Genomic DNA, 72,089 nt, shown 5'->3' on the forward strand with positions numbered 1-72,089 from the left:
CCTGAAGAAACAAGTGGAAGCGTTACGGATACGCTCGGTACGCTGCCCCAGCTGCCAAGTGTCCGTCGCAGTGGCCCGGCGTCCTTTTATCCGATACCAGGGTGTGACGTAAACGCCACGTGGTACTGTACAGGCTGGCCTTTTTCCAGAGCGGTGCAGCAACGCAGGAAAGATGCAGCGGTTACGTAGCTTGGCCACGAACTTTCAGGCAGACTGTCGCGCTTGCTCCGGAAGGCCCTGAAGAAACAAGTGGAAGCGTTACGGATACGCTCGGTACGCTGCCCCAGCTGCCAAGTGTCCGTCGCAGTGGCCCGGCGTCCTTTTATCCGATACCAGGGTGTGACGTAAACGCCACGTGGTACTGTACAGGCTGGCCTTTTTCCAGAGCGGTGCAGCAACGCAGGAAAGATGCAGCGGTTACGTAGCTTGGCCACGAACTTTCAGGCAGACTGTCGCGCTTGCTCCGGAAGGCCCTGAAGAAACAAGTGGAAGCGTTACGGATACGCTCGGTACGCTGCCCCAGCTGCCCCAGCTGCTTTTACGAAAAAATGATCTATGATGCCTTCTATCCTGGACGTGGCACCGAGGTCTTGTGATGCCCTGTCCACATCCAAGCCGTCTTTCATGCCGTCTAAGACCCAGGCGTTGTTGGCTTTTGATAAAAAAATGCTGAAGTCAAAGGTAATCATGAGGAACATGCTCCTCTCGTCAGAGTTATGTTGGAAGCATTGACCGCGGTTTTTGCGTAATCGTTGTGGTCGACGTTCCGGACCACATGGACGAGTGGATGGTAGCCCAGCGTCTTCCAGGGGTGCTCGGTCTTCAGCTCCACTAATTTTCCTTGCGTCGGCCTCTGTGGTGTAGTGGTTACGGTGCTCGGCTGCTGAACTGAAGGTCGCGGGTTCGATCCCGGCCGCGGCGGTCGCATTTCGATGGAGGCGAAATGCTAGAGGCCCGTGCACTGTATGATGTCAGCGCACGTTGAAGAACACCAGATGGTCGAAATTTCCGGAGCCCTTCATTATGGCGTCTATCATAATCATATCGCAGTTCTGGGGCGTAAAACCGCAATGATTATTTTTATTATCACTTGACTTCGGCGTCAATGTGTATGTTCGCGATTACTGCGTTGATTGAGACTGTGTTATCACCTTTGGCACATACCCGCATAACATGAACTCTGGTATGCGAGTATGTGGCACACATGACTGAGGGAAAGGGTTTCATGACGTACGCGACAGGTATTTTGCTTTACTCATTTCATCACCAGTGAATCGTGTTCGTCATACAGTGATCCTATGCTATGGATATTTTGGTATATTACAAGCTATAGAGACAACCGGGAGAGCACCCAGAGTGGGTGGCTAGATAGATAGATATATAGATAGATACGTAGATAGAAACGCGCAGAGTGCCTGAGTTTCGCTAAGAAATGATTCGCATTTAATAGTAGGAATAATAATATAATAATAATAATAATAATAATAATAATAATAATAATAATAATAATAATAATAATAATAATAATAATAATAATAATAATAAACAATACTATTATCACAGCACTTTTTATCAACTAATTAGGCCACTGCCTGACCGCTCAAGGCACGCTGACTAGAGGCGCACGCTTTGCAGTCATCTCCCCAGAACCTCCATCAGCCGCGCTCGCGTCCTGCCTCCACTGAACCGAGCTCACAAGATCAGGGAACACAGAAGGGAGTCGGTGAGCTCACAGGCTGTTCACCTTCACTCGAGAACAGCGCGCCCGCATGCATTCTCTCGATATACCAGCGCAACGCCCGCAGGGCGCAATATGACTTCATCGCCCTTGGACAACGCATAGACCACCACAGCAACACCGTCGACAAGTTTTCGCTTGGAGTGTTGCAATAATTCTTATCGAGATGAATGTGGTAATCACCCGACTTTCCAGAGCATCAGTGCTCGGCTCGTCAATTTTTATATAATGAAATTGGATCACGAAGCGGCACTGTGTTAATCAGAGCAAAAAAAAGTTTTTTTGGAGGCTTACAATATCGACAATCATTTATGAAGCATTTCTGGGTAACTCTATTCGCACGCAACACTTTGTTGACTGGCTCTTTTATCATTCAGATAACTCATCTGACAAATTTCTGGAATGCCCGAATAATCCTTGAATTCCTGTGCAAAACAAGCACCCAGCATGACCAATATTTCTTCGGAGTGATTTCAACTGGCATTTCGAAGCGCAAACACTGACATTTTTGACGTGCTGTCATCGTTTGCTTTCCACCAAATGGCTCCTGTTCCCACCTGTGAAGATTCATATTAGACCATGCACTAGCCACAAAACCAAGCATTGCTCTTCTATGTGTGCTGGTAATGTAAGCAATCACACCCTATGCTGTGATTGTGCAGGTGCGCCTAAAAAACTATGAACTATAGAGTTAGCTTACAATTCCCCCGAGTTTTAACGTCGATATGCTGGTCGGTGACCTTTCAACCTTTGTATCGACTCTTTGGTATCATTCAGTCTTCACACAACAAAGACAAGTTGTGCTCCCATTCATGGCTTCAATATTTCCTCCACTCAAAATGACCGTCTCCATTCAAAGGGCATTTTTATGACGCACGTGAAACGTTTTCAATAATGACGAATGAGCGCATATATTCTGATACTGAATAACTGAGCTTTGAGGAAAACTAAAGACGCTAATGCGAATACGCGCAGCTGTGCACAACTGGAATGGCAGCAGCTAATCTCTTCAACGTCGTAGTTTCCGACACACACGTAAATGCTAAGAAATGTTTCAAGAAATGAGAGCCCTAGATACCCGTCACATTTATTGATTTGTTATCCAACAACTACGGCAATATTTCATAGGCACAGCTCACAAAATTCTATGCGGTTTGTACTAACAATTATATACTTGAGTTGAGCGCTGAATTACCTCCATGTTCTGACCTTAAAATACAGGACGTAATAATCGCTTCTGAGCCAAAACAATTCCACATTCAGCTCCCTTGGATGGCAGATTGTTTCCAGTATGCAGGGCGCTCTTTTATATAACACAGATTATTTTATTGAAAATGCTGCGACAGTGAGACTCCTATCGTCTTCGCACACGAATTCTACGTCAAGGCGAAAATATTTTGCCACAGGTAAAATGACATTTAGGGGGCGAATTAACAAAATCTCGTCAACTTTTAATTATTGACTTGAGTGCCCTTGTTTGTATTCAAAACCTTTTTTGTATGAGAAAGCCCAATTTACGGCATACCTATTTTTGTTAGAAATGACAAAAGGTGCGCCTAAAAATGAGATATTCCTAACCTAATTATAAGGTCAATACCACAAACTGACAGCGCCGGGCACACGGGAAGCGCGGCCGCTCTGTTACATAACAGCGGAACAGCCCAAGTAAGTGACAAGTAAGTGACGAAATTTGAATGAAAGCGCGTCGCGTCAGCATCTCATCAAGGAAAGTGGCAAGTAATTTCACTTGCGCCAGGGGATAGCCTTAACTTTAAGCGTGACACCTCGTGCTTATCTCTTTCTTCACGCTGTGCGCAAGAAAACCGGAGGTCCACCTGTCCTTTTTCTGTAAAGCATGAAACTCAGGGGAACCACTCTGATGCTTCTTAGAGACAGGCGAAAGAGTGAGTAGCTTCTGTTTTAAATTCGAAGCATTTCTTAGGGAACCCAAGGCACATTGAGTGTTTGCGTCTATCTATCTATCTATCTATCTATCTATCTATCTATCTATCTATCTATCTATCTATCTATCTATCTATCTATCTATCTATCTATCTATCTATCTATCTATCTATCTATCTATCTATCTATCTATCTATCTATCTATCTATCTATCTATCTATCTATCTATCGACAACGTCGACCCGATGAGTACAAATAATAAACATCAGTATCCCAACCGGAATGGAACCAAATAATTCTGCGTGGCAGCCGGGTATTCTACCACAGAGCCACGCCACGTCTTGAAACAGCTCGAAACATCAAGCTATATTCAAGCGTTGCTCGACCCCGGAGGAATACGCTAACGACAGTTACGTATGATATTCACATCATCGCACCGGAAACTGCACTTCGTTTCGATTATACTCACGTCTGTGCTCCAAAGGGAATGCTGACGTTACGTCAGACCATAACTTACCCTTTAAACGTCAGTGTAGTCGATGTGCCTGTGACGGCCTCGTAACGCTTGGCTCAAAGCCAAAAAATGCATCATAGACTACTCGCGTATTACTTCGCATGAAACCGACTCCCGCGAGGCGTGGAATTTCCCGAATTTTATTAGGTTAGAAAATAAACAGATAAGCGCTACACACCGTACGCAAGAATTGTTTGCCTCAGGCCACTTGGCGTTTTACCTGACCAGATTGTGCGTCGGCGAGGCTTAGTTTAAGTTTCGTCACTTCCTCATCACAACTAATAGCGGTCTGACGTGAGACAGCGGTCGGGTTTCTGTGTGCCGGAAGTGGTCAGTTTCGATATCGGCCTTAAAATTTGATGACGAATATATCAAATTACGCGGAACTTCTGCCATTTCTCAAAAACAGGTATCCCGCAAATTGTGACGGCCTGCAAAAACTGCCCTCAAGTGAATAATTTAAAAATCATTTTAGGAGTTCTTTTTAATTACCACTTCAATGTCACTTTACCTGCAGTAATGTATTTCCGCCTCGATGAAAAAGTGAGCGAAAACGAGAGGAATGTGATAATCATAGGGCTTTCATGTTTGAGAATATTTATTTTCTATAAAAACACCCTGTTTATGCCTCAGCCTACTCAAATATACGGAACAGGTCATATATCACATTTTATTTAATATTCTCCAGCAGTCTCTCAAACATGGTGCATATTGCAAGCGATTGGAGTGTAACGCTGGTTCGTCAAATACTTAGCCTGAGGCTAAGTACGTGACCTTTTTCACTCTCTGTACTTGTTTTCTCGCCCATTCGAGGAGGAGGAGGAGGAGAGGTTGAGGAAAGGACAAATCAGTGCAGCGGGAGAGCGCGCGCCGGGCACGCGTGTTCGGGAGGGAAGCGGAAGATGAAGAGAGCGCGCACCGGCATGATGATGATAGTTTTCGCTAGCGCTACACGGTGGTTTACCGACCATAATCAGCTCCGTTGTTAAAAGTAACTAGTAACGTGACACGTTTTATTAAATGCGTAGCACTTAATTTAAATACTTTACCTAAAACTGCAAAAAATGCTTCTTCAGCATCCGGCTGATACCAGCGGAAAGCACGAGATGACCAAGAGAATGGCTGGGTTCCCCGTGCTACGCAATGCCTCAGGTTTCACTGTTGTGAAGCTGCGTTAAAGGGGTCCTGCGACACTTTTCCAAGTAGCCATCGAATGGCTTCATTGGGGTAGTGTATTGCCTCACGAATCGACCACCGCAAAATATTTTAGAATACGTCAAGGATTACAGAGATATGTCGCAAGCTGGAATTGCTTTCTCTCCTCTCTCGTCGCGACGTGCGCGCTGGAAGCTAAGCAGGTAGGGGTGGCACGGGAGAAGGAAGTTACGTCACGCATGACCTTGAGTCATGACCTTGAGCACTCCTTCTTTTTTTTTTTCTTCGAACGCGCGACCTACTTTCAGTGTAATCGCGCGCGGGTACGTAGTTGCCAGCCTCGGCGGAAACGCTATCTATGCAGCTCGCATGAGCCAATGGCCGCGAATTTCGGCGTATGGCATCATTTGTCGAGAGGACAAGGCACGATTTCTGGCTGATTTTGAGAAATAATCGTAAATTCGAGGACGTGTGCTGCGCTTTAATGTTCCGCTCGCCTGTTCTCAGGAGCCTCGACTACCGATCGACAGCGTTTTCTGATAGTGCTGAAAAAGTGTTGCAGGGCCCCTTTAAAGGAACACTAAAAGCAAATTTTAAGTCGTCGTTGATTGGTGAAATGGCGTTCCAGAAACCTCGTAGTGCTTGTTTCGTACTAAGGAAATGCTCATTCCGAATGAAAAAAACACGTTTTAGTGGTCCGCGCAGCGTTAACGCACTTCAAATCGCGTGCCTTAAAAGGGCTTCTGCGGTAGCTTTTTCCTTGCCCAACGTTGTCCGCCTTTACTGCCCGCCAGCCGACGCTGTGGTTTCTGCTGCAAAGGGCATATTGCACAGCATTACCTGGGCACGGTATTTTGTCGAAGTTTCCGTTAGAGCGACATTCGTTAGCGTGCAAGGGACACGCAGGAGTACGCGATAACGAAACTACCGCTGAGACGCGACCGCGCGAGCGGAGTGCAGCTCTTCGAAAACCGAACTTTTGCACGACCCGTGCCGTTCTTCACTGTAACGTCAAGTTCTTTTTTCTAAGGATCAAACAGAAACGCACAAGCCGCATTCTATTACGTCTTGCAATGTTCGGAATGTTATTTCTTTATCATAAGCAGCTTGTATACTAGTGATAATTTGTACTCGGCACTCTTGACGCCATCGGGCTCGTTCCAAAATATCCCTACTGGTGGCGCATAATAGAGCACTGCTATTAATATTACTGACGTTTTAGACGTTCTCAAAATATTGACCTTTCACAGTTCCCAGGGACACAAAGAAGAGAGACAAACGAGCGTTAAGCCACAGCTGTTTATTTTTGAAAACGAGTGAACATATTTAACCATGAATACCTACCAACTCGCCAAACTATCAGTATTAATGCTATACATGGGTTTGCCTGCTTCACGCCAAGCGTCAACTTCCCTTTCCCACCCCCTTGATATGCATGGCTATTCTATAGAAAGCTGTGCTACACATGGATTTGTCTGCGTGACAACATACATGGCTATGCTGTGCTTTACCCTCTCCCTTCTTCCTTTCTTTCCTGTTAACACTCACTTTCCTTTCCTGCACCCTTACTATACCATGCTATACATAGCTACCCTATAGATGGTTTCGCCTGGGTGACGCTGTCACAAACGAGCGCTTAATTGGGCGCGCGTTGCCGATTTAAAACGACGACATGAAGTCCCGGCGCCGGCGGTTAGCCGTAACAGAGCGCGCGCAACGAAAAAGCAAGTACCAAAAGCTCGCCGGCGCGCCTCCTCACGCACTCGAAACAGCCGCAGACAACCAGCAGTCTCGGACAAAACGCCGGAAAAGTCTGGAAACATCACGAAAGAAAACATGATGCGACGCCGAGTGACGCCACCACGTCGAGTGGAACAGGCGAGGAGAATCTAGCCGTTTGCCTAGCTTTTGATATGCTGCACGCCGAAGAAGGCACTTGAAGCTTCTGGAGCCCTGGAGCGAGGAGGTATAAGCGTGCAGTGACGGAGAGTCGGTAGTCGGTCCAGAGATGGTGAAGAAATGTTGAGTGCGCTTCCGTCGGCCAAAGAAGATGTGTTTTATGATGTAGTGCGGTCAGTTGATCGTCGATCTGGAAGAATCGAGTGATGACGCCGTGTGAGCAATGGAAAGTTACCTGAGTGTTTCCTGGAGGAGAAACACTCGGGACCGACGACGGAAGAGAACAGCGACGATCAGCGCTGGAGTTTGCGTGAGTGTTTCCTGGAAGGGAAGCATTCAATATACGTTCCAAGAACTGTGGACTGGTTACGTTGGTGAATATTCAGGACTTTAACTGTTCTTGAATAGCGTGTAATGCGTGAGTCGGCATTTGTAGCGCGCGATCTGTTTTGTTTTCTTCCCGTTGGTTTGAACACCATCTAAGCTATATTGTGAGTTGTAATTCACACCAGCCGAGTCTGCATGTTTGTGTGATGCTTGTACTGCCTTAATTAAGAATATATTTTGTTTGTGTTATCAACACTTGGCTTTGACCCGCTCTTTCGACCACAACCGGCGTTCGCTGGCGCACTAAAAGAACCTACTCTAAATTGTCCGCGCTTTTGTGGTGCGTTTCGGGGGGGCCGATACGTCAGCCCTTGGAATCTGCCCGGCGATTGCCACCCGATTAACGGGACAAGTGACAGACGCCATACATTTATGTTCTACGCTTTACCCTCTCCCTTCCTTCTTTCCACCCTTCTCACTCTCGTGGATCTTTCTGCCTCTTTGCTATACATGACAATGCTATACATGGTGTTGCATGCGTGACGCAAAGCGGCGACATCGGATGGCAGCATATATATACGATGGCAGCGTACTCTCTTCCTCCTTTTACTCCTTCTCACCTTGACATCGCTGCTCCCCAGCCTCACTTCCCTTTCTAGCTCCTTTGTCATACATGAATACGGTTTTGCCTTCATACATGAATGGTTTCGCCTTCGTTACGCCAAGCGAGATGAGACAATAAAAAGTCACGCCATCTCCACTAAGTGAATGATGATTGAGGAGCTGGCTCGGACAAGATCGGGAAAACCCGTGAATATTCCGTACAAGTCCTCTACCATCACTTGACCCACGCTGTGATATATACATATATACACAATGTTTTATTAATTTACAATTTTGATGACCCACACACAATTTACAATTATATACACATTGATAAAGTATATATACAAGACATATCTAAGAGCGTTTTATTCTCCATTGTCGACACTTGCAGACGCAAGGTTCTAAATGTTCTTTCAATTTGAAAACTGCCTCGAGACCCGCACGACAAAGTGGCCCTAAAGAGACTTCTCTTTCGCGCGAGCGTGCGCATGCTACAGTTGGCTATGCTATATGAGGTTTTGCCTGCGTTAATATCATCATCAAAGCGCTCGAAGAACAAGAGGAAGAAGGCTTCTCTTTCGCGCGAGCTGCGCCTGTAGCGGTCGCCTCGGGAACTAAGGTTACGCTTACGGCGCGGGACTTTGCCCCAGCTTAAGAACCTGGCGAGCGAGCTCCTAATAGCATACGACAGCATACGACAGCCCGAGCCCCTAAAGTGCTCCGCACTTAAAAGTTCACAGCGACATCAACTAAGAGGTTCGTAGCCATGTCATAGCCGAGGTTGACCAGGCCCGCATACTCGGCTTTCGGGTGTAAAGCAATAACAAAGGCAGTCACTCGATAACTGCGTTGAATACTATTGTTAAGCACATTGCATGAACGATCCGTCGCATCACTTACCACAAAAAAGGCGTGAAGGAAAGGAATGCCCTCCGGCTTGTTTATGAGCAGAATGACGTATCGCCTTCCGTACTACTCACCCGACAGAAGCGAGGAGAGCCAGGTCTATTCCCTCATTACAAGAGCTTTCAAGGAGGCACTCGGTCTCCTCATCAGCACACCGACCGAGCGCCTCGTATATCTCAGTATACATGACTCCCACACTGGGCTAAGTGCGGCGGTCCTGATATCTCAGAAGAATCGTCTAAGCGTAACTTCACCAAGCTGAGATATTGGCACGCAGATGTCGGTCGCGCCAGTGCCCAAAAATATGCACCATGACTTCCACGCCGACCGACTTAATGCAAGCGTGAAATGGGTCCGAAAACACTTCGGGTCAGCTTCTAATGCCGTGTACGACGATGCCTACAGCTCCGATTGGGAAAGGCACGTCATCACGGCCGTAGACAACAACATGACGCTGCTGACAAGCGCCTCCATACGCACGACCTCGGCCACAAAGGCAGAGGCAGTGGTCATAGCCTTATCCCAAGGCTTCAGGGGCGTAGGGGAGAGCCGTCAGTTATTCTGAGGCCTGCCTGAGGCCTGGGGCAACTCAAATGACGCCTGTCCGCATTTTTAACAGCCGGGATGTTAAGTTTTTCTTCATGCCGTGCGCAGTCATTAGAAAACAATCATCATCAGGATGAGTCTTCTTCATCTTCTCCTAGCTGCATGAACACGTCCGCCCAGCTGCTGTCTTCCTCTTCGTCCTGTTCTTCATCTTGTGCTTCGCTCCCGGAAGACTTGCGCCTATTTGTCCGGCGTGAGATCCAATAACTCAGATGGGTGAAATAACGGGTACAGAGAAACAAAAAAAAAAGATATAGAAACAGAAAGAGAGAAATTCTTGGCGAACAAAAGTGTTGCCGAGGCAGGTTTTGAACCCCTGTGCTCACGATCCGAACGCGAGTGTTGTAACCACTCGGCTATCGAAGCAAGCTAGCAGAGCGTAGAATAGCATTTTATAGGCAACGGGCGCGAGGCGAGTTTGGCCTGGTGGCGCCTCTATCGGTGAGAGCGCAACACTAATGGCATGTGGGTACCGGAACGGCGCTGGCACTTGCTGCGGGGATGCGGGGCTGGATGTTGACAGAGCTTCACTGTGCTCTCGCCGCGTGTGCCCTGTGCTGCAGAAATGTAGGAGTGTGCGAATAGCGAACTTTAGAACCGAATCGAATACGCATCGAACAGTGATGACCCCGAATCGAATAGCAATACAAAGCGAATTCTGTTCAAATAGTTTTCGAATAGTAAGACAGCCATTTTCAGAACAGCTCTAGACTGGTGAGGTAACAATATTTAAAACAACCCAAGCATTCCAGAACATTTCATGTGAAACATTTCATCTCATATTCACAAAATTTAACAAAGGAACATTACGATTACTTTTAACCAAGAAAAAATACTGCACTTATTTGAACTGAGGCAAGTTCGCATACCGCAGCAACTGCTGGCTGAGATAGTCACTGCAGTACTGAAAATGACACTTTGTCACCAGCTTTTAAATGAAACTGATTCATAACATTAAGTCTCATGAGTTAACATTATCATGAATATCATGCTAGTGCATTGATGTCTTGACATGTAGTGGACTGATGACACAGTCGCATCGGTGACACTGGAGTTTTAAGCAAACGTGCCTTCTTCCCGTGATGAATATAGCGTCGATAGTTCGGTAACTACACGGGCTGCATGCATCTGGATAATTCGGTGATAAAAACAAGAAACGTTACCCCTCGCTGTTCCAACGTCTGATTCCTTCGGGCATTTTAGTCATTGCTGATTATTCGAAAGATATTGTAAACGTACTCGACATTTCGAATACGCACTATTCGATTCGAGTAGCGAATCTAATAGAAGGCTATTCGACTCGTTATTCGAAATTTTCGAACATTCGCACACCCCTACAGAAATGCCTCGGAGAACCAAGTCCGAGAAGACATGTTACGGTGTAGCTGCAGAAACAGCTATAGAAATATGGATAAAGCTGGGGAGTACATCCAGTTCCATTGGTGCCCGTCTGCCACCGGCTGCCAGCGACGGCCTTCGTTGCGTCAAGCTACGTGAAATACAAAGACTGAAGATTACCACAGCTGTTAAAATATTAGGAACGGCGAAGCATCGAAACGAAAACAAAGCGGTAACAGGAGTGTGCAAGAAGTACAACTGAGGAACATAGGCAATCGGCGAAGCATTGCGTGCAGAAAAACGAAAAGCGAATAGGAGACATACGCTGTCCTGTTTTAAATGTTAGGAGATAATGTTAACCTGTAGAGAGAATAACAAAGTATTGCTAAATGTCCTACTTATATATCTAGCTCCACATCGTAGCTTATCGCGTTAAGTTTCGTCTGCGGGGCGCACTTGCGACGCAACTAGCACTCGTTGTCGCCTTTATATTCCGTGATGTCGTGCACGTGACCTGCTTGGTTAAAGCGGCGACCCTTCTCTGGCGCAGACGCACGAAAACGCCTACGCAAGTTCATCTAGCCTGTAAAACTGCAGCGCAAAATAACTGGCAGCGCCATGGGTGCACTTGCGCTGTCAGGACTTGCCTAAGCGCCAGGGCGTCCTCTAGGCAACAGTGAGGAACAACGAGTTCGGAAGTTAGAATGCTAAGATGCCTATTTTACATGTTACAAATCGGACCTGCAACATCTTTAACACCGAAAGTGGAGGCATTGTGCCCCTTCTGGTCAGCCTCCAAACGAAAACAAACGCATAAAAGCACAGCAGCCCACCAAGAACCTTACTCGTTTGATGTTTCGACGGCGCTCCTTGGTGGGAAGACATGAAAGGGAAACGTGTCATCCTTTCTAGATCCCTTGGCGACCATTAAACGCACCCACCAGTAGCCTACCAACTTCTTCGCTAGTTGGGGGCAAGCCTCCATCGCTCCGTTCGCCGTATCTATATATATATATATAAATTGAGAGATGGAGAAGTTCATTCGCGCTCAATTGGGTGTGATTTTTCATATAGAGAGATCGAATTTGGTTAGCAGTGTGTAATAAATCATAGGAAAAGTACAGGCAGTTGTACGAAGCATGCGCTAAGAAAATCATACATATATGTGTTCTGCATGTAATAGTATTGCAAGCAACACTTTGTATACATTACCCACATAACGTTATGCATGAATACGATTATGGCGATGGCGGCCTCCCTTGTAGTGTATATTTGTATCCATGAATGAAGTTTCGATACGCTGCTCACCAATAATTGCGTTTTTAATGTAGATAGCAGTGACTGCACATTATCTTCTCCGTAATTAGTACTACACTTTCTTGCAGATATTCAGGTTTGCGTATCTTAAGTTTTGTCTCGTTTCCTAGCTCCTAGTCAAAATAGTGTTTGTAACGCATTGCTATTATTCTTACTATTATTATGCTACTATTATTTTTAATTGGTCTACCATAAGTTCTTTTCAAGTAAGAATTTGTAGTATTAGGGGCGTAGTGCAACTTCGTAAGGGCGTAGGGGCAACTTTGCTTGGAGCCTGCGAACTTCGTAGTAGAAAACAGCGCAATATAACGAAGACAAGAAAGACCAAACAGGACCAGCGGTGAACAGCGATGGTCCTGTTTGGTCTTTCTTGTCTTTGTTTTATTGTGCTGTTTTCTACTTTGCTTGGAACGTTTTCCGGCCCCTCTAGGTAAATATCCCTACGCAAACGGTGTAAGCACGAACTTTCTTTGAAAAAATGTAGGTGATTACAACGTTAAACTACCCCGCATGCTTTCCTTGCGCACTGGTAATTAGCTGTTTATGATTTTTTTGAAATTTTCTGATCGGGCACACAGCACCTGCTCGTAAGGCTATGGAACAAATGACCCAAAATTGATCCATCGCGTAATGACCACTTATGCACGACTGCATAAAAATAAGTGAATACATTATTTTCAACGCGGCATATTTTTGGTCATTCTCTCTTCACCCTTCGTCAAAAATTTTCGGTGTACCTTAAAATCGAGTGCTTGTTACGCGACATCACAGTTCTGAAATCTCGCAGTGTTAAAATGACGTGTGGACACTAAACAGCGCTATACTATGCTGAACAATACATAAACATTTTTGTAATAGCCGGACGGGGTCACATTCAGAATGCAATTCAAGAAGGTTGCCCGCTAATCACAATGGCAACGGCTACTTATGGAAACTGGCGAGATGGATTCATCATCATCAGCAGCAGCAGCAGCCTGTCTACGCCCACTGAAGGGCAAAGGCCCCTTCCATGTTCCGCCAATCAACCCGGTCCTGTACTTTCTGCTGCCACGTTATACCTACAAACTTCTTCATCTCATCTACCCACCTAATTTTCTGTCTCCCCCTCACGTGTTTGCCATCACTTGGAATCCAGTCAGTTACCCTTAGGGACTATACACGAGCTATCCGCACACCCGCTCCGCACGTGGCGGGACACCTGCCGCCCGCAAACGGAGGAGGAAAAACCGGTACCCCGTGTGCGACGATTGGCCTCGTTCCGGTTTTTCCTCCTCCGTTTGCGGGCGGCAGGTGTCCCGTCAGGCGCTGAGCGGGTGTGCGGATAGCGCGTGTATAGTCCCTTAATGACCACCGGTTATGCTGCCGACGTGCTACGTGCCCGGCCCATATCAATTTCTTCTTCTTGATTTCAACTATGATATCCTTAACCCCCGTTTGTTCCCTGACCCACTCTGCTCTCTTCCTGTCTCTTAAGGTTACACCTATCATTTTCCTTTCCATCGCTCTCTGCGTCGTCCTCAATTTAAGTTGAACCCTCTTTGTAAGTCTCCAGGTTTCTGCTACGTAGGTAAGTACCGGTTTTCTGGAATAATAATAGTAATAAATATTTTCCGTTGTAGGATAATGGTGTTCAGCTGTTTGTGCGCGTGTACAACACTGTGAACTCATCCTTTCTGAGAGATAGGAAGGGGAGGAGAGAAATAAACAGCGCTGCACGTGTGTGCTTCTTTGCCGTACGAGTTGTATTTTGCCCTGTACAAGTCAATTCGAGATGCCTCAAGACCAACTAGCCCGGCCGTCTATTAAGTAAGGAGTCCAGAAAAGCCAGGTCGCGGGATCGATTCCCTGCCGCGGCGGCCGCGCTTTCGATGGAGGCGAAAATGATTGAGGCCCGTGTCGTTAAACTTAAATGCGCGTTAAAGTACCCTAGGTGGTCGACATTTCCGGAGCCCTCCCCTACCGCTTCCCCCATAATCATATCGTGGTTTTGTGACGTTAAATTCCAACAATTAATATTCCAGAAAACCGCCGACCTTGACCTTTACCCTGTTCCGGTATATCAAGCTGCGGGACAAGCTTGAAACCTGGGCTTCCCAATGTACTCGAGTCCACTGCCTGATTCCTCACCTTGTTCGAAGCCACCACGATTGCAGCAAGCTACCATATGACAAGCAAGGCCAACGTTTTTAGATTAATCTAAAAATGTTCGCAAGGCCAAGCAAGATCATCGGAAACTCAAGCGAAAACATTCTTCAGCTCCCCCAATGCGATCCAACTAAACACTCAACAGTTCTGCGCACTCATCGACTCATTGCAAACTGGATATAGAGCGGCGTTGATGCTATTCATTTCCGGTGAAATAAAATTAATTTCCTGAAACAAGAACGGCGTTTGATCGGTCCATAAAACGCTTACTTCTTCCTGCCCGTATTTGCATCGCCAGCTAAGTAAATTTGAGGCCCATGCACATCAGAATAAAATCATGACAGAGTGCTCTAACGTTAAGAGCTCCTACTCAGCGGTAGCCTTCTCTGCAATGCTGTAGCGCAAAGAGCGAAAGCGTCGCGTAGGCGGCCTGCACCGCAGAAAACCTGATGTGCTTGGTCGTGAGACACGAGAGACGATCTCCACAGCAGAAACGCAGGGCGAATGTCATTATATAATGAGGTGATTGCTGTGTAGAAGTAAACCTTCACCTGAGCCGAAAGTGCGGGGGCTCCGCCCCCTAACATTTCTCAGTAGGGGGGCTATGGCCTATAGCCTATGGCCCCGTTATCTGAACATATGTTCGACAGTCAAACGCTACGTGCATTGTTCAAAAGAACACTGTTGTTACCGCTTCTGTTTGCCTTGGGTGGCAAAAGCAATAGCATAGAGCTTAGGATGGGTCAAAAAGAAAACGCCGCTGCTTCTCTTCGAATACGGTCCCCAACGTAACAGAGCCTTGTCGGCTTCGTCTACTTCACATGCCAGTGCTGTCTCTTCCGCCGCTTGCGGCGCAGCTGATCCATCAGTTTTAAGAATCGGTATCACATGAAAGTGGAACGTGTCTTCACAGAGGTAGTAGAGCGTTTATTGTCCATTGATATATGAGAGCTTATACAATATCTATTGGTGTTTGGCAGCTATAGTACCGTCAAACACAAAGAAGGACTTACGAAGCGAACGCACCAGTATACTCAGGACGAGCACGAACTAACAACGGTTACAGTTGTTACTTTTTCGTGTTTGAGCTGCGTGCTCCTTTCTCAAGCTCGCCGCTGCAGCCAACAAAGTGACCTTTATGCGCTCTGTAACTTCAACGTAACCTTTACGGGGAACGCAGAGAAACTACACCCCCTACCCTTCACGAGATAAGCGTGCGCGCACGGGCGACGACGCCCTGTAGGGAGGCGCGCGCGCATCGCAACGAGGGTGGCGACGACCTTTAAATAGCTTCCTTCGCACCCTTCCCGTCATCTCGCTGGTGATAATGAGAACAAGTTGAGGTGCCACCAAGCTCGTGTACCGCCAGCGGTAAATGGTGTGTATAAATATCGAGTTTTAGTATAGCGGGAAACGCTTACGTTAGCGTTAGCGTGCGTCTCAACGCAAACGCTAAAACAAAACGCGCTGCGTGCCAACTGGTGGTCTTTTAGTACAGCGGAAGGCATTCCCGCTAACGCTAACGCAAGCACATACGGCGCCATCTAGACATAAAAACACTAAATGCCCTGTAGAATCCACAAACGCGCCACTAAGTCGAGCTGATCCAAAGTCACCGTTGTCGAGCCTCCATGTCGCGTTTGCAGGAGTGTTTTGCGGGAGTGAAACGCACACGCATCACGCATCAGATTCATGCACTGCCGCGAAAAACATGAAGGGAAACGAATCTTGACATGTCTCGGCTTGACTTGTGACCGTATCTTAGAAAGAGGCGACTGGAGACAGCGTCGCCATCTCTGTGCGTCTACAGAAAAGATGAGCGGACCTTGTAAACAAATTTTCTTAAGCCTCCTGCACCGCAAATCCACTTTGTATCTAAAAAAATTAATAATGCAGCACGACGACTACAAAGATTCGAGGTGGACGCCTCTCGCTTCAACAGCCACCGCCATCTTACCCTACGTACGGGATCTCTTGCGAGCGTTAGCGTTGAACGCTATATTCCAGAAATAGCGTTCGTACGTAAGAGCTCGGGCTACGTTTACGTTCTGCTCATGCGCGGTTAGGAGCACGCAACGCTAACGCTAACGCTAAATCCTTGCGTTTGCTGCTTTCCGCTATACTAAAACTCGCTAATAGCTCGCCATTGGCGCACTGGAGAACGTACGTTTGTGGCCGCGTCGTTTGGCTCCGCGCGCTTTAGAACGAGATGTCGTGGCTTCGATTCCCAGTGACAGAACATTTCTTGTAGATTTTTTTCTTTATCATCTCTTAATGTACATTTTACCACCTCATATCTATGACGGAAGTGTGTCAGTGAAGTCTTGGTGGACCCCAGCATAAAAGATTTTCGTGTTTATGCTGGGATCCACCCAGCAACAACACGAAAAAGAGAAAGAGAGGAAGAAGGAAAGAGAAGAATGCTTGTTCATCCATAGACCTCATTCTATATAAGTGTGAAAATATAGACTGTGCGCGTCTAACTCCATTTCGTGTTGATTAATATGTGTTACGTTTGGTACCGGGCTGTTGTTTAGATCGCTGGAAGAGATATGTTCCCGCACACTCATTTATTGTTTTTTCTTCAAGTGCCTTTGTGGGTTTTGAGTGCGCAGCGCAAGAGCTGGGGAATATGTGTGTCGTCGAGTGATTGCGCAAGTCGTTGCTAAAGGCACCGACGACTGCATAACACGGCACGCACATTTCCCCATCTTGTGCCTAAATCCCGCCGTGCCAGAAGCCATGTATTGTGAACTTGAGGACCATCGCCTACCTACTCCATCCGACCTGCACAAGTAATTAAGTTGCTTTCCCGTTTTCCCAAAAAAAAGAATAAAAAAGAGGGGGAGGAGGTAGTGTGGCAGTTTAATTGTGCATTGTGGCTACACGCATAGGAGTGCGCACGAAGGGGGGTAGGACGCCCCCCTATACTCCCAAGTGGATGCGCAAAATCTGCCCAATACTCAGTCGCACTTGTCCCGCCATTGTTTTAAAAAGTGCAGGGTTAAGGCCACGCAGGTTTTTGACGATACTAGCGGCCGAAGGCCCCTGATGTTGCATTCCAAGAGCTGTTTACTTCCAATCTTTACTCCCAGAAAGTCAGTCCCCATAAGTAAGGCATTGTGGGAAGCACGTCATCGCATCATATTCACTTTTAGGGGCGAAGCTCCTCTTAGTCTAACCTTGTCACGCGTCCGGCGTAAGGCGTAACCGGCAGTATCTCCCGAACAGTATCTCCCATCACCGATCCTTTGCAAACTGCCCACTACTTCGTCTTTGCAAACATCCCACTACGACCCATCACCGATCCATCACTTCACCGACCAAAAAGCCGTTACAATGAAGGGGGAATTGAAGCCGCGTCTAGCTACCACTTACAAATAATAATATTTCTTGTATAAATATATGCAGTGTTTGTCACGTCTTTAATGATGTACTGGGCTATCGCTTTCATTACTGCTGGGCGAAACCACTGAAGATTTCACGGTGTAACCATGATTGCTTCAGGAGCTTCGCCTAAGCTCTTCATCCTTCCCCCGTGGTTATGCTGTGATTTTTTACAGCGAAAGCTGGTATGAGATCATTTCACCGGCCGTTTTTGGCGCCGTAGTTGTCCGCCGCCGCCGCCGGTGTCATTAACCAGTATCGCTCGAAATAAGAAAAAAAAAACGAAATAAGAAAAAAAAGTCCAGAATGGAACGAGGTTCGAACTTGGGCCCTCTGCGTGGGAGCCCAGTATTCAACCTCTGAGCCATGCCGGTGCTTGAAACTGCTTTGCAAAAAGGTTCTATACAGGCTTCATGTCGGGAAGGAACCACATTAGCATATGCAATATAGCGTGGTAGAAGAGTAAAATAAGCACCAAGCGTCGCAAAACGCGAATTCTGTAGCCAGGCGTCACACAATGCGAATTGCGCAACGAGTAGGTTGTTGAATGCTTCCAACCCATTACAAAGGGCTCTGTCATAATTCTTCGTCGTCATCAGGCACAGCATCAACAAAGTGCGCATAATGCCTTACATGCGTTTAGCAGGTACCACGGCTCTGCGTAGAATGACGAAAAATGGCACAGTGCCTGCTGCCCTACTTCTCAAAAATTACAATGATTTATAGCGTAGTGGGTTCCTCGCAAGTGCACTTGTATTGGTTTCCAAGGAAGCCCATAAGCGCATGATCCATTTCCTCAGGGTCTCAGTAAAATTACAATGATTTAGAGCGTAGTGGGTTCCTCACAAGTGCACTTGTATTGGTTGCCAAGGAAGCCCATAAGCACATGATGCATTTCCGCGGGGTCTCAGTAAAATTACAGTGATTTATAGCGTAGTGGTTTCCTCGCAAGTGCCCTTGTATCGCTTGCCAAGGAAGCCCATAAGCGCATGATCCATTTCCTCGGGGTCTCAGTAAAGTTCTTCGCCCCGCCCCCCGTATCTCTCCCACGTCAACGTATGTTATACAGCATGACGGGAGAGGGAAATAGCGACCGGGTGTCCCCCAATGAAAATTACATAACTATTGGGCCGTTTAAAGCTTCCAACCTATTACAAAGGGCTGAGCCATAATTCTTCATCGTGATCAGTCGTCGCGTACAAAGTGAACATAATGCCTTACAGACGTGTAGCTGGTGCATCGCTTCTCCGCAGAATGACGAATAATGGCTTAGTAGGTGCTTCCCAACTTCACAAAAATTGTGATTTATGGCGTAGTGGGTACCTTTCTAGTGTACTTGTATTGTAGCCCCAAGAGAGCTTACAACGGGATCTAGAAACGCCGCTCTTTCAGCTTTCGCTGTGACTGTGCTGCGGTTTCAGCGCAGGCCTGGCGATTTTTTTCATTCAGTGTGAAGCATTTCTTTTGAGCTCGCCAAACCCGGGCAGGGGGGCTTTGACCCCCGTGGCTCCCGAAGGGCCATGTGCACGCCTAGGGCTGTAGGAGCCAGGCGCAAGGGTTGGTGTGATTTCCTCGTAACTGGTGTCATGGACATCAGCGAAATAGCGTTGACATTTCCGACATAAAAATATGTCTTTGTGCAGGAAGTACCGCTTCACATCTTATCGTTTATTTACACGCGGGTGCTGGGACCGACTGGGACGACGAAACCCTGTTGTGCTGCCAGCATGTGTTGTAGGTCGCGTCCGCAATGAATTTCCACCGGCCACCTATGTCAGCTTTTACTATCCAGCACTTTGAGGAAAAGGTGAATTGATGGCATTGGTAAGTAGAGAGAACTGTTCAAACATTCATTCACCGCATCACTAGCGCCTGCCTTTTATTTTATTTCAACCTACTGCAGGGTGAAACGGCCCTACAAACGTGGGTAGCAGAAATACAGACGTGACTATCGCAATACAGAGAATACTAGATGCAATGAATATCAGTGGTTAGCAATATGCAAGAGGAATTCAGAAATTGACAAAGATAGATCACGACTGGAAGAGAATCACGCAGTTCTACAGTGTGTACATAAAACTGAGTTTAAATGCATCAGCGATGCAATGAAAAGAAGCTGTTCAACACACGGGTGGTGGCGGGTTAGAGTACAGAGAAACTTCAAAGATTCAGTGTCACAACAGGAGCACATAATTTATCTTGTGCTGCTCCCTGGCCTTCTATATGGCTAGTTATGCTCCATGGTATTCCACCATCTTGCTCTTTCCTCTTGCCACCATCGTGGACAGAGTACTGCTTCTCGAGCTACATGTGCACGGGTGGCTTGATTGATATAGATTATAAAGTTTTTATGCAGACAATGACTCCATAGTCTTATTGCTACATTCTTGGCTGGTCTTCTTCTTCCCCTCTCTTCAGACCGCTGCCAAAGTAAATTGCTACACTTCCCCAGCCAGCCATGATTTTCCTTTCGCTGGTACAGTAGAACGTCGTTAATATGTCTTCATTTTGTATGATGCCAACATTACCCAAATTAGCCAGCCTAATTGTGTGATGTTTTAGTGAACTTGGATTGTACTTTTTCTCACGCAGTACACTTTTTCCCAGTTTTTTTTTTCAAGATTGCATGAAGGAGGTTGCGCTGCAGTATGATATCACATTTCTAATTAGATGTCTTATTTTGTACTGACATCCAACACAGATCTAGAATGAACACAAAACAGCTCTTGTAAAGGCATGAGTGATTTGATGGCATGAGTAAACGGGGATGTCACGGGACAGACACTCTCAAGAGGTTGTCATTGGCATGTTCACAAAAGGATTTACTCATGCATGTTCATCCAACACATCGTGAGGAGTCGATAAAACAGAAAATTAATCAAGCAATATTAGACCACCAGTCAGCTTTGGTAATATCTATTGACATTAAAAACGCTTTTAATGGTATTCAAGAAAAATTTGTATCGCAATATCTAATAAATAAGAAATGCCCAGCAAATATACTAAAAGTAATTCTAGCAATTATGCAAGGGAGGAGCATTATCTATAAAAATGGAGAAATAATCTTAAGTTATAAATTAGAAAAAGGTACACGACAAGGTTCACCGTTCAGTCCACCATTATGGAATATCACAATAGCAGATCTCTTAGAAAGTAAGTTCCCAGAAGATGTACATATCCAAGCTTTTGCCGATGATCTCACAATAATAATAAAAGGAGCTTCAAAAAGGCAGATCCAAACGAAAGCAAATCAGGCGTTGGAAGTAGTATATGAATGGGGAGAGAGGAAGGAATTAAAATTCAACACAGAGAAAACCAAATATTTAATCACGCGAGGGAAAAACAAAACGAAGTCCACCCATATTACGCCTTGGGATGAATAAAATTAAAATGGAACCCCAGCTAAAAATTCTGGGAGTAATCATAGATGAAAAAATGTCCTTCCTCCCACACCTAAAGTATCTTAAAGAAAAAGTGTCTAACCTAACGATGAGTCTAAATAAGTGTACGGGTAGAAATAGGGGAATAAAATCAAGTCAATTACATAAAATATACACGAGAGGCATAGAAAGAATCATTACTTACGGAGCACCAGTTTGGTATAAGAACACGGTAGTAGTCCAAAAAAAGCTCAAAGCAATTCAAAGAATTCCGCTCATCACTATCACAAAGTCCTACAGAACAGTATCAAATAATGCATTAAATGCCCTGGCTAGCATAACCCCGATCCAACATAGAATTGAGAAGGAAGTAGAACTCTACAATATTCTACATAACGATGAGCAATTTAAATGAAAAAAAAGAATATCATTTTCAACTCACAAGACATATTAACAAAAATGGATCTATGGAAAACACACCCAGGTGAGAAATTAGGTTTCCAATACCAAAAAGAGGTATTCCCTAACGCTGATATTAACATATACACAGATGGCTCCAGTACGGAGAATGCTACGGGGGCAGCGTACGTGGTGATTTGCACAAATAACAAGATTCTAGAAACTAAACAATTCAAGCTACCAGACTACTCGAATAACTTTGAAGCGGAAGTCTCAGCAATCATTAAAGCATTGGAGTTTAATAATACACAAAACAAAACAAAAACATATCAAATCCTTACAGATCGTTTATCGACTTTACAAGCTATTAGCAACTCTGGAAACGCTAATCCATTAATTGACAAAGCAAAAAGTTGAATTAAAGAAATAAATATAAATGATAAAGTAATTCTCACTCACGTTAAAGGACATATTGGGATTACCGGAAATGAGTTGGCTGACGAATTGGCAGCAAAAGCGGGGGCATACGGAGAATTCACATCAATCCCGGTCACAAAAAACTTTGTATTAAAAGAATTAGAGAAGGAAGCTAAAAGAAGATGGATTAACGATTGGAACATTAGAAAAAATTCTAGTAGCTACATCTTTACTTGGATCCCCACATTGGTGGGTCAACCGAAAGGATATATCGCGAACCATTTAAGTTCGCAGTTTTTAAGCGGTCACGGCCGATTTCCCCACTACCTCCGCCGGTTCAAGATTAGAAACAACAATGTATGTGCATGCCAGCAACCGGCCACATCATTCGACCACTATCTAACTGAATGTACCCTAACGAAAAAAAATACCAAGGTAAATTGAAAGTAGAGTTTGGAAACAATTGATGGAAAAAAAGACGCATATGCTCAGCAACGAAAATGCACTTAAAATATTGGAGGAAATGGTGGAGGAAATAAATGCAAAAATTGAAATCAAGTACCAATTCCAAAGCCAAATATTACAACCACATTCGGCCAACTTACTCTCTCCAGGAGGGGATTTCGTCGTAAGAGGAGGGTGGCTTTCGGTGGTGGACACGCAGGGGTGAGAATTCCCAAGTGAGACCATTATGGGCTCCTACCCGGGATAACAAAGAAGAGTGTCCTTCCCACAAAATAAATGGAGGGGAGGCCAATAGCTCCATCAATATATTTCCCACAACAGGGATGCAGCACGGTGCAACAGGAAGGACAAAGGATACCACCCAAATTCTCTACCAGCTGAATTCCACATAAGGATGCATCCATGAAAGACATCCAGAAGAAATCCTCACCAGTAGGGGCACACCGCTATCGATGAGAGAGGAACCTTGCTAAAAGGTTAAACAACTCTTTCGAAATCGTCCCCTAACAAAAATCCCACAGGCTATACACCCACACTTTGCGGCATGTTCCTCCTCTGGAGAAGCTATTAATAATTGTAAAAATTTTTTTTGACCAACGTATATTCATCTACCATATCCTCTTTTAAACAAAACGTGAAAAAGCGTTCTTTACCTAGAGAAAAAGACGATGTCAGCAAATATATTTTCAATTCATATCTCCCTTATAATTTCGGGGAAAACAAGAGGGAGAGAAAAGAAAAGAGAAAAAAATTAAAATATTAACAACAATAAAAAGACACGAAAAGAGAGAGAACAAAAAATATTACAAAGGAAAAAAGAGAGAAAGTGAAAAGAAAAAAAAGAAAAAAAAGAGGGAAGAAAAGAGAACAAGAAAAAATAGAAGGAAAACGAAGAAAGAAGGGAGGAAATAACATGAAAATGAAAAAGAAGGTAAGAAAAACAAACGGGCCAAATACGTACTGGACATATTGTTATCAATCCTTGCCATCAACGCAGCCTGGCTAATTTGGCAATTATTATATGATTGGCTCGGTGTGATTATACTACATGTGCTTGTATTGATGTGATGAGGCCGATACAGTGCATCTCTATTGCGATCTGATAATAATGTATTACATTCTTGAACTTGTGTAATTATACTACATGTACTTGTATTGAAGTGATTTGAAGCCGATGCAGTGCATCTTTATATCGTTATGCTATTAATCTAATCCCTCAATACCTTTGTAAGAGCCGGTGGAGTTAATGAGGAGCCGGGGTAATAAATAAAAGTCACAAAAAAAGAAAAAAAACCATAACAACTAACCTGTATTCAATAAAATCCTGTTCAGTCACTTATCAGTTTGACGAGTTTCACAGTAAGCCTCAAAAGGACATACTGGAGGACAAGGTCAACACGGACCCATCTCTCCAACAGTGTGACCCAACAAAGAGAGGAATGGAAAGCCCACACAAGAGAGACAAGACGAAAAGAAAAGAATAGAAGAGTTGTTAGTCAAGACGAGCTCATCGGAGATCCTTTGTATCAAAACAAGTGTAAGTCAAGATGAAGAGAAACCGTAGTATGTAATCTAGAGAATATTTCCCTTGGAGGTGGCTTCGCTAGGTGGTGCGATCAAACTGTTACTTTTTACAGCGAAAGCTGTTATGAGATCATTTCACCGGCCGTTTTTGGCGCCGTAGTTGTCCGCCGCCGCCGCCGCCGCCGCCGGTGTCCGTAACAAGTATCGCTCGAAATAAGAAAAAAAAACTAAATAAGAAAAAAATTCCAGGATGGAACGAGGTTCGAACCTGGGCCCTCTGCGTGGGAGCCCAGTATTCAACCACTGAGCCATGCCGGTGCTTGAAACTGCTTTGAAAAAAGGTTCTATACAGGCTTCATGTCGGGAAGGAACCACATTAGCACATGCAATATAGAGCGGTAGAAGAGTAAACTAAGCAACAAGCGTCGCACAACGCGAATTCTGTAACCAGGCGTCACACAGTGCGAATAGCGCAACGAGTAGGTTGTTGAATGCTTCGAACCCATTACGAAGGGCTCTGCCATAATTCTTCATCGTCTTCAGGCAGAGCATGAACAAAGTGCGCATAATGCCTTACATGCGTTTAGCAGGTACCAACGCCCTCCGTAGAATGACGAAAAATGGCACAGTGCCTGCTGCCCTACTTCTCCAAAATTACAATGATTTATAGCGTAGTGGGTTCCTCGCAAGTGCACTTGTATTGGTTGCCAAGGAAGCCCATAAGCGCATGATCCACTTCCTCGGGGTCTCAGTAAAATTACAATGATTTATAGCGTAGTGGGTTCCTCGCAAGTGCACTTGTATTGGTTGCCAAGGAAGCCCATAAGAGCATGATCTATTTTCTCGGGGTCTCAGTAAAGTGCTTCGCCCCCCCCCCCCCACCCCGCCCCGTCTCTCTCCCACATCAACGTATGTTATACAGCATGACGAAAGAGGGAAATAGCGACCGGGCGTCACCCAATGCAAATTACATAACTGGTGGGCCGTTTAAATATTCCAACCCATTACAAAGGGCTGAGCCATAATTCTTCATCGTCATCAGTCGTCGCGTCAACAAAGTGCACATAATGCCTTACAGACGTGTAGCTGGTGCCTCGCTTATCGGCAGAATGACGAATAATGGCTTAGTAGGTGCTTCCCAACTTCACAAAAATTGTGATTTATGGCGTAGTGGGTACCTTTCTACTGTACTTGTATTGTAGCCCCAAGAGAGCTTAACGGGCTCTAGAAACGCCGCTCTTCCAGCTTTCGTTGTGACTGTGCTGCGGTTTCAGCGCAGGCCTGGCGTTTTTTTTATTTTCTATTTTCTTCTTTTAATAGAAATTTTAGTACATTTTGTTCTTTTATCTAATTTATCGATTTTGGCCTGCGATACTTAGGTGGTGCAGGCAGGGCATAGCTTTTTTTTAAATTTATATTTCATTTATTTTCGCCCAACTCCACTTTAAAGTAAAAGTTTGGACACTAGCAGCTGCAGTCTCATTTCGTTGTAAGTGAAATGCTAGCAGCCCGTGTACTTAAATTTCGGTGCACGTTAAAGAACCCCATGTAGTAAATGTTTCAGAGCGAATATGATTATGAGGCACGGCGTGCCTCATATTCATATTGTTGTTTTGGCACATAAGAGCCGTAAGATTCTTATTAGCAGTAATAGTACTACAATTTTGTCCTTACATTTTAAAAGCATCCGCCCCCCCCCGCCAAATTAGCAGATTGGCTCAGGAACCTAAGCTGGCCAAGCAGCTCACTTGGATACTGAGTCTGTGCTTGATCCTGTATGCATTACACTTCCCTTACAAATAATGTCATTTTCTATTCATACCACCAAACTTTCACAATATGTTGCAGCTACTGGACAAGCAAACGACTCTCTTGGAAAAAAAAACAGCTAGTTTTATGTTCGATATCGGCGCTGTTGTGTCATCATGAGCTCTTCTTTTGAAGGCCTGTCGACATAAGCATCAGTCATGTGATGGCCTTGTGAGCTCCTTTCTTGGCTAATACTTTGTCTCACTGAGACATTGCAACGTTCAGTGACATCCTGGAGGAGGAGAAGGACATAGGCTGCAATAAGAAAAGGGCATTGTCATTGTTAGGGAACCTGCTAGTCTTATAGCTTTGCTCGTGTTTAAGATATTACACAGGGCATCTGAATGTGAACAGATATTTCTACTTGGTACCAACGTGCAATCAGTGACAATTTGAAATTATGAGAAAATACCCTAAAGAAGGAACGTGACGTGCAGTTTAATTTATCTCTCTCACTTCTCATCGCAACAACACGTGCCCACTTTTACTGGGCTTCGAATACTATACTTGTGTAAAGGTATGACTATAACTTAGCCTGTGTTTGTGAACCATTTGCCAGCTTCCTAGTGCTCAGTTGATGCTATCAGACCATTGAAAAGACTGGACAGGGATAACAGCCGAGCAGAAAACACTTGGTATACTTGTCATTGTTGGCGAGCAGTATGGGCTATATTGTTATCTTCTCACTAATAGCACATGTTGGTGACATCGTTCAGCTAGAAAAGAACCCTATACCACGCGTACCAAAGGTGGGTGCTGTTTTTACTGGAAGAGCTTTTGACTGGAAAAAGATACGCAAGAGCAACACGTCAACTTCTGCTAAACATATCTCAGTGAGAACAGGTGCGGTGCTCGAACAGATACATGTGCCACATTGTTGGACACGGAACTTTTCCTGAAAGCCTACAACGTGACCCATTTGTGCTAACGACCAACCAAAACTTTAAAACAAAGCATGCCGTTGAATCCTTGACAGATCTGAGTATGTGCCTTGTAAAATGGATGTTGTCTACGAGATTCCACCCAGCCGCAATTTAGTATATGTTGGACAGCCAGGATGCTCATTAGTAAGAGTCTTCAAGAGCACTGTAACTCTTTGAGTCCCCACAGTGCAATGCATTTGCCTAGGCATTGCCAGTTGTGTGAAATAAAATAAAATAAAAAATTGAAGCCGCTTTTATCGAGTGTGCAAAAGACAAAAAGCCGCATGAAATCGTGTAAGTCTTGCATATAATAAGAGATGGGCCTGATAAGTTTGTTTGTTTGGGATATTTACAGCTAGCTGTGCAAAAAAGAACTTTATTAGATGTAAAGCACCTTATAGCGGAGTTCAATCCGGTGGTGGTGGTGTGCGGCGTGACCACCCTTACTGCGCATGCGCAAACGTTCTCCATTTCCACTCTCCCTCTCCACATCACCTTTCCCCTTCCCTTTCCCCATTCCCTTTCCCCTCCCATTTCCCTTTCCCATCCCCTCTCCTTTCTCCCTCTCCACTTCCCCTCTCCACTCCCCTCTCCCCTCCCCTCTCTCCTCCCCACCCCTCTCCCCCTCTCTCCACCCCTCTCCACATCACCTCTCCCCTTTCCCTTCCCCTCCCCTCTCCTTTCCGCCTCTCCACTTCTGCTCTCCCCTTTCTCCCTCACCACTGCACCTCTGAAACGCAGGCTCTACATGCCGAAACACTGCTTCGCATCGCCTCATGATCCCCCTTAGCGGGAGATGGTGTGAATTTTTTCTTGGTTGTTACAATGTTATCGCAGGATGTACGGCTATGGACGGCTGTTTCGCATGCGATTCGCTGTTGTAAAAAATAAGTGTAGCTCAAATAAATCTGTTTTTAGTCTGCACTCGTCCTGTTCAATTCTTTCCTGTGTCCTGTTCCTAGGCATAGTTTTATGTTCTTGATCAGGGTATCAGTCTTTATGCAAAAATTTTATGGTTTTACCTAAATTCTATGCACTTGCTATCTAGGGAACGTCAGGTTTGTATTGAGTCATTTTGTTCAGGCTTTTTGGTACTGAGCATGATATGCATGAATAAATATGAAAGCACTCGAAAACAAGGACTGTGCTCATTAACGTTTAGTTGCAGTGGCATTAGCAAGAGCGTGAAGCTTGATGTCTAGCTGAGCCTGTACACCTGTAAATAAATATTGTTACAAGAATGTTTCACACTGCCGAAGCAAGGAAGGCACCAAAGAAGACGACGTGATGTTGCTGTGTGCGGCACGCTCTCCGCCATCTTGTCTAACGCTTAAGCATTGTGTAAATATATTGTAAATACGCACTGCTTCCCTGGGTGCCTTCACGAATATTTTTCTGCCTGATGGCACTGGTCGCAATTATAACAATGTTCTGCCTGCCTGGCATTATCCGTAATCTTAGCATGTTAGCCATAATTTGAATTTTCTGGCAGAGGGCAGCATTATTATGCAAAATAAATGGATGCTCCCCAAATCCCTTGCTGCCTTCATGCCAAGTAAGCACTGTGTAGCCACAGACACTCTTCCAGGATGGAAGAGTGTCTGTGGCTACACAGTGCTCTTCCTGTAAATCTGTAAATCATGGTCTGTCTATCTCCCGTCTCTGCGGACAGATGGCAGCACTCAGCTGATCCGCCTAGCGTTTCCTCCTCGACTCACTAGGAGGCGCACAGTGTCGGACACTAGTAGAGTTACTGTATATGCTACCTTTAGGTAGCAGAGTTGCGCCAAGGTACGCCATCTTGGGCTCCGAAGTTTTGCAGGAAAGCCACTCACCACCCGCGGAGCCGCGCTCGCGCGACAGTGTTGGTTTATGGCGGCGGTTTTGGATGCCCGCTTCGAACTGAATTTAGAGTTGATGTCGCCGGACCTACTTCTTTCGTAGCAAACGACTGTGTAAAATGGCTTCGCTTGCCTTCAAGTAGCTTCGACGACCGAGTATTACGGATAGCTTAGCTAGTTTTCGAGATCGCTTCCCATTTCTAACGACTCTAGGTCTAGCTGGAAGATGGGTGTAAACAAGTATGCAAGATAAAAATTTTCACTTTTGGTGCGCGGTTCACATTTATTTACTTCTATTGTTACTAAAAAAAGTAGTAATATTGCGTCGAGTGGGGATACAGGCGAGCATTCTGTTTTTTTCTTTTCACTTTTTTCAGCGTATTCACCCTCCTCTAGGTGGCGCCACCGTTCCAGCTTGGGCACGTAAACGCTATTCCGCTAAACTAAAACACGCTGTCCACAGCGAACGTTAGCGGCACGGTAACGATATTCCCTTAACCCCCGCAATCACGCTAACGCTAAGCTATAACTGTTTAATAACAACAGCACCGATGTCAACCACCCTTGAGCGGCCGAAATCTGCGGAGTGTCGGCGTCGCCTGCGAAGTGTTGGCAGTGTTGGCTTCTCCGCAGCGCAAAGGAGCCACCTATGACCATGTGACGGCGGTCGGCGAATAGCGTTGCTGAAATCATCGAAGGCAGAGCGAGCGGCGTCCGGAAAACAGTGGCGCAACTCTGCTACCTAAAGGTAGCATATACAGTAACTCTAGACACTAGCAGAGACAGTCAAGGACCGCCCGCGTAGCTAGTGTGATGGCCGTCCTTGTGTGCTTGTGCGAGCGTCGCCCTGTTTGGCCGCAGTTTCCGTTCCGTGTTAATAAACATGTATTTACAAGAGACAGTGTCTTCAATCATTCGCCTACGAGCCCCACATCTGGCGCAGTCGACGACGAGCCTCTGCAAATGCTACTCTGCACCTTGGTGTCTCGTCAAGCCCGCCTTCGCCCGAAGATGTTCGACTTAAGCCTCCAAATCCATTAGCGAGTAAGCGAAGCCTTCGAAACTGTGTCACAGCGTCATAAAAATGACAGCATATCCACGGAGTGAATGATGATGAGTGGGCGAAGCTGCGGAGGTTCATCGGTAAACTGTGAATCTTCCGTGAATTCTGCCCAGTACATCATCACCGACGTGAGATCGGGCGCGTTTATACTAAAGGTTCGATGAGTTATGACGACTTGCAGCTCATTTAATTTTACATGTACGCTGTCAATTTTCATTGCTTAGAAAACCATTGCTTTAGAAAACATGTGGCGTCTTTCGTTAAGCAGCTGGCGTCTTTTCGCTTTGCTTTAGAAACATGTGGCGTTCTTTCGTTTTGCTTTTACAAAACATCTGGCGTCTTTCGTAGGTTTATTTCATCAATCAACGGCGTTTTGAACAAAATTTTTATTGTTTAATCACGCACAGGAAAAATCTCACCAGGCACTACCTTGGAGGTAAACAATGGCTGCTAATGGGAATGAGAGACAGAAGAAGTCGGCTTTTAGCTAACACTTACACTTCTACTTCTACTAACGTTTCCTACTGGAACATGCCAATGGCTGCTAATGGGGAATGAGAGACAGAAGAATTCGGCTTTTAGTTAACGCGCACGCTGCGAATTTTTTATTGTTCAACAACGCAGAGGAAAAATCTCCCACCGGCACCACCTTGGAGGTCAAAGCGTAAGACTTGTTACGCACTACTACTACGACTACGACTACGAGGGACGAACGGGTGCCGCCTTAAGGAGCTTCGCCCCTAAAAGCATCTTAGGCTTTTGCACCGTTGGAAGCGTTCGCAAAAGCCAAGCCTAGAACGCCGTTCGAACTTCTGCAACGCAGCTAAGCCTACTCAGCCTGCAACGTCGTTCGAACTTTTCTGACGGAGCTAAGCCTACTCCGGCATTCGACTCCAGCCATAGTTACCATGCCCGGAAGAGCCAGGGTGAGGAGCCCGGTGGGTAAGCGCTCGGGCGGCCGCGTCAGCGGCCTCATTACCTCGTAAGCCCTGATGGCCAGGAGCCCATATAATGCGTTTCGGGGTCGGATCAATGGCAGCCCGTTTTAGAATTTGGCCGGCTAAGGGGGATATCTCCCCTGCCAAGTAGTGAGCACATGCTTTACGGGAGTCCGTGATGATGACTTTCGAATTGGGATCCGCGGCAGCAAGCGCTATCGCTACTTCCTCAGCTCGCTCTGAATTTTGTGCTCGGAAGGAGAGCCCATTGACGTGTTTTTCCTGGTGAATTACAGAGGCCGTGTAAAATCCCTTGGGCGAAGGCCCTGCTATGTCCACGTAGAATACACCAGGTCGAGAGCCGTGTTGTCTTTCAAGCGTCCGAGCCCGCGCTTGTCGTCTGCTTTCGTGCGTGTGCGTATCCATGTTACTGGGGAGCGGAGAGACCGAGAGCATATGGCGCCACAGTTCTGGAATACGCTCCGCCTCCTCTGCAGGGCAAACGTGTTGGATCTGTAATCGGTTTAGCAGGCGGCGCCCGGGAGCCGTCTGCACGAGCCGCGTGTATTGATTGACAAGGTGGGCCTCCCGCAACTCCTGGTAGGAGTTGAGCACGCCTAAAGCTCTGAGTTTGGCGTTGGAGGTGGCCACAGGGAGATCCAGAGCTCGCTTAGTCGCCTTGCGAATGATGGCATCTATTCTGTCGTCTTCGTGCTTGTTAGTGCGAAGGTATGGGACGGCGTAGAGTATCCGGCTAGTCACGAAGGCATGGGCGAGCCGAAGCGCGTCCCTGCCCCGCAGACCGCCCCGCTTGTTGGAAACGCGGTGGATCATGCGCCCTACCTGTTCGCCTACTATCCGGAGTTTCGCAATTGTGGAGTCCGGTCTGAGTCTGTGGTGAATGAACAGGCCGAGAATCCGAAGCTCCTCCACCTCTCTGATGGGAACCCCAGACAGAGAGATGTGTATGGCTGATTTATCGGTTGGCTTCGCTCTAACATGCAGAAGCTCTGATTTGGTTGGAGCACATTGGAGTCCACAATCGTTGGCATACGCCTCGACTATGGATGCGGCCCGCTGAAGGCGTTCCTGCATTTCCCCAATGCTCCCTTCGGTGGTCCATATTGTAATGTCATCGGCATATACTGCGTGTTGAATGCCTTCCACCTGAGCCAATTTGTTTGGAAGGCGCATCATAGCAATGTTGAACAGGAGCTGTGATAACACAGCTCCCTGAGGGGTACCCCGTGTTCCCATAATGTACGGGCCATATTCCTCGTCCTCGATCCGAAGAAGGGCCTGGCGTTTAGAGAGGAAATCTCTTATATATGCAAAGGTCCTAGCCCCGCAGTCGGTGGAACTCAAGTTGGCCAGGATGCTACCGTGTTTAACATTGTCGAAAGCGCCCTTCAGATCAAGGGCGAGGATGGCTTTGTCATTGTGTTGCATAGTTGTGGGTTGTATGACGGCCCTGTGCAGCTGGAGAAGGACGTCCTGTGCAGACATATGTGGGCGAAACCCAAACATGGTGTCTGCAAAGAAGCCCTTGCTCTCCAGGTATGGAGAGAGGCGATCCCGTACCATCGTCTCCATAAGCTTGCCCGTGCACGAGGTCAGTGATATGGGCCTCAGATTTTCCGTATTCACGGCCTTGCCTGCTTTGGGAATAAAAGTCACAAGTGATGTTTTCCACTCGGGAGGGAGCGGACGTCCGTCCCAGATGTGGTTCATGTATTCTAATAAATGAAGATAGGCTGTGTCAGGGAGGTTTGCCAACAGTTTCACTGTTATGCGGTCCCTCCCTGGAGCCGTACCCCGTCGCATTTTAGCTAAGGCAGCTTTAAGGTCATGCAACTGAAAATGGGCATCGAGTTCGTGGTTAGGCTTACCAGAGTACGTGTACGCCGGCCCAGTCGGGTCCTCCGTGCGACAGAGATATCTATCGCACAGAGCATCCGCAAGCTGTGCCGACGTGCCTTGGTACCCATGCAGAGCTCGTCGGAGTTGCTTTTGCGTCTCCCCTCTCGTTTGAGAGGGATCTATGAGACTGCGAAAGAGACGCCATGTCCCCTTCGAGCTCATCTGACGAGCTGCGGCGTCGCAGCGGGCTATCCAATTTGAATCGGAGAGCTGGGCAGCATACGCTGCAGCCTGCTCCGTGAGTTGGGCTATACGGGTACGTAATTTGCGATTAGTCTTCTGTTTTTTCCAACGTTTTGTTAAGCTGCGGCGCGCCTCCCACAAGTGGAGGAGGTGAGTGTCCACTGCGGGGATCTCTTCGTTGGTTCGAAGTGTAGTAATGTGTTTTTTCTGAATGTGGTTTATGCTCTTATGACTCAGAGGCCAATACACCGCTTCTGCGGTTCAAAGAAATTCTCTCATATTATCGCGACATTCACCGCCTTTTCCCGGCTCCTGCAAAGGGGCTGAGTAAGGCGGATGAGCGAACTCTAAGGCGCCTGCAGACAGGTACTCTACTCTGCCCTGCAATATTAAAGCACTACGATCCAAACACGGATGGGCGGTGCCCACACTGTGGGGAGACCTGCGATATCTTCCACATGGTGTGGGCATGTACTAAAAATCCCGACCTGCCCCCACCCCCTACCCCTTCACGAGAGGCATGGGAGACTGCCCTCCTCAACTGCTCCTCACTGGAGTCGCAACGGGCTCTGGTGCGACGGGCGCGAGACGGGGCCTCGTCATGCGGTGTCCCGGACTAGGGACGCCGACCATGTACCGGGGTCATGCTTTGGCCCCCAAACTCTCTTTTTTTCTTTTATAATAAATGTTTTTTCATCATCATCATCATGCCCGGAATACACTGGCACGAACTAGACACGGCGACAATGTCCCGCCTCAGCGTCGAGCTTCTCCGAGAAGAGCTCGAAAGACGCAGCCTGGCAACGACCGGCACGAAAGACGATCTTGTGCAGCGTCTGCACAACGACATTCAAGCAAGCCGTGACTCAACTCCGATGCCGGACCAAACGCCGTCAGCGGCTATCTTTTCCTTGGATGCCGCTACTATTCAAGCGCTCGCGGCGTTGATGCAGCAGTTGCCACGGCCTTCAACAGTTGTTACGACATTGCCCGACCTTTCGGCGTCAATTCCGAGCTTCGAATAATCTCCGCGACAAGCGTCAACGCATGGCTTGACGAGGTGCGTCGAGTGCAACAACTCGCCTCTTGGGATGACGCCACTACCCGCCTCATCGCGTGTAGCAAATTGAAAGGCACAGCTCGGAATTGGCATATGACGTTTGGCCACCAGCATGTGACATGGCAGGAGTGGAGCAACGCGCTCAAGAGCACATTCTCATCAGAGCTCTCCCTCACCGAGTGGCAGGAGCGCGTCCTGAAAATTAAGCAGCACGCCAATGAGAATCTCCGCCAGTACGCCTTCGCCAAATTGCGTCTAGTGGAACAATGCCCTGTCAAGCTGTCCGAGGGGCAGAAGATCGACTACCTGCTTCAAGGCCTGCGTGAGCAGCACGTTATCGCCGCCATCGCTGCTAGCCAACCCTCTACAGTCCGATTTTATGGCGACGTGCGTCAGTCTGGACAAATGCGCTCAGCACGCCCAAATGCAGCCCTTTTCAAGACCTTTGCCTGCCGAGCCCCAGCGTGAGACGCATCATTCTTGCTCGTCAAGGTCGTCAGCACCCACCATTCCAGACCAGCCACCTCGGAACTCCAGCCCTCCGCCAACCATTCTTACGCCTTCACGCCAACGACAGCGCATAGCAGACATGCCTGTGCATGAGCAGGAAGCCAAGTACAATGCCATTACCGCTCAGTATGGTGCACCGGCATACCGCAGTGGCCATGACCTCAGCACAGCAACGTGCTTCAATTGCCAACAGTTAGGTCACCTGGCTGCCAGGTGCCCTTCACCCCGAGCTCCACGTCAGCGACTCCCAGACAACACGCCTCCCCATATCATGGCCATGTCTTGCCTAGAGGGATCACTCCTCCACTGCGCCGTCATAGAAGCTCATGTAGCAGCTGTTGGAACTGTCGACGCCTTGCGAGACAGTGGCTCTAAAATCACCATATTGACTGAAGACCTTGTCCCGTCATCTGCCTTGACACCTTGGAAAAAGCCACCTATCTCTGTCGTGGGAGGAGGCACAGTGATGCCCGCAGGTACACTGTCGACATGCATTTCAATTGGGCCCATATCTGCGGTAGTAGATGTCGCAGTGCTTCCCCATAACCCCGTACCTCTGATCCTCGGAGAAGACTGGTTTGAAGCTGCACAGGCAGAACTCATCCTGAAGCCACCAAAGCCCATAGAAATTCACCATCCAAGCACAAATACAGCACTCTTCTGTCATCAGAAACACTTCCCAAGAATGACCAATGCCGCATTTCTCCACAGCCTGCCATTGTTGGCTTCAGATCATCTTACTACTGCCGGCCTGGAGCTTGAGCCCATTCCTGATAACAACCAACCGCCATCGCTATCATTGGCATGCCATGAAGCACTATTTGAGAAAGGAGTCAAAGACAAGCCAGTGGAGTTGCCACAGTGTTCAGCCAGCTCCACAACAGACGAGACAAGCTCCCTACTGCGTGAAGCACACATTGGTCAACAACTCTCCAGCGAATAGTCAACTGTCAATCCCGACAGGCAGACAGGAGATGAAAGTCAAGAGAAACCAAGCCGAAGCCGGGATGCGAAAACCAGCCGTAGCAGAAAGAAAAGGAGTCACAGCCGGGAGAAAAATAGCACCATCTCCCGCTAAAGGGGACCATGAGGCGATGCGAAGCAGTGTTTCGGCATGTAGAGCCCGCGTTTCAGAGGTGGAATGGTGAGGGGGAAAGGGGAGAGGGGAAGTGGAGAGGGGGAGGAGAAAGGGAAGGGGAGACGTGATGTGGAGAGGGGTAAAAGGGGAGGGGATGGGAGTGGAAATTGGAGAGGAGGAGTGGAGAGGGGTAGTGCAGAGAGGGGGAAGGAGAGGGAGAGGAGGAAAGGGGAGAGGAGGAGCGGAGAGGGAAAGTGGAGAGGGGAAAGGGGGAACGTTAGAGGGAAAGGGAAGGGGAGATGTGATGTGGAGAGGGGGAGGGGAAAGGAGGAGGGGGTTGAGAGGAAAGAAGGTTTGCGCATGCGCAGTAAGGGTGGTCACGCCGCACACCACCACCACCACCACCACCGGATTGAACTCCGCTATAAGATGCTTCACATCTAAAAAAGAGGAGCCACAGTCGTGCGAAAAACAGAAGCCTGAGCCCAGAGAAAAAGAGAAGCAAAAGTCGTGAGAGGAGAATAAGCCGTAGCCGAGACAGAAGCCGCCGCAGCAAGGAGAGGAAAAGACGCAGGACCCGAAAGAAAGAACGAGGTCCCAGCCGTGAAAAGAAGCGGAACCGCCACCGTGAGAAGCGGAGTCGCAGTAGAGACAAAAGGAGAAGCCGCAGCCGAGAAAACAAACGAAGCATAAGCCGAGATGGGCGCAGGAGCTGTAGCAGAGACCAGAGGAGAAGCCGCACCAGGAAGCGCCCAAGTCGAATCCGAGACAGGCGGAGGAACCGAGAGACAAGACCTCGCAGCAGGTGCCGTCCTCGACGAAGCTGGACCCGGGCCATGCTGCTGCAGCGTAAGCGGAGTGCCGAACAGTTGCGGAACAAGAGCAAGAAGAGCCTCATAGTCCCAGTCGCCCGCGCCGTCACATTCGTCAGCCCAGATGGCTTGACGACTACGACGTGTGACGCAAACAGTTCTTATCTACGCCACTGCCACAAGCCTCATCACCAAGCCCCATCCCTGTGCCGTTTTCAAGACTTTTTCATGTGCCGAACATTACGACCACGGGACTTGGTCGCCTAAGAGGGGGTGGGATGTGAGGTGTCAGCCATCCCGCAGTGCCTATCTCCCGTGTCTGCGGACAGATGGCAGCACTCACCTGATCCGCCTAGCGTTTCCTCCTCGACTCACTAGGAGGCGCGCAGTGTCAGACGCTAGCAGAGACAGTCAAGGACCGCCCGCGTATCTAGTGTGATGTCCGTCCTTGTGTGCTTGTGCGAGCGTCGCCCTGTTTGGCCGCAGAGTTTCCGTTCCGTGTTAATAAACATGTAGTTACAAGAGACAGTGTCTTCAATCATTCGCTTACGAGCCTCACAACGCCATAAATCACAATTTTTGTGAAGTTGGGAAGCACCTACTAAGCCATTATCCGTCATTCTGCGGAGAAGCGAGGAACCAGGTACACGTCTGTAAGCATTATGTGCACTTTGTTGACGCGACGACTGATGACGACGAAGAATTATGGCTCAACCTTTTGTAATGGGTTGGAAGCTTTAAACGGCCCACCAGTTATGTAATTTGCATTAGGTGACGCCCGGTCGCTATGTCCCTCTCCCGCCATGCTGTATACGTTGCCGTGGGAGAGAGAGGTGGCGGGGGGGGGGGGGGGGCGAAGAACTTTACTGAGACTCCGAGGAAACGGACCATGCGCTTATGGGCTTCCTTGGCAACTAATACAACTGCACTTGCGAGGAACCCACTATGCTATAAATAATTGTAATTTTTGAGAAGTAGGAAAGCAGGCATTATGCCATTTTTCGTCATTCTACGCAGAGCCGTGGCACCTGCTAAATGCATGTAAGGCATTATGCGCACTTTGTTGATGCTGTGCCTGATGACGATGAAGAATCATGGCGGATCCCTTTGTAATGGGTTGGAAGCATTCAACAACCTTCTCGTTGCGCAATCCTCATTGTGTGACGCCTGATTACAGAATTCGCGTTGTGCGACGCTTGGTGTTTATTTTACTCATCTACCACGCTATATTGCATATATTAATGTGGTTCCTTCCCGACATGAAGCTTGTATAGGACCTTTTTTCAAAGCAGTTTCAAGCACTGGCATGGCTCAGAATACCATTCGGGCTGACTTTCGATTTGCTCGTATACATCTCTTAGCTGAGTGACCATCCTAATGAAGTGGGCTGTTGAGGAAATTATCGGCTCTGCGTTTCTCTGCAACATGCGCGTCTTCCACAGACTATGCATTCCAATGAGAAGAAGCATGTCAAATGGTACGTCATTACAACTCGGTGGCAAGAGATATCGCACGGAATGTGAATTTAGCACAAAGTCTTTTTGAAGAGTTCGTTGGAGCACATCTCAAAATAAGATTGCATCTCTGCAGCTTATAAAACAGTGTTCAATTGTTTCTGGCACATCAGACAGAGGACAATGGTGCTTATCCTTACCGCTGTTCTAGCATATAATTGGAAAAGGCCGTTGCTATAGCGTTACTCTATGTATTCGCTATAGAGATGATTCCGAATTCGATAGTGCCGTCTGTTAGTCACTGTGTCGCGATAAGAGCATAATCAACATATTAGTTTTTTGTATTGAATTGCGTTCAAGTGCCATGTCTGTGTTGAATAAATACCATTAAAGAAAGAAAAAAAACTGGCATGGCTCAAAAGTTGAATACTGGGCTCCCACGCAGAGGACCCAGGTTCGAACCTCGTTCCGTCCTGGAATTTTTTTCTTATTGCGTTTTTTTTTCTTATTTCGAGCAATAGTAGTTACGGACACTGGCGGCGGCGGCGGCGGCGGCGGCGGCGGACAACTACGGCGCCAAAGACGGCCGGTGAAATTATCTCATAACAGATTTCGCTGTAAAACACGCCCAGATTCACGGCAGCCACATGCGTGTCATGTGCTTACCACGTGCTTATGCTGGCCTTTGTGCGTGCTAGCCGAAGCCACGAGAGAATATCCAAGAGCCATGTCAAGCCCGTCGCAGTAGCCGGCAACAACACCTATCAACAGGAACTGCTAATAAGTTGTGCTGGTTAGTCAGCCTACTCCTAAGTAGCTCCGTGTGAATCCGTTGCGGCGGCAACACGCCCTGATGTGCTAGAAGTGATGTAGTTGCTGGGCGAGGAGGTGATGCGGAGGCCTTGTAAAATAATCTAGGTGGTGTTGATAGGGCCGGCGCCTGCATGGCGGCCGGTTGGGAGAGGGTATAAAGGAGGCACGGCCTGCTGGGAGAGGAGGCTCGGCCTGTTGAGAGAGGATATAGAGGAGGAAAGCGCCGGAGTGCAAGAGAATGTTGCTACTTTCTATATTAAGGGTCTTTAGGCAGCCACGCGCTCCCGCGTTCACTCTCAAAAAGATTGCGACTGTACGCCGGTGCTGCTGGTGGTGTGAACATCGCCAGGGTAGGCTGGCGGCACAAATGGAGTGCCCATGCTGCCCGGTAACGGCGTTGGCGCGCCAAATTACAGGCTGCTGGATTGTATGCCGTGTAGAGTGCAGACAAGTCGCGTGTTGTGCGCTGTAGATAGACCCATGATTGTTAGCGCAAACGCAACACCGACGAAAGAAGAACAAACGACAACACAAGCGCTATCTAACAACTTCTTTCGTCTGTGTTGCGTCTGCGCTAACCATCATGAGTATTTTCCAACTCGCCCAATTCGCTACCCTCCTGTAGATAGACGTTGCCCGACATGCCTTGGCCTGATGACGAGCCGACTCGGGGGGCACTGAGAGATGGCTCAACCCGACACTGGACGACGTGTGATGCGTCGGCGTGTGCCAATGAGGTGACAAGGTGTTCATTCGGAGTCGACGTTCAGGCACTGATGTACTGGAGTACGGCCAGGCCCATGGGTCGAGTTACGTTGATATTTTGGTTGGTGGGAACGTCGCCGGGGAGGTCGGTGGACGCAGGCGGCGTGTTGGCGGTTTAGGTACCGCCGTTTGCGGCAGCACACGGGGTGGGGTGTCGGTGGAGTTGCAGTCATCAAGCTTTTAGCCTCAGTACTCGTACGATTGCTCTTGAGCGACAGGTGCTCGTGAGAACGGATGTTGGGGATGACAGCAAGCGCAGTGGACACGAAGAGGGACGCGAAGGGCCGTCAGCTGTAGTCGCCGAAGAACGTTGCGTAGCAGATGCAGGAGAGCACGTGTGCGGGGTGGCGGGCTGGTTTTCTGCCTGCGTGGAGGGTAGGGCACACGTGGTTTACTCTAGCTGTGAAGAGCCAGATGAGCGGTCCTCGAGAGTTTCGGCCATGGTTGCAGCATCTCGCACGTTTGGCCTTGTCTGGTGAGGGGTGCGAACCTCTTCTGCGGTAGACGTCGAGAACGATGATGGTCGCTGCTGGCAAGATGTTTCGCTGCTGGCAAAGTGTCGAGGTTGACGAATAGTCAGGTTGATTGGACACCGTAGACGGCGATGCCTTCGTGATTGAGGGGGCTAATGGCGGGCGAGCTGACGTCCGTGGCCCTGGCAGGCTCCAGGGCGTGCGGCGATTTAGCCGTCGTGGAGCCTAACGTATGTGTAACCTGACGTCATGGGCCGCAGATGTCGGTGAAGACGTGCAGGTGGACGGCACGCCTGAAGCAGAATATGCGGAGGGTATCGAAATAACGGACCTCCCAGTGGACTGGTCGATGGCAGCAGGAACGTCTTGTACATCGTCGGGTGGGCGGTGGGGCATGGGAATCAATGCGCCGGCGACCGGACGTGAGGTCGAAGGAGGCGTAGCCAAGGGAGTTAGGTCTTGGTTAAGGGAGGGGCGCGGGCCAGTTGGTACCGCTCGCGGCGACGAAGGGAAAAAGCTTGGAACACGCGGCTCGCCGGAAGCGGTCGGCAAGGTTCCCCATAGCAGGCCAGCACCGCAGCGCAGATGTCGTCGTATGACTGCGGGCTGGAGGTCGAAGCGGCAGTGAGATGACGCAGCTCAAACGGGATGGCGTGCAGTACACTCTAAGGCAAAAGGGTGTTAAAAGGGTGTGTGGTTCGTCCTTTTCGGGACTAATGGGGCTGCCACAACCATTAATCCCTTTAAGGACTAACGGCACCGGGTCTAACAGTTAGTCCCCACAATAGACTAACATTTAGTCCTCACATTTACACCTTACCGGGCAACTGTTAGTCCGCACAGATCACCTCAATGGACTAACACTTGGTCCTCACATTTACACCTTACCGGGCAACCGTCAGTCCTCGCAGTTGCACCTCGCAAGGACCAACGGTCGGTCCACTCAAACGCTCCATTCGGATGAACTTTTTATCCCAGGGATGATTTTCTAGAGTTACTCTCCGCAAGACTTAATACTTTTTTCGCGTGTTTCTTTCCGCGGTGACCAACAAATGGCGCGGAAAAGAACACGCGAAAGAATATTTAGTCATGCGTATGTCACTGCTTTCGCATTCAATGTGACAACGAAAGACAAAAGTGAGACAATGAAACGTTTTATTTTTTCTATACATATGAAGTTTCTGCTTTCTTCCATAGAATTCCCTACAATATGTCCAATACAGGTTCAGCCGCGTTGTCATATCTCGTACAGTCCTTTCTGTGAAGCTGCTTCAATGGAAGCGATAGATGGCAGGCGTTGTACGCGCCAGGGCACACAGCATTCTGCTCGTTGTGGGCAACGGCTGCATCCTGCAAAGCACAAAAATATTGAAAACATTTAGTCACGTGACAGCGAGGGTGAAGACGCACGAACTGTGCAAATACGTGCAATGTGAACGAAAACACGTCTAAAACAAGGCACGCAAATAATTTCACCCCTGCGAAGCACAAAAATATTGCAAATATTCTGCGACACGTCACAGAAGGGGTGAAGACGCACGTACATGACAAATATGTGCAAGGTGAAATCAGAATCAGAAATCGTTTTATTTAGTTATCGAATCAATTACAAAACTTGTGTATACAGAAGCAGGTCCCATAGTCAGAGACTGAATCGGGACCTCCTACAGTAGTGAATATAGAAACAATTAATTGGTGCAGCAAACAGTTGTGCAGAAAACGGGTAATAGAATACATCGCAGGTAAAAAAGAAAAAAGGAGTTCTACTGAAGAAAATCATTAGCAGAAAGTAGCAACAAAAACTGAAATTAGACAACATAAAAAATAGAGGTAATTCAACTCTCCTAAACAGTTTTCAGATAATTACCATGGTGAAAAATGTTAAAAAATAAACTACGAAAAAGAAAACTAAACAGAGACATCTGATATCAGCAATGTAGGATGATGATGCAATGCTGCGTTAACATTAGGTTGTGAGAAGGCACGAAAGGGAGCGGGAGTAATAGAAGTGACCAAAACTATCCAGATTATGGAATGGATGAGAGGAAAGTTTTCATATCTTTTTTTAATATGCCTATTGATTCCGAGGTTTTTATTCCTGAAGGTATAGTATTACAGAAATAGATTCCAGTGAAGTGGGCTGCTTGTTTGCCATAGTTAGTATTAACTATAGGTAAGATAAAATTGTGATTTTGTGCAAACCTTGTCAAGTTTGTATTCTCTAGACTTGATGGAGGGATTATAAATTGTAGCGAAGCATTCCTACTCAGTAATGGGTCGTCCTGTCGAGCGCCTTCCAGTGGGTCGTTCTCTTCTCTGAGAGCACCCCCCTCGTGCAGAGAGTCGGCCCCGCTTTGACTGTCGCTGCCGTGCGCCGTCGCTTAAAGTCACTGGAACGGGAAAAGTACCGCGACCGTCGTGCGCGCCGCCATATTTGGTCCAGCGCCGCCGAAGCTGCGGCGGTGCGGTGTTGATTTCACGTGGAGTAACGCATGTTTTACGCATTGCGTGCGCTTTTGCAGCCCAGAATGAAGTATACCGTTGTTCTGTGACTGATTAGGAAAGAAACAGCGGCAATTTTCACTTGCCTACATGCGCACGCACGCGTACTAACGCGACAAAGAAATGCGAACTGCGCGGCATTTACGCGCTCGGCTGTCTGCATTTATTAAATGCGAAGCATTTCTTAGCGAATTTCTGTGACTATCTATCTATCTATCTATCTATCTATCTATCTATCTATCTATCTATCTATCTATCTATCTATCTATCTATCTATCTATCTGCCCCCGACTTTGTGCTGTCCTGGCCGCTTCGTTAATGGGAAGTACACCAAATTTGGTATGACATAACATGACTGTATGACAAATTTAAATTAAGGTGATAAGATGAAAATCATGACATGTATGCCATGTACGGCATGATTTACATGCCACGCTCATGGTGCGCTCGCGACCTCTTCGATAGCTTGACAAACAACAAAATTAGTATGGCGTGACAAAAGTGTATGACGAACATAACTGACTGGTTATCACGTGCAAATCATGACGGACATGCCATGTAAAACATGATTTACATGACATGGTTTCGGAGCGCTCGCGGTCGTTTAATGAAATGCATATGTACCAAAATTTTTATGACGAGCTATTTCTGTATGACTAACGTTAGTGATAGGTGGTAACATGAAAATCATGACTTCCATGTCATGTACGGCATGAATTACTTGCCACGCTCATGCTGCGATCGCGGGTGGTTCGCTAGCTTGAAATGCACCCAAATTGGTATACCGTGAGGTGACTGTATGACGAACACGAATGACAAGTGGTAACGTGAAAATCATGACGGTATTTATGTTGGTCATACAGTCGCGTCACGCAATACCGATTTTGGTGCATAACAAACAAGCGAACCGGCCGCGAGAGCATCATGGGCATGGCATGTAAATCATGCCATACATGACATGCGTGCCATTATTTTCATGTTACCACCTGTTATTAACGTTCGCATTACAGTCACGTCACGCAATACCGATTTTGGTGCATATCAAGCAAGCAAACCAGGCCGCGAGAGCATCATGACCATGGCATGTAGATCCTGCCTTACATGACATGCGTACCATTATTTTCATGTTACCGCACGGTATATATGTTGGTCATACAGTCACGTCACGCAATACCGATTTTGGTGCATATCAAACAAGCGAACCGGCCGCGAGTGCATCATGAGCATGGCATGTAAATCATGCCTTGCATGACATGCGTACCAATATTTTCATGTTACCACCTGTTATTAACGTTCGCATTACAGTCACGTCACGCAATACCGATTTTGGTGCATATCAAGCAAGCAAACCAGGCCGCGAGAGCATCATGACCATGGCATGTAGATCCTGCCTTACATGACATGCGTACCATTATTTTCATGTTACCGCACGGTATATATGTTGGTCATACAGTCACGTCACGCAATACCGATTTTGGTGCATATCAAACAAGCGAACCGGCCGCGAGTGCATCATGAGCATGGCATGTAAATCATGCCTTGCATGACATGCGTACCAATATTTTCATGTTACCACCTGTTATTAACGTTCGCATTACAGTCACGTCACGCAATACCGATTTTGGTGCATATCAAGCAAGCAAACCAGGCTGCGAGAGCATCATGACCATGGCATGTAGATCCTGCCTTACATGACATGCGTACCATTATTTTCATGTTACCGCACGGTATATATGTTGGTCATACAGTCGCGTCACGCAATACCGATTTTGGTGCATAACAAACAAGCGAACCGGCCGCGAGAGCATCATGGGCATGGCATGTAAATCATGCCATACATGACATGCGTGCCATTATTTTCATGTTACCACCTGTTATTAACGTTCGCATTACAGTCACGTCACGCAATACCGATTTTGGTGCATATCAAGCAAGCAAACCAGGCCGCGAGAGCATCATGAGCATGGCATGTAAATCATGCTTTACATGACATGCGTACCATTATTTTCATGTTACCGCACGGTATATATGTTGGTCATACAGTCACGTCACGCAATACCGATTTTGGTGCATATCAAACAAGCGAACCGGCCGCGACAGCATCAGCCATTATGTTCATGCTACCATCTGTTATTTGTGTTCGTCATACAGTCACGTCAGGCAGTACCAATCTGTAGCAGTCAGTTTTCATGGCGCGCTGATCATTATATGTGAGCCCAAAGGCGTCAATTTTATGCCAAACATAATAAAATGTTATTGTGCATGAACCTCCTGCGACAACCACGCGAAACAAGCTGCACTAGTGCAGGGTAGGCGCCAACATTCCCCGAAACATTCGCGAATTCTCAATGAAGCGCTTACCTCACAATGCGGGTATCAGTCGTGGGAACATATTTTTCCCGCCTAATTCTGTGCAGCCACAGAGCCCGTCGTTTGGCATCCTTTTTCCCGCGGGGAATGGCAAAGAGGGCCTGACCTGGGCATTCTTCGATGCCTCGATAGGCTTTCGATGAAGTCTCAAAACGATAGGGGATGTCGTAATGTTCCTGTACGCTTTCCTGAACCTATAAAAACAATCGCCCTCCAAAGCGCCGTGCGTCTGCAGCCGGGAGACACTAGCGAGGCGAGCGAGCTGGACCATTTATGTGGCGAAGCCGCCGAAAGGGCGCGGCGGCGAAGAGAAAAGGAACGCGGTACTTTTCCCGTTACAGTGACTTTACCGTCGCTGAGTGCCCGTTAATAAACGTCTTGACAAAACAAAGGAAGCTGATTTATTATTTGCTTGAAAAATAGTATTCGTAGATTATATTTGAAAGTGTTCTCGATTGTTAGGATGTTGTTGGCATGCAGGAGTGCTTTAGCATCATTGCGATAATGACTGTTGGTAAGTACTCTAATACAGTGATTTTGGATAGTTTGAAGGGAGACGAGATGACTGCTGTAGGTATTGCCCCAAGATGTGATACAGTAATTAATATGAGAATGAATAAAAGCGTAGTACAATGAGAGTAATGTGGGTTTGGAAAATATATCGCGGGATTTGATTAGAACACGTATGCCGTAAGCCATTTTTTTTTCGCAGGTATGCAACATACGAATGAAATTTCAAATGACGGTCCAGTTTAATTCCCAAGAAGGTCGCCTCATCGTCTGCTTCAATTGCGAATTGATTTAGAAATACTGGCGGGATATAATTATGTTCACGTTGGTGAGAGTGGAAAACAACGAATTTCGTTTTAGTGGGATTTATTTGTAATTTATTATGGATACACCAAGCAGCCAAGCCTGAAAGGTCATCATTTAGTTTCTGTGTCAGAGATTGGAGGCATTTATCAGTGTTAACAATTGTTGTGTCGTCTGCATACAGTAAGCATTCTGAACTGGTAAGGCAAGATGGCAAATCATTTATGTAAATAATGAAAAGAAGTGGGCCGAGAATAGAACCTTGAGGTGCACCTATATTTGTTACTTTAAGCATAGATTTATGACCTAACAGACTGACAATTTGGCTTCTATTGAGTAGGTAGTTTTTATTAATAATAGTGCAGGACCAGTTACGCCTATTGCTTGAAGCTGCATAAAAATAATGTGGTGGTTGATAGTGTCGAATGCTTAAATAAAAACACACGTCTAAAATATGGCACGTAAATAATTTCACCGTGATGTCATACGTCATCAAAGACGCATTTCAAGCCACACAGCGCAACAAACACTTCAAGTGCGGTGGCCGCAGCCATCACGCCGAGGCGCCGCCAACCACCGTGCCCCAACGAGCCGGCGAGTTTTTTGCGAGCGGCGTCGTACAACTCGAGCAAGCCCGTCAGCCGCAACGCGAAGCCGACGCCACGAAAGGCGCCAGGCTGCTAGCGAGCGAGCGAAGGGGACGCCGACGATAACGGCGTCCAATTTCCACCAAATTATTCGAGCGCGCACTAGTACAGTGCAGCGAGCGAAAGCGGGGTCGACGCCTCGAACGGTGGCGAACTGCTTACGAGCGAGCGTCGAGGAAGCCGAAGGTCACGGCGACCTATTTCCGCAGAGTTCCGAATCGCAGCTAATGTCGGCTAGCTGAAGCACTCGCCAACCCATGCCGGTGCATTTCAAGCGCGCGGCATACAATCGAGCTCGTTGCTACCGCACAGCGTTTCGGACGAGTCGCAAAACAGCGGCGAGGCCTCTGCCTAATATTGCTAATATCGCGAGCTTGCAGCTCATCACCACGGTGAATCATCGGTGAGCGAACATCCGGCCAGGCGACGACAACGGCGGCCAATATCCAGGCGGTCACAAAGCACAGGCGAGCCCACGCCCAAGCCGACCCTCGCGGTAAATTTCGTGCGCGCGATATACAACACGATCGAGTCCGTTACCGATAATCGCGATCAGTTTCGCGCACGCGATAGGTACGGCAGAATAAAAAGCGATCACTTACTTGTGAAAGAATCCAGCGCCGATTTGTGCCCCGAGTCAGATTAAGTCCGATAGGCCTACAGTCTTCTCGGCCGCCATTCCTAGCCGGTGGCGACGCAGTGCCGTGACTGCGCCGGAGATATACAGCGCGGCGTCGCGACGTGTCGAGAGCAGCTCCAGACTTCGTGGGTGTGGCGAAACGTAAAAGCAGCACGACACACTCATCCACGCATACGTCTGTATCAAAGGCAGCGAGCCGTAGGTCCTAGATCGGCGAACTCCGAGCGCGACTTAACCGGCAACACGCCAGCTCAAACACAAGATCGAAGACTGACCCGAGCGAGGAGGACGATTAGCTCCCTTGACAACGGTTTGCACACGGAACGTATCCATGCACACGGCCTGCATCTCCCGCGCCGTTCATCCCTTTGCAGACTAACTGAATTGCACACGGCACGCATCCCTCTCCGCTTGCACCTATGACGGTCTAACCGTTCATCTGCGAGCCCTATTGGGCTCCGTTACTCCTCGTTCGGGGTAATTTTGCCTTAGAGTGTAGGACCGCGTGCATCAGCGGTTGCGCGGTGACGCCATTCAGCGCGGGAATGTCATCAAGCTGCATGAACCACGCTGGGGGGTAGACCAGGAGGAACGGCGGCACTGGCGGGCAGAGTCGCGCAAGCATGGCAGCGGGCCACTCGTCGAATGGCGTGTTCGTCCGGGTCACCAATGTAGCGACAAATGATAGAAAAATGTCGAGACGGCCGACGTGGCCGTGTTGCTGTCCCGCCACTTTATTGCAAGGCTAAGCGGAGCGGCTGCAGGCGACCAGACCGCCAGGAGCGTGAGCACGTTCTCCCTGGCAGGCGGCTCGAGCTTAAGCATGAGCTGCGGGAGAGGCCCGGCGCGGTGACTGCAAAATTATGATAACGATGATGAAGGGCGATGATGATGACGCTATAATATCAACACCAGACAGACTGTTTTAGAACAAGCTTACGTCATTCGGATTTTGCTAGGCATCGGCGACGTTCCAACGTGTCATGGACACAGCACACTTGAAGCGGCAAACTTTCCTTGTCTACTCGGATGACGTCGTCCTTTTCGCATCATGCTTACACGAAAACGCCCGACGGCTTGGAACAGTTCTTCAGGCAGTCAGGTCATCTATGGTTACACCAAAGCCGGAAAAGCATAAAATCAAAAGTCGGAAACTGGACTACTCCACATCGCGCGTAAGATGTGAATACATGTTGTAAACGTAATACATAGTGTATACATGATAAATACATAATACATACATAATTCATACTACTTAAACGGCGCCACCAGGGAAGACGAATGTACACAAGCAAGTGGACATGAAACGCAAGCTCCGACTATCAACTGAAGTTTTATTCACATGCGGAGAACACACATATATACCCACGCGTCACCTCACACGGATAACAAACACGCAGATAAAGGTATGAAAACCGGTGTGAACTAATTAAAAACCAAAAACCAAAATATATCTACCCATTCAACTATAAAATTTATGTGTTCTCCAAGGCTACAGACGGGAAGCTGATGCATGGCTCTTTTTCCTTTTGTATGTGCTAAGCCTCGATAATCTCTAGACTTGTCTGACTATGATGCCGTGATACAATGCGAGTTTCACTGAACTGGGGTTTACATCACCACTGCTGACAATGCGCAACCATATGCGATAGGCCATTGCTACGTACACTCGAATCATCTGCTTTTATCCTAACATTAAAACACATTCCTGTCTCGCCTATGTATGCGGCGCCGCATGACAGGGGGATTCGATAAACAACGTGGCACACTCAATTGCTTGAGAACGGTGCTTCACACCACAACCTACACTCTTCTTTGCTTTTTCCATTTCTGCCTTTTTTTTTACACGACGGCAAATTCCTCCTAATTTGTTCGGCACCGAAAAAATCACATCCACGCCGTATCTGCCAGCTGGGTGATTCCGCGATATATTGAACATGCCTGTCCGGTCGACATTTTTGCTTTGCCTGGGCTTTTTATATGTTATGTGGGCACATTCAAACTGCACGGAACCGAAAATTTTATTTACAAGAAACGCGCGCGCCAAAAAAATATTTGAAGGTGGCGGTGCGGGCCTCCTCTTTTTGCTCACTTCAATTTTTTCGGATGTCACAGCTGAATTTAACGCGAACTATAAATGATGTGTCGAAAATATTTTGTGCTGGTTTTAATACGCATTGCTGTAAATTATATCCATGCTTTTTATGCCGTTCTCAAAAGGAAGAAAATGTGAAAAAATGACAAACAAACAAGGCCGAAATAAAAAAAGTGTGCAAAGTTTGAGGCGACTTGGCGCCTTTCTTATTTCAAACAGAAACAGAAACTTCAAAACGGTGTCAAATATAGAAAAGAACGTTTGCAACATTTGTAAGGAAGCTCATTTTCCTATGGGCAGCGCAAAAAAAGAAAAAAATGATAGAGTTTTTTCATAAAATAAAATAAAAAAAAACCTCCGGTCGCAATCTTGACGAAATTTTTTACCGAAGAGCACCTATGTCGGTGAACAAACGGTTTTAATATGATATGTCCTCATTTCCAATGTTCACGAGATATAACTGGCCAAAATGCTGTGTGTGCTCACTTTAGTGCGACTGATGATTGTTATCAACTTGCATTGTGCGTAAATCTCAGTGCTAATTATTCTGCTGCAGCCAAACCTTGCTTTGGTGGTCTTTCGTCAAGAAAAATGTGTTCTCAGATTTTATTTGTACCTAGCATGTGCTGGGGTGGGCTGCTGCCGCTCTCTAAAGGGCGAACGCGTACGCAGTTTGCAGCCTAAAACCTCAACTTACCCCACCAGTATTCGCTAATCAGAAGCACGCAAGACACCGCGAGCACATGGTTTAGGTGACTGTCAAAACTCTCCTTGCACACCAAACAAAGCATCTGTATGCAGCGAAGGCCAGCTTAATCTGTAACTAAATGCCACAATCAGCAGGCGCGCTGTTATGCAGTTGCTTTCTCACTGCCCGCAAAAACTGTTTTTCAAACGATACGGCAGCGCATGTGCTTAAGATATCAATTTGGTTACAACTGTCGTCCCGTGGCGTTCTTTTTGCTGACGCTGAGAGAGAGAGATAAAAGTGAAGGAAAGGCAGGGAGGTTAACCAGGTTGTACCCGACTTGCTACCCTACACGGGGGAGGGGGAAGGGGAGAAAAAAGAATAGAGGAGCGAGGAGAAAAGAGGGAACAAGCAATACGCGCACACACATCAGTGTTCACCGCATACACACAGACAGTCACAACGGAGAAATATATGACATCGGTTCCTCTGCGAGATGTTAAAAAAGGCTTGAAAGGACTGGCTCCAAGGAATCGAGAACTTGCAGAGCGCATTGAGCTGACGGAGTTCTCATTCCGTTGAGGAGACTGCGCATCGTGGTCATGAGAGACCTCAACACAGCGAGGACTTGTAGGTTCTTGTCGTGGCAATCATCTGTGGACGATGAAGCACATTGCGGGGCATTCTGCACGGCTCTTTATGAGTGCGCAGTGGTGGCAGCGAGGGCCACGCGACATCCGCCGCCGCTTTCAAAGCTTCTGCGTCTTTCCGGCTCTCCAATTCTGATGCATTGGGTGGTGGTGCTGGCGGCAGTGGTGGTAGCTGTCGCCTAAGGGAAGTCTGACGATCTGTCGGAGTAGGAGATCGCGTTGTCCGTCCAGATTGGGTAGCAGTAGTTTTAGACCTTCGTCGCCGACGCGAGCGTCACTGCCTATTTCTCACCACATCAGCAACCTCTTTGTGCGTCGAGTCGTCCCGCACCATCTGTTTCATGACGCTCTATTCTTTTTTCACTAATGGACAGTCCCTTGATGAGGCTTCGTGTGATCCATGGCAGTTGGTACATTTCAGGGCAGTTGCTCGGCAGGATTCCGCATTGTGTGGCTCTGCACAGCGCGGGCAAATGGCCACGTTCCTGCAAACTCCGCTGAGATGACCCATTTTTTGACATTTACGGCACTGGAGTGGTCTTGGTGTAAATGGACGGACCACGTGACGAAAGTGTCCCACCTTCACGTGGGATGGCAATATGTCACCTTCGAAGACAATCTTTACGCAACGCGAGTTGCCAAGACGTGTGACTTGGACGATGTTGCTATGGTCACTAACGCCGAGAGCGTTGGCGAAATAAAGGCCTATTAAGGAGTTTAGCAGCGCACCACTTACCAGACACGTGAACGAGAAAGTGAGAATATTGCCACCGTGTATGGAAGGTGTTCCAGGTTCATGTCCGTTCATTCGGCCTTGGCCTTACGCCGACGGGATCTTTGCCCAGGTTGACCGAAGCTATTCGAAAGATGTGAGTAAGCTGTTGGTGAGGACGGTTCACCTTGCCTTCAGTGAGCCTCACGTTCTACTTACAGGTGGACACATGATTTCGACTTCATTTCGACCGCGGAAGATGTCGACAGGCGCAGGGTAGCGGCGTCGAGAAGAGAGGTGGACCAGTGCACATTCCCTCTGTGTCTCGCGACTGCACGACATCCCGTCACATGTCATGATCCTAGCCTTACTGAGACACTCTCTTGATTCCCTTTTTTTTGCTTCAGCAAAGACGAAGTTTGTATTCCTAAAGAAGAATTGAAGCACTTTTGAGCAATCACATTACCAGCAGGTAGATAATAATATGCAGTTACAGTCGAAGTTTGTCATAGCGAAATAGCATCGGGACCATAAATTAGTTCGCTATATCCAATATTTGTGGTAAATGTAGAGATGAATATCCGGCAGAATCCATGCACTGAGCGAATGGATGTAATGCGAAGCAGCCAGCAGCTATCTGCGTACATCGCCTGTTTTCTTTTTGCGGTAAACAAAGTCATTGATGTCATAACATGTAGTTCACTATATTGCCACGCCCGCCTCCTCTTTTATTTTAATGTATTCGGGTTTGCCCAGCAAGGGCGGTTATCAACGCTCGGCGCTGACCACGACGCAGTGTTCGAGGAGCTTCGCGATTGTAGTAGATCACTTTGTTAAGATTACGCGCAGGCCGCGCACAGTCTAGATTATTCCAGAGCTTGCGCGACCACCAGTGATAAGATTGGAAAGTTTGATGCGTGATGTATAAAAGACGGCGCGTCCCAGCCATGGGCAATTTTTTCGACAGCCGACGCTGTGTTCGCCGCTATCAGTGTACGCTGCGTATCAGTGTATTCCTGTAGTATGACTTTCAGATTGCCGGTCACAAGTTCGGCCAAATAAAGAGTTTCATCTCGGACGCTCTCACTGCTGCCTTCGTCGACGTTACGACCACGTGACAACAAAGGATCGCCGCCACTACTGAGGACGGCTAGAGCCACTGCACAGTTGCCGCAAGCGGTACATTCGCGCATAAAGAGCGTCGCTCTACGCCCACCTCCATGGAGTGGATGGGCCGTAGATTTTTTCAGAGGGGGCGCGGAGGCATTGCCACACGCGCTTGTTTTTGTATTTTGATGGGATCGGATTTGACCAAGTAAAGCTGTTACAACTACTCAGCGTCGGCTGCGCCTCAATGAATGGGAAACATCGCCATTGCTTAAGACCATTCTGAGAAGTCTGCGCTACATTAGTTCCGCCGATTATTAGATTATTTGACGATCGAAGGCTGTCCTTGACGATATAGTTGTCTTGCGAGTGTCACTCGCTTGCACGATGAGTGGTATTTGCTTTGCTCGGCACAAGTTCTCCCAGTAAAGTTTCATTTTTAACAGCACGATTGCCACCTTCTTTACCGTCACAACCACGTGACCATACAAGCAAGGCACTCTGACACAAAAAGGCAAATTGAGAAACACAAAATGCTTTGCAATGTTCCAAAACCTTGGTTCTTGAGTAGGATCTTTTACGCATGCCCCAATTTTCGAATGTTATGTAACTTCTAGTATGTAGAAGAGAGCGCAGATCTTCCATGCGATGCACAATATTACTTTTCTTATTCTCTCAAATCTTCTCGTGAGCAGGATTATGCTTACACTACAGCGCCGAAGTCTAGGAACGCTTTGACCTCAGAACATCAATTCTCCAAAAGTTTCGCCTCATAAAATGTCAAACTAAGGCATGAGGTTGAGGTGGCGACATCAGAACTGACCTATATTGCTTAGAACTACTGAGCATTGTAGTAACCTCACCTCATTTTTTGTCGGGATGAGGTAAGATTATGTGTAGGTGTAGCGCCACGTAAGAAAAGGTTAAGAAAGACGACAGAAAAGAGGCGAACTCGCAACTAAACTTTATTTTGCGTCTATTGCAAATATAAAGCCAAGAAAACACCACGTAGAACCGATACCATTGCCACATAGCGAAAAAAACAACCAGATAACACACCGGCGCACTACACTAATCGTCAAGATAGTCCATCTCACATGAGCTAAGCGCACCTGAGCTGGAGAAGACGCGAGTGCTAAAAAGATATAGAAAAAGACAAGAGCTAGAGTTCTTTGAAGCTTATCGTATCAAGAAGTTTCAGAGAAAATGTATCAGCAAGCAGTCTCTCGACCTATTCTCATGTGAGATTGACTATCTCGACGACCAGTGTGGTGCGCCGGTGTGTTATCTGGTTGTTGTTTTTTTCGCTATGTGGCAGTGGTATCGGTTCCACGTGGTGTTTTCATGGCTTTATATCTGCAATAGAGGCAAAGTAAAGTTTAGTTGCAAGTGCGCCTCCTTCCTGTCGGCATACTTGCTTAACCTTTACTTAGGTGGCGTTACACCCGCAACCTGCAATGAAACACCAACTACCCTCCATTGATACCATTTCTAGATTAAGGCTGACGTCGATTTGTGAGAATAAAATCTTGTCATGACTTTGCACAATTTCATCTGCACCGCAATCACAGCAACCGTCGCTGACATGGTCAAGCAGTTCAGCACCGCTATAACATTTTTTTTCCGTAGCTTCAGCGACAATACTGGTCTCAGCACTAGATATCACGCGGTATCACTACCTATGCGAGGCAATACCAATAAGAGAAGACGCAAATCAGGACCACTACAGGTCCACAATGAACACCCTCATAACTGGCTGACGTCTTCTGGGCATCCCCATTCGAAAAAATTGGCCGCGTATCTGCGTGCTTCGCTGCAAATGTCGTGTAAAGACGATAGAAGAGGCGCTGCGTGAGATATGAACGCCATCTGGCAATACGTCGGGAAACGTGAATGCTGTGTTGCGGGCTGGTAGTCCCGGCGCAGCAGCAGGCAAGACCGGCGGGGACGCCAGCCAGCCCGAACACGCGGTTTGGCGCGAAGCGCCGAAGCAGAAGAAACGTCCGCACTCAACGAGTACTCTCCACACACTCTTTTATATTCACGTCGCCTGGGTAAAGCAGGAATGCCAGAGCGGAACTGAGCTCGCTCGCTGGATTTCAAGCAAGACGGACGTGCCTGCCGCGATGTCCTGGATTACTCCTCGTACCTCTCGCTCACCGGCGCCCCGTGACGGACTCCTCGCCCGCTATGCCGTGCGCCGCTCATCGACGGGGCCTTCGCCGCTTCGCCGATGTTGTGCACCGTGCCTCTAGCTGTGTTTCGCGGACCCGTCCCTGAACTCCCGTGACCGTTTCCCCATCTTTCCTGTCCTCTTTTCTCTTCGTTGGATGGATGTGCTCCTATCACTTTTCTCTCTATTTTCCCACTATTCTTTTATTCCCTCCTTACCCCCACCCTACAAGGCACTGCGCCGTGTCGCCTATTCGCCTTTTCGGTCGGTTTCAAGATTGCGAGAGCAGCAGCACGTGTTGCACCCCAAGAAACTTCCGGTCACTTCAATTATCACTCTCAAACGCCGAAGCATAAAGCGTGTTTTTTAAGTTGTGCCAGAGTAAAGAAATACTCGTTTTCCGCTTTCAGGTAAAAGAAAGGCCCTTAAAGTTAAGGACTAACTCTTATAATGTTGGGTGTGCAGCATAGAAGAATATTTATTTTAAATATTTGGCTAGAAATCGGAAGAAAAGCGTTAAAAATGTGCGGGCTACTCGCCAAGGCTTTTGTTCCCCGCCAATGCTACTTGGCAACGCCGGCGCACAAAACCGGAAGCCATGCAGCAGCTGTGTTTGTAAACAGCGAAAGGGTCTATAGGCAGAGAGAAATTAGGTGCCTTTTTCTTTCCTTAATAACCACAGAAGAAGAAGAAGAACTGAAACCGAAACACAACAATGAGCTCGCGCAGAGGGCAGGCACGGAGGAAGCCAAGTTTCGGCGCAGTCGCATTTTCAGCGCAGCTTAAGAAACTAGGGTCTCTAGAATTACGTATCTATGCATTTTCTATTAAAGGAACACATCACCTAATATTTACCTAGTGATGTTGCGCCTCAGATATGCGTAATGTTTGCTTTTTGATCAACCATGTAGACAAGTATTAACCTAGTGAGCCGTTCACGGTGGCTGGCCCTTGTGCAAGGGGTTCAACTTTGGCCGAGTGGCTGAATCGAGGGACGTGCCGACAAACAGAAAGACAGAAAGACAGACCAAAATTTCTGCGTTTAAGTTCCCCAAGAAAGACTATCGTCTTTAATATATTGCTGCCCCTTCTACAATACCAGGTCACTGTTCCCTTTGGGCAAAGCCAGTACCTACGCTGCGGCCTCCGTGCCCTGTCAGAATTCTTTGGATGATTCGAGGTCTGTGCCAGTAGGACAGATCGGCATCAGCAATGAAGGGCCTAACTGGCAACTCCCCCTCCGAAAGTAAAATACCGTTGCATGTAGTCTGATATTTCTTGAGACAACAAGGCACCTTTATGACGCAGGCATGATAGACTCTGCACGAAATGTGTTGACAGTAAAAAGCAACTCACAAATCCACCTCCATGCAAGTTTGTGTTTCTATAGCGTCACTTTAGAGCACCTATTGATACTCGAAAAGTTCGCGTTGCCCAGGCGGGAGAGTGATGCCGTGGGCTGCGTCCTTTACCATCTACACGTATCAGTAGTTATCTTACGCCACGGAATGACACATGGAGTGTGATAATCAATATTTTTTTTTCTGTTTTATTCCACTAGGATGTTCGATAAACAATCTCAAAAGTATTTTATTGCTGGTCACCTTTGCTGAATAGTGTACTCGAAAACATTTTTGCTTAAGAGTTACACACTGAGAAATTCCCAGCATAAAGAATTCAAAGAACAACAAACTCTATATTTATGTGAATATATTGTTTATTTGTATCTACTCCTAAGGAACTTCCCTATACAGCACAACAATCGCTCCAATCTATTTTCTAAAACGCATTTGCAGTGTTCTACGTTAACTAGTGCTGAAAAAAAGAAAGGCTATTTGTCAAATTCACGCAGTGACTCCTGGGTTAATTTCTTCTCGCAAGCGTCCTTCGCATCCTTCATAGATGTCTTTGTTAACACGATGTGCGAACCTCTTCCTTCTTTCGTCAAATTCATAAAGACAATCTTCAGGAACATTGTCCTTGAGCTTATCGCTGACCAGCAGCTCATGGAAAGGGATACCTGGAAGAAACAATAGTCAGTTGAGCTTTCTCTAAAGGTATTTTTTGTGTCCAGCAGGATCGCGTCATCTTTAAACGCAGTAGCGCAGATCAGACTCAATTTCAAACCTGCATTTAGCAATGTACGCAAATATCGCGGAGGTGTAAGCAGAACGAAATTGCTATAGAAGTAGCAAATCTACAATCTGAAAATTGCCTAAATATACCCGGTTACTACTGCCCATAAATGACAGAGAGTGTCCGTTACATGAACAATCTCCAAGTTTTCACATACCTATTTGTCCATCGGAACCACTTTGGCTATGAGCTCCCAAAGCAAGAGCCAGAATTAGTTTCAAATATTTCTATTATCATAATTATTACCTTCATCCTGGCACACATTACTCCAGTTTAACGTGCAAAAGGCTTCAGTAGGCGAACAAACTTCCACGGAACACGCACCACAGTCACAGCGAGAGCTGGAGGAGCGGCCACTTAAGAGAGGGTCGTGAGCTCTATTAGGGTACTTTCTTCATGTACAGTTTTGAAGTAACCGCTATGACATAAGAATTTCACGAATTCACGAGGTACCCTATAAGCGTCTGTCTCCAGTATATGCAGGCCGCAGCAGCACAGTTTGTTGATGCTGAGGCTTATTATAATAATCAAATACGGCTGAGCCATTTGTAATGATTGGACATCTCTCACCTACTCGCTAGTGCAGCAATTCGCATGGTATGACGGCTGCTGTGATTCTATGCTTCTTCACGCAGTATTTTTATAGCTGCTGACGTGATTCCGCCTGAAAGGGCGCCTCTACAGGGTTTTTTTCCAAACGGTTTAAAGCCCTTCAGTGAGTCTGTGAGAGAGTACTTGACTACGAAAGAGCATGCCCGGATTCGATTCCGGCTCGAAACCTGTTTTTTTCTTTTATTATTGTGCGAGAGAGCTACGACGGACATCGGCGGTGGCCGAGGTGGCGGCGGACGATATCGCCACTAAAATGGGCTGTTTTTGTGAGCTCATAACAGTTTACGCTGTAAAAAACAAGGTTTTTCACACGGCCTTAATGACAGAAGTGGAGGGCGTTCACCTATTGACTGAATGTTATTGCCAACGCAGTCTTTAAGAATGAAAACGGAAGTGAAGTAAGCGCCCTGTGTTGTACACCAAAGAAGACATGAGCAAATGAGGTTGCCTCCGACGACCAAAAAATCTCGTTTTTGCAAAAACTTGAATATGTCATCATCAATGCAGTAATGTGTTTTAGGGAAAATATTCTCTTTGGTTGTAAACCTGATACCGAAATTGTAACACTACCCACATGATGATGATGATGATGTCTGCTGCCTCTTCCCTTTGGAGCGGGAGATCAACGGTCTATGCCGGATCGGGCAAGGAAGAAAAAGACAAAGCGAAGGTCAAGTTAAGAAGAAAAAATTTTTAAAGGTGGGAGGAGAAAGGGGGGAGAGAGAAAAGAAAGGAAAAAGGTTGGTAACATCCAATGCGCCCTCGGCGCATCATAGCCGCCGCTACCGCGGCGGCGCGCGCGTTTGCTCGACCTGTTTTCTCCACCAGCATTCGAGCCGCCGCTTCGTAGCCTCCACCGCTTCCCAGCTTGGCGGCTCGCCGGACCCGCGAAAACCGAGAGCCCTTGCCAAAGCGCTGCTGTCGTTTGTTGCGCCCGTCGCGCCTTGTGCCGAGGTGCCAGAGTCCTGAGCATCATGTATCGCAGGGCGCAGGCCAGTACACTCTAGCACAATGTGCCGGATTGTCTCTTCTGCGCCCTGGCACAAGGGGCACATCGTGTCAAGCTCGGCAGTGTACCTGGCGCGCAGCGAGCGTGTCCTAAGTACACCACTTCGCGCCTCGCACAGTAGCCCGCTGCCCCTGGAGTTGTCATACAACGCCTCCTTGGCAATATCCGTCTTTGCCTCCCAATACAAGGCCAGGGCCCTCTTCGCTCGTCCCGACTCCCTCCATCTCTCAGTCTCGACCGCGCTAACTGATTCCCGCACCTTTTTCCTTGTGTCGCGCTGGAGGGGGGCCGTCAGCCGGATAGCCTCCACCCTGTATCGCTCCGATAGCGAGCGGGTTCGGGCGACCCATTTCGTCCGCACCGACCGGAGGTGTACGTACTTGTACACCTCCCGGGCCCAACGGCCATCTGGCAGGCCGCTGAGGCGCCTCTCGTAAGAGAGTTTGGCGACTGCCTCCCTCGCCTCGAAAGACGACCACCCAAGGTCGCCCTGCACTGCCTCATTAGGAGTGAAGGCGTGCACCCCCAAGGCTGTGCGACCCGCTTCCCTTTGGCGAACCTCGAGCGCCTGCCTAGTCGCGGATGAGAGGCACACCACAGCGTTACCGAAAGTCAGAGCAGGGACCGCAACACCTTTCCACAGTTCCCTGGTGACCTCGTACCTGCTGAAGGCCCACAGAGCTCGTGAGCCCAGGAAGGCCCGGCGCTTTAAAGCCTTGGCACGCAACTCCTTCTCATACCCGCATATATAGTTCATCGTTGCCGTCACCGTTACCCCAAGGTACTTGTATCTGTCCGCCCACTCAATTTCCTTGCCCTGTAGCAGGAGGGTCGGGTCCCGCACTGCCTCCCATGGTGTGAACCGCATGGCCGCAGACTTTCTTGCACTGAAGTTCAGCCCAAGATCCGTACCCTCCCTCGCACAGATGTCAAGCAGAGCCTGCATCTCGGCCGCATTGTCCGCCAGCAGGACTATGTCATCTGCGTAGAAGAGGGCAGGCAGCCTTCGTACTCTCTGAAAACCCTCCTCTAGGTAGTTCAAATTGAACCCCAGTCCAGACTCTGAAAGCTTCCTCTCCATTCCGGCCACGTACAGCATAAAGAGCAGTGGTGACATCGGACAGCCCTGCCTGAGTCCCCTAGACACCTGAATCCGGGGAGTGATCAAGTTGCCCCACTGAACCACTGCCTCGGCGTCTGCATAAAGGCGCTGCAGTAGGTTGCGCCACTCCTCTGGCATATCAAGCGCCTGCAAGATTTGCCATAGCCTGTCCTGCTCAATGCTGTCGTAAGCCTGAGATATGTCGAGGAAAGCAAACAGGAGGGGGCGCTCTTCCTTTACTGCAATTTCCATCACCTGGGTGACAACAAATAGGTTGTCTTCCAGGCAACGGCCAGGCCTGAACCCGTTTTGCAGCTCTCCTAGGACATGTTCCTCCGCCCATCGCTGTAGTCTCGCCTTGATAACGTGGCAAAACAGCCTATACATAGCTGATGTCACGGTGATGGGCCTGTAGTTGTCCAGCAGCTCCCTATCCGTTCCCCGCTTCCATATCAGGCGCACCCGCATACATCTCCAGGCCTGCGGTATTTTCCCCGATGTTAGCACTCCATTCAGTGCCTCCAAAAGGATTTCCCGAGTCTGCCTTTTTGTGCGCTTTAGCAGCCCAGGAGGAATCCCGTCTGGGCCAGCCGCCGAACTGCCCGCCAGGCGACTTATCGCTCTGTCCAGCTCCCGCTGGGTGATGCTGTCACATCGTGGCGGTGCCGATGCCAGCTCGTCCTCCTCCCGGCGGCACACCGTAGATTGAAGCTTGGAGGCCATGCCCCTTCGTATCAGGTGCAGGCACTCCTCGCCCTCCATTACCCTCCCTGATTCCGGATCCCTCAGCTGATGGCTAGGGAGATCGGAGTTCGTCTGCTGGGCCTTTATGTGCTGCCAGAACTTTTTGCTCGAGTCACGCCCCGCTTCCTTTATGGCACGCAGCAGCTTCCTGTTTACCGTGCTCATTTTACGTTGCACCATCGAAGCCATTTCCTTTTTTGCCTCTAGGTACAACGACCACAGTGCAGAAAGTTCGGCTTCATCTGCTCCGCGCCCCAAAGCATGCCGGTGACGTCTGCAGCATTGTTTGCGTTGAGCCAGGGCCTCGGCAACCTCTCCATCCCACCAGGCCTTCCGTCGGTGCCGCCCCCTCGTCACTCGTCCGGCCCCTGCTTCATCCTGTATTGTCCGCCTGATCCACTGTTGCAGCTCCTCGTATCCCTGCCCTTCCATACGAGGTGCATCTTCCTCGAGCTGATCCACCACCCTTTCCAAGGCCTCATCAGACAGAGGCCTCAGGTTACCTGCATGGGCATCGCGCTTCGTTTCTGGGGGGTTAGTCCCAAAAGACAGAAAGATGCTGTGGTGGTCACTCCCCAGGCTTCGCTCACCAGTGCTATCGATGCTCATATACGACAGCTTTGGGAGAAGGACAGGGGACAGGAAGCAGTAGTCAATGCAGGAGGACATACCGCGTACCGCCCATGTTATCCTTCCCATACACTTTTCAGTTGCATTGAGCAAAGTTAGGCCCAGCCGCTCAGTCCATTCAAGCAGCAACCTGCCCGCCCTGTCGGTGGTACCATCCAATGCCTCAATGTGGGCATTGAAATCCCCCACTACTACCACTGGCCTGTTCATCTGTGTAATGTCTTTTTCCAGACAGGCCAGGGTCTCTGTGTTCCTTTGGTGCACCTCCCTACCCGTCCAGAGGTACACCAGCCCCAGGGCAATCTCAATTCCCCCAATCTCTCCTGTGAGCCACATGTGCTCCTTACAGTCTCTTTGGACTCTGTCCCATTGTGTGTCTACCTTGGTGAGAAAACCAAGGCCCCCGCCTTTTCTTTCTCCCTTAGTGCGGTTTAGGCCTGACCAGACAAACTGCCTGTTTGGAGGAGGTGTCTCCTCGTCACGTAGGTGAGTTTCAGTCAGGCAGGCCACCGTTACATTCTCTTTCTGTAGTAGGAGAAATAATTCCTCCCACTTCGCCTCCTTTCGTCCCCCTTGTAGGTTAAGGTAGAAAACCATATCTTGTTTTCCCTTACGCCTGCAGCGCCTCCTCTTGCGGGTATGCCTCTCGTGAGAGGCCCGCCCAGAGGGGGTCCTTATATCTACCACCTGTGGGGGCCCCCCTGGGAGCGCCTCCTCCCATTCTCGTGGGGGTGCTGTCCCTCCGCCATCTGTATGATGGCCTGTCCCAGAGCTGTCATCAACGTTCCCGCTGCTGGGTGCGATTGGCTTGGCGGCCCCCAGTGTCTGGTGGGCATTCTTAGGCCTAAAAAAGCACACAGCCTCCTCCCCAGGCGCTGTCCCAGCTGATCTGCTGTGTCATCCTGGTAGGACGGGCCCTGTTGCCCATGCCCTAGTCGCCAACTAGCGCCCACGAATTCTACCCGCGGCCCCAGCTCCTCGCACATTTTCCGCACAGCCACATTCCACTCCCTACATGGATTGATATGGGTTTCGCTGCCAGATCCTCTCTCCGTTAGGGCATACACCACGAACCGATGCCCCTGGGCCTTCTGCAGCCACTTGGTCAATAGTGCTCGGAGCTGAGATGCTGAGCTCTCTGGGGCTGAACTGCCATCCGACATCTCCAGAGAGCCAGCGTGGAGCACTACTATGGCTGCTGGGGTTTGCCAAATGTCCTCTGCCAGGTCCACCGATGAGCATAGCTCTTGTAGAGAGGCACCTTCCTTCACACGGAACATCACCCTTTTGTTCCAGCCAACAGCTTTAAGCGCTGCCCGTTTTAACCTGGCGGCGTTCCCGTCTCCATATACGAAGGCACGTCTATCCTGCTGTGCCGACGCGCCCAGCTTCTCCAGGTGCCGCTTGAGAGCAGCCCCGGGCGTTACCTGATCCTTAGGCCCTGCCAGGTCTTGCTCTTCCCGGCCCTGAAGAGAGGTTTCCTCATGTCCCCCACGAACTACGTCGGACTTCGCAGTCTGAGCCTGCGCGCAATTTGTTCCTGGGCGGCGTTTCGCTCTCGTCTTTGGTTTCGTCCGCACATTGCCCGTCCCACCCCGGTGCGTGGGTGGGGTTTTTTCAGGTTCCCCTGCCGCCTTTACAGTCCCGCCCGAACTCGACGCATTCGCCGCTCCATCCTCGTGGGAGGCCGTGCCGTCTCCCCGAGGCGCCTCCGCTGTACCGGAGGGGGCCGCCGCCGGTCGGCACGCAGTCATCTCTTCAAAGGCCAGTCTTAATGCGGCGATCTCATCTCGTAGGATTTCGCGCAGCTTTTCTTCCTGTTGTAGCGCCTGCCTTAGCGCTTCGCACTCTGTGGTGCTCCCCTCCTTGTCCTCCCTCTCCTTCTGGAGTGTAACCCTCAGAGCCTCACACTCGCTTCTGTAGGCGTTGATTTCACGCTCGAAACGTGCCTCCAGATTGGCAATCAACAGTTTGCTGTCATCGGCCTGTTGTTTTACCAGCGCTGCCATCTCAGCCTTCACAGTGTCAATTTTTTCACACTGTCGACACGTAAACGCCGGCGCAGCTCTGGCTTCCTCGACAGTCTCGAACGGCGTACACTCCAAGTCGACCCAAACCTCACAACTCACGCAGAAAACCCACTCCTGTGAGGATGACCCCGAGCCCGCCTTCCTGTCTGCCTTCCTTCCCATGGCGCCCAAGCCTTATTTCACTGAGCCTGATGCGGCTGCGCGAAAAACCCCAACCCCACGAAGAAGAGACAAAAAACACACTGTTCCTATACACCCCCAAACGCTTCAGCTGGCATCAGCCGAAAGAGCAGGAGGAGCGGGTGAAAAGCAAGGTGAAAAACAATCCGATGCATGAGTACACAGAGGCAAGCTAGCACTCGCTCACCTACATAAAACCAAAAACCAAAAAACAGATGCGTGCACCCGCATGCGGCGTGTCCTATAAGCTTAGGAAGAGTCTGCCTTAGCTTGTCTGTAGACCTTCATTGCTGTCCACCTGCCATTCCCTTGAAATCCGTTTGATTTGCCGCGCCCGATTCAGCCCATTTGTGTTCGTTCGTTGTACCGTCAACACAAACGCTGCAACACTCACGGTTGCCAGGTTTACCTACTTTGCACTTTTCTATGCCGGTGACAGCAGAAAAAACTTCTTGGCCACTTCGCTAGTTTTTGACTACTTTCTCGTTGTCTATATTTGAAAGAAATTATCAATATCCTGTGACGACGCAGCCTCTGGCGTTCGTGTACGTGGTGTCAAAGCGTGGCGACAAACGCGTATTTCCAGCTCCCAAATTTGGATATGGCGCTTTCATAACACAAAAGAAAATACCTTTTTATACGTAGCTGGGATTCCAGGGAAACTGATGGAAGGCGCTCAGTTTTTTAGACCACCTAATGGTGGATGCGACTGCAGACTGCAATTTGAAGTCAATAGGACAATCGAAAGCGCACCACATCCAAGATGCTCTTCACTCACTGGCATGAGAAATCAAATATCCGGCGAACTGACTGTTATTTCTTAGAATTAGGCACAGATTGCGACTCTGGAATATTAACTGCTCGGACTTCAACATCATGCCAAAATCGTTGGCGAAAGTGACTAAAATTTGGGCTACCATCCACGCAACTGCGACTTTGAGCACACGCATAGAGTACACATTTTTATTACCGCCACAAGGCTAGTACTTCAAGTCATTTTAAGAAAATTCAGCAGATCCCACGCATTGTGGGAATCGAATTCATGCGAACCAGTGAGCGAGTACTTCTATGCTGCATTTGATGGCGTTGAGCCAAGCGTCACGAGGCGGATCAATGTGTTTTTGTAAGTGTAGTAGCTGCGTGCAAATCGTGGGCTTACCAGGCACGTCGATAACACTGGCCTTTAAAGGGTAAGTTATGGTGCGACGTAACGACAGCCTTCACGTTAGAGCACATACGCCAGCATTATCGAAACTAAGTGCACTTGATGGTGCAATCAGGTGAATATCATACGTAACTTGTGTTAATGTATGTCTCCGGGGTCGAGATATGCTTCAATATAGCTTGTTGAATCATAGGAATACAAATGCAATGTTTAAGGTCAAAACGGGAGCCGACAGATGGATACACGGGATAGGTTTGAAACAGGAGAAAGTGCTTCAAAGCAGGCAGGCCGACGTTTCGATAGGTGCGCCTATCTTTGTCAAAGGCGCCTTGTCATCCCCGGCGTGTTAGTTTTAAAGGGTTAGTGTTGACGTCATATCCAGCGGTGGCGCTGTTGGTAATTTCTGCCTGGAAAGAAAAAACTCGGAAGCGGCAGAGTGTAGCTCTTGCCACAATATTTCAAGAATTTTTGCAACGGTGATGGGGGCTGTCATCTTACAGGTAAAAGGAGCTGAAAAAAAAAGCAGACAGGGAAAGCGGTGGGGGGGGGGGGGGTTGGCGGTTTAACAAAGCTGGAGCCACCAAAGGCAATACGAAGAAAAAAAGAGGGGAGCTTGAAGGAAACAGGAAAGGCGCAGCGGCAGCAGGGCGGCGAGTCTAGCCATCACAAAGGGCCACAGAAGATGATGGGGAGGACAACTACAGTCCGGGAAAGCGGGCAGCGTGCGTTTAAATGTCCACATGTCGACTTTAAGTGATATTGAGGGGGGTGTCTGAAAGGAATAGGTGAAGTCATTGGCAGACATATGCACCACGTGTCATCGAAAGCCTCAGAAGTTGGGCCGCCGTCCAGTAAAAAAAAGGAAAAAAGTACAAAAGGAAAAAATTACGCCATCTCCCGCTAAAGGGGACCATGAGGCGATGCGAAGCCGGAGCACTTGCACGATCGCGTTCCGTTGGCGTTCGTTGGGCATGCTACCGACCTCGTGTCGTGGAACGCGAAGAGGGACGCTACGCGCGTCGTGTCTTCCATCTAGCCTGGCCGTTAATTCTCACAGGGCGAGCGGGGAACGCGGTCGACAGGCGGGCGAGAGGGGGGGGGCAGCGTAGGAGAGGAGAGAGAAGGGGAGGGGACGCGCATGCGCTCGAGCTCATCGCGGCGTTGTGCAGGAGAGAATTTCGGCATGTCTAGCCCGCGTTTCAGAGGAAGAGTGGAAAGGGGGATGGGAGAGAGAAAGTGGAGAGGGAAAGTGGAGAGAGAAAGTGGAAAGGGAAAGTGGAGAGGGAAAGTGGAGAGGGGTAGAGGGGAAGGGGAATGGTGAGGGGAAGTGGGGAGGACGTATGTGGAGAGGGTATGCGCATGCGCAGTGAGGGTGGTCACGCCGCACACCACCACCACCACCGCCGCCGGATTGTGTCGACCTTAAGATACTTCGCATCTAAAAAGTGGAAAGGAAAAGAAGGGAGTTGGGGGGGGGGGGGGGAATCGGAATATGGCGCGGAGAACCTGCGGGGTAGGCGAGCGCTGTGACATTGCAGGGCAGGGGCGGTCGTAGAAGAGCGGAAAGCGGAAAGGAAACCGTGGTTCAAAGGTTCTAGAATAAAATGGCTGATCCGTCCGTCATAGGAATCGCGATAACACGAAAGTGAAACATATCTTCACAGAAGTAGTACTTATTGTGTAATGATATATGAGAGCTTGTACAATGTCTATTCGTGTTTGGCAGCTATAGCACCGTTTGACGTGGATGCACCCGTGTTGACAGCATGTCTCTATCGCGACGACTAACGCCCATGATCATGATTTAACCGTTGTGGTAGCTGACGGCGTGAACATATATTTGGACACAGCGAATCGTGAATCCCGCGTAAGGATGACGTCAACAAGCTCATAATCAACACTGGTACCTGGTATGCACTTCGTCAAAGCGTTGTCAATTAAGGAGAGAAACGGCACGGTGTGCGATTTCTAGTAATGGGTAGCCGACGCCTGTGCTCATGCATACATAACACACACTGCGCTTCGGCAACACGGGAGGTAGAGGTTCGTAGCCTGAGCCGCAAACGCGTGCGTCTTGCTGGCCTCTGTCTCGCAGGCGCTGCTCTCGCTCCACCAAGGCACCACATTCACCCTTCGAAATCGCGTCCTTTTGCAACGCATATTGCAGCAGTTTTGTTAGTCGGTGCTCTCGCAATTGAAGCAGTCGGCGGCTGAGAAATCCCGTTGGTGCACGTGGAAGCTGCACTACTCCGATGAGCCGATGCACGCTAACACGAAGCCAAAGGCAAAGAACGTAACTGCGTCAAGGGTGCCTCGGCGACGCCAGCGCGGCCAGTCTACCTCTCTGGTATCGAGACGCTTTAACCGTGACCACCGATATCGCGTGCAATCTCGGAGTAAGCGCTAGTAAGCGTCGATCGTGAAGCGTTACTTCTTTTCACCTCTGACAGACGGCGGCACCGCCCCGCTCCGCCCGCCGCGAAAGAGAATGTGTGAAAGATATAAGGCGCGTTCGCGCGGTACGTAGCATCTCCCGAGTTGGCTTAGTCGGTAGGGCGTCGGGCGCTTGCCGTCGCGGCCGCAACGTCGTGGGTTTGATTCCGAGCGGACTATCTTTTTCTCGGTTTTTTTTTTCTGACCCGTTGGTGTCCATTTTATCATCGTCATATCCGCGATGGATGTACTTGGTGGACCCCGGCATAAAACATTTTCGTGTTGAAAAGAAAATCAAGAATGACATATGTATATATACTATATCTACCTTTATATACATATATATATATATATATATATATATATATATATATATATATATATATATATATATATATATATATATATATATATATATATATATATATAGTAAGATTGAAATATTTTTCAAAAAGAACATTGGTAGTGTATTATGGAGGCTAGTAGGGATTTTATGTTGCGAATAGAATATTGCTCGAAACATTGATAGTGTATTAGGGGGGCTAGTATGGATTTTAAGTTGCCAATAGAATATTCGTCAAGGTTATCTGAAGGCTGAGCGTACTTTACGTCTCCTAATATTAGAGAAATCATGCTATGGCTTTTAGTGATTCCAAATTGCCACGTGCTACATTTATTCCTGATGGGAGTAGGAATGGAAATTTGTGTATCAAATTTCAATTGCTACACCCATCAGGAATGGAAATTTGTGCATCAAATACGATTCCATGTAGTTCCTCTCACGTGGTGTCCGGAAATTTGTTTGTAGAATGTAAAGTTTGGCTTGATCGAACTTGTGGTCTTCTTGATTGAAGTGGCTAGCTACTGCTTTTGGTAAATTGTGCTTTGTGTCAGCGCGGTGTCCGTTCAGTCTTACATGAATTGGTTGTCCAGTTTCGCCTATGTATTGTTTTTTGCAGGTGGTACATTCCATGCAGTAGATAAGGTAGTTCGAAGTGCACGTGAAGTTCGATGTTACCTTGTGAATGTAATCCGATGCTGTGCTTTTTACGATGGTGGCCGGCTGTATATGTTTGCATGTCGAGCATCTGGTGCGCCCGCAGGGACCAGATGTTGGTGTAGTTCTTGTTGCGAGTTTCGCATGAACAAGCATGTCTTTAAAATTGGCGTTGCGTCTGTAGGCGACCTTAGGTGGTTTGGGGAAGATTTTTTAAAGTTTCTGGTTGGTTGTGAGAATTGGATAGTATTTTGTGAGGATGTTGTTTATGTTCGGAAGCGCGTTTGAAAATTTTGTAGTGAGAAGAGGGGTTGTTGTTGTTGTGTTTTTAGGGCGTGGTTTGAGTGTCTCAGTGCGGTCTAGTTTTAGTGCGTCCGTGTAAGCCTTATGAAGGAACGCGTTTAGATGGCTTTTGTTTGCTAGTGTTTCCTTTAGGATAGTAAGTCTGTTTACATAATCCTCATCTTCTACGCATATTCGACGTAACCTTGTGGTCTGGCTCCTGAAAATGTCCTGTTTACAATGTTTCGGGTAATGGCTAGTGTAATCTAGGTATTGTTGCTTGTGAAATGGTTTTTTATACAGCGTTGTCTTTAATATGCCATTCTCAAGACATACGGTTGTGTCCAGAAAGTTGATGCACTCAGCTAAGGTCTCGGACGTGAACTTTATTGTTGGATGAAAGGAGTTTAGGGATGATGTAAATTTAGCTAGATTGTCCCTGCCATGACCCCATATTATAAGTATGTCATCAATGTAGCGAAGGTATGTGTGGGGTTTGTCTGCGCAGCGAGCCAGGAAGTCTGTTTCCAGAATTCCCATGCATATGTTTGCATAGGTGGGTGCGAATGGGGTGCCCATGCTTGTTCCTTGTAGTTGAAGGTAGTAATTTTCTTCAAATTCAAAATAGTTGTGTGATAGTACTGGTTCGAGTAATGATAAATATACTTCAGTAGAATGTTGTACCTTATGTTGATTTACGGTTTGCTTTATTGAAGTTAGGCCCTCTGGGATCGAAATATTCGTGTATAAAGCGGTAACGTCTAGTGTGATGAGAATGGCGTTTTGTGGTAGTGTGCCTTTGTTATTAATCTCTCTATTATTCGGAGTGGGTGTGGGGTATCTTGTACAAATGACGGGAATGTCTTCGGAATGTCTCCGAGAAAGTGGTTAAGGAATTCGGAGAGGCTCTCGGTCGGGGTGTTGTTGTTTCATACTATTGGGCGCCCTGGAATATTGGCAGTGTTTAATTCGGTGGATGGTACTTTGTGGATTTTTGGGAGGAGGTAAAACCGCCCTGCTGTCTTGTGGTTTGGTTTCAGAAACTTGAATTCTGATGAAGTTATTAATTCCGCAGCAAGGAGGGATCTAAGTGTGTTAGTGATTGTGAGTGTGTATTGTTCTGTTGGATCGATGTCTAGTTTGCGGTAGTGTTCTGGGTTATTGAGTTGTCTGTAAGCCTCATGCTTGTACTTCTCTATTGGCCAAATGACTATGCTTCCTCCCTTATCGGCTTCCTTGATGACAATGTCTTCGCGCGACCTTGAGGTTAGAAATGATGCGGCTCTCCGAATAAGTCATGTTCCTAGGCTTCTTAGATGATTTGGATTTATTAATGATTTCTGTAGTGATAGCTTTATGATAAGTCAAGTTCAATTGCGTGTTCTGGTTCGGGAGTCCAAGTAGACTGAGCCCTGAGCGTTGTAGTACCTGTTTCTGCACCATCGTTATCTGCAAAAACGTGTCCAATGCGCATTCTTCGTGAAAATTCTGTGAGGTCTCTGTGAAGTTCGAATTCGTCTATTGTGTTGTTGGTTGGACAAAAGTTTAGGCCCTTGCTAAGGACCCTTGTTTCCTCTAGACTTAATGATCTTGAAATGTCTATAACATTGGACTGCTCCATTTGTGTGATTGATGTCAGCTGTGTTTGGTATTTCTCTGCTTATATTGTCAGTTGTTAGCGGGACTAGGGTGGTTGTTCGGGAGGGTGTTCCTTGATTCGAGATCATTTTCTTATTCTGCTTTTGCCTCAATTTTTTATTCTGTTCTTCTTTATATTATTCTAGGTCTCTGTTTTCTTCGGTTGTTAGAATTATGCTATAAAAGAAGATCCAGCACTGGAACCACGGACGTTATTCTGATATGACGCCTGTTTTGTAGGAGTATATATGTAGCGTTTATTGCTTATTATATTATAATATTGCTTAAATTATATAGCCAGCACCACAACCACAATTGACGTTGCCCCAACATTACACTGCATAGGCTGTTTTTCCAAGTAAGTTTGTAGAGCAGGCGTGGCTCTGTGGTAGAATACCTGATTGCCACGCAGAATGCTTGGGTTCGATTCCTGCTGGGATCGTAATTGTAATTCTTTCCATTCGTCGGGTCAACGCTGCCGATGTGGTTTTTTTAACGCTCTCGCATTTAAATTACCAGCGCCTGTTCTCGCCGTTCCTGCGTATAAAAAGAATTCGGCAGATCCCACGTACCGTGGGAGTCGATGTTATGCGAAGCATGCGGCGGGTAGGTGAGTGTGGCGTAACTTTTTTTACTGAGCGACACGTTACAGAATGAGGCTAGAGATTTGTATAAATGTTATAAGCGCACATATATATGTTGAAAAGCCGCATATGTGTTATATAACCAGTTGTTTACGGTCGGGTAACGCTGCCAATTTCAACGTGGGTATTACAAACACCAGAAGCGGTAAGCTGATATGTAGTGCTTATACGTGTCCCGAGAACGCACGCACGTCTCACGAACCCGTGGGCATGTGTGCAAGTTCTTGACAGTTCTTGAACAAGGGCATCATCACCGTGATCAGAGAGCACCAGCAGCTGGTCATGACTTGTTATAGGATCCGGTCGTGATCGTGGTGACGAGGGGTCCATGTGTAGTGAAGTATGTGGTATAGTAGAGCTGTTGGAATTCGTGGATGCCTCGGTCATTTCGTCGACAAATTGTCTGTCGACAGAACCGGCGACATGTCGGAACCTGAAGCCACCCTTCGCGTTGGTGAGGTATAGGCCGTCGAGTCTGGTAGGCCTGGATAGCGCTACGTAGACCAACATCACTGGATGGTGTTTGTCGTATTCGTAGACTACCTGGGCGTATGTGGCCTACGTAGCCTAGTCTCCAAAACGGCTGTCAATCAATCTGGCATCATCCTCGGTCAGCATGAGGCCATCGCCCAGCCTCGTAAGAAATGAAGAGGACACTGCGTCGTTCTGGCGGACGAAGTGCACTTATACGGTGCGGTGATGTGGATATCATACGCAACTTTCGTTAATGTACTCCTCCGGGGTCGAGCAATGCTTCAATATAGCTTGCTTAATCATAGAAATACAAACGTAATGTTTATTAGACTGCTATAAAAGCGGAGCCAACACTGGAACTACAGACGTTAATCTGATATGACGCATGTATCGTAGGAGTACACATCGTAGGAGTATCATGTAGTGTTTATTGCTTTCTTGTAAAATTAGATAGCCAGCACCACAACCACAATTTACGTTGCACCGATACTACGCCTGCGTAGGCTGTTTTTCCAAACCAGTTTACAGACCTGGCGTGGCTCAGTGGTAGAATACCTGATCGCCACGCAGAATGCGTGGGTTCGATTCCTGCTTGGATCCTAATTTTCATTCTTTCCATTCGTTAAGTGAACACTGCCGATGTTGGTTTTCTTTAACGCTCTAGCATTTAAGTTACCAATGTCTGTTCTCGCCGTTCCTGGGTAGATATAAACTGTCAATCACCTGTGGCGCATACCCGTACAGCGCGGCCCGTGGTAAACGGGTATGTGCCATAGGCGTCTAGTGGAAAGGGTTTGACGACGTACGCGGCAGGATTTTAACGTTATTCATGTCATGACCCGGCAATCATATTCGTCAAATCCTCTTACCCTCCCATGCAAATATTGGTCTACATCAAGTTAAGGAGGCGATCACGAGAGCACCCAGACGTAGGCGGCTAGATAGATAGATAGATAGATACGTAGATAGAAACGCTCAAAGTGCCAGAGGTTCGCTAATAAATGCTTCGCATTTAAAACTGTCGATCACCTGTGGCGCATACCCGTACACCGCGGCCCGTGGTAATTGGGTATGTGCCACACGTGTCTGGAGGAAAGGGTTTGACGATGTACGCGACAGAATTTTCACGTTATTTATGTCATGACCCGACAGTCTATTCGTCAAATCCTGTTAGCCTCCCATGCCAATTTTGGTCTACACCAAGTTAAGGAGGCGATCATGGGAGCGCCCAGACGTAGGCGGCTAGATAGATAGATAGATAGATAGATAGATAGATAGATAGATAGATAGATAGACAAAAACGCTCAAAATGCCAAAAATTCGCTAAGAAATGCCTCGCATTTCATTTAAAAGTCATGCAATAAGCGTGAAGAGAGTCGCATTTCTGCAAGGCAAGAAACTTCGTCATCCTGCACGAAACGATCGTTAAAAAGTCAACAATTTTTTACTTTATACTCAGTAATTATGATTAATGTACTTATTTAGATTTCCACCAAAATGCTCTTGCGGTTAGTCATATAAAAAAAACGTTATAGTTGTTTTCATACACGTGTGGCTGCATTCCACTACTATTACTGTCCTTCGCTAAAGTTGGCTACTTTTTGGCTAGTTTTCCAATTTTGCGGATATTTTTTGTCTTTTCGACCAGGCAACCCTCGCAACACGTAAGTTTCGGCAGTCTGCACTTGTGTGCGCTTTGTGGAGCGCCACAGAATTTTGGTGGCGCCGATAGTTCGCTCAAAGCAACGAAATAGATTAGGTGTAGACCCTCTTTACCGACCACACACCTGCAAGTTTCGAACGGTTCATGTGTGCATTCAAGACGTTATGAAATTGTTATATGCCGCGAACAATTTCAAAGCGATAGCATAAGAGGCCCTATTGCCCGAATTCTGGTGTCAGCGGGGCCGACGTTGTCCATGAGCGAAAAATCGGCGTTGTCTGTGAGT

The 72,089-nt window shown here is 47.8% G+C and overlaps 1 protein-coding gene and 1 pseudogene across 1 annotated transcript; both read left to right on the forward strand.

Moving 5' to 3' along the window:
- Positions 1 to 21,329: 21,329 nt before the first annotated feature.
- On the forward strand, positions 21,330 to 22,882 carry LOC125756427 (uncharacterized; annotated as a pseudogene).
- A 10,527-nt stretch (positions 22,883 to 33,409) lies between these two features.
- Positions 33,410 to 34,230, forward strand: LOC125756428 (uncharacterized). Its single transcript, XM_049411220.1, is given in 2 exon segments — positions 33,410 to 33,737; positions 33,740 to 34,230. Coding segments are annotated over 2 exon segments (819 nt in total).
- Positions 34,231 to 72,089: the final 37,859 nt, after the last annotated feature.

Source organism: Rhipicephalus sanguineus, chromosome 11 (genome assembly GCF_013339695.2).
Source record: "Rhipicephalus sanguineus isolate Rsan-2018 chromosome 11, BIME_Rsan_1.4, whole genome shotgun sequence".
Lineage (NCBI taxonomy): Eukaryota > Metazoa > Arthropoda > Arachnida > Ixodida > Ixodidae > Rhipicephalus > Rhipicephalus sanguineus.